Source organism: Phragmites australis, chromosome 11 (genome assembly GCF_958298935.1).
Source record: "Phragmites australis chromosome 11, lpPhrAust1.1, whole genome shotgun sequence".
NCBI classification, from domain to species: domain Eukaryota; kingdom Viridiplantae; phylum Streptophyta; class Magnoliopsida; order Poales; family Poaceae; genus Phragmites; species Phragmites australis.
In genome coordinates this window covers 13,521,994-13,594,082 of record NC_084931.1, presented here as the reverse complement: position 1 = coordinate 13,594,082, position 72,089 = coordinate 13,521,994, and the positions used below count along the sequence as shown (strand labels likewise).

At 48.9% G+C, this 72,089-nt stretch overlaps 1 protein-coding gene and 1 long non-coding RNA gene across 2 annotated transcripts; one reads left to right on the top strand and one right to left on the bottom strand.

Moving 5' to 3' along the window:
• Window positions 1-7: 7 nt before the first annotated feature.
• LOC133884015 (L10-interacting MYB domain-containing protein-like) lies at window positions 8-945 on the bottom strand. The gene is made up of 3 exons (XM_062323421.1): window positions 670-945; window positions 342-533; window positions 8-157 (listed from the first exon to the last, which is right to left on the bottom strand). Exons 1-3 carry the CDS (start codon window positions 943-945, stop codon window positions 8-10), a joined length of 618 nt encoding a protein of 205 aa, XP_062179405.1.
• A 44,089-nt stretch (window positions 946-45,034) lies between these two features.
• Window positions 45,035-46,753, top strand: LOC133885530 (uncharacterized). The gene is made up of 5 exons (XR_009903230.1): window positions 45,035-45,369; window positions 45,447-45,570; window positions 45,643-45,858; window positions 45,939-46,118; window positions 46,217-46,753. It is a non-coding gene; the product is annotated as an uncharacterized LOC133885530 (long non-coding RNA).
• Window positions 46,754-72,089: the final 25,336 nt, after the last annotated feature.

The window sequence follows — 72,089 nt, the reverse complement described above, 5'->3', positions numbered from 1 at the left end:
TTCTAATCTAGGGGTAATACTTTGCTTGCTTCATTTTCAGCCATTCAAATCTTTCTTCTGGTGTGTCCAGAGTCAGAAACATCTCTCTTTTAGGTATCTTGATGAAAATTTCAAAAGCAACAAAAAATCCCTTTGTACCAGGTGTAGCACCACATTCCTTAATCGATGGTATGACAGCTTTGGTTGAAAACTCTGAGTGATCCTCCCTTCTTGCTATTGATTCACAATAATCTGACCCATACGATCTTGCAACCTCTCTCTCCCACTTGTTTTCAACTTTTTCCCCCTTGTCTTTTTCACTAGCACGTGCTCTCTTTCATTTTGCCACTCAAAGGTGTTACTTCCTCATAGTCAGTATCTTCATCTCCTTCACCTTCACCTTCATCCTCGGGGCCATGAGGACTACCAGGGAGGGTACCTGAAGAAGCATCCCAATGGTCAGCACCGGTATTTCTAAGGTCTTCAAACATAATCTTCAACTTATCTTCATTTTGAAGCCCCCGATGTTCAAACCTAAAACTCCTAGGAATGTCCTGCAAGAAGAAAAACCAAACAAATGTTAGACATTAATGAGTGCAAGATGTACATGAATACAAAAGAATGCAACATATTTGGGTCACTTGCTTTTTTTTAATTTCTTCCACCTTTCATCATCACACGTAACAGTGCCCTTTGCTTAATCCAACCTAAACTTGTTTGCTTCAACAATAGCTTCCATGTAGCATATTCCCGCTTTAACTTATCCCATCTATTCTTAAATTGTAGCTTCATGTAACTTAGGTCAGTCCTCTCTTTAAATTTAGCAATCATATTGTCATAGCCTACTTTGTTGAAATGGGTACTTGAACGATTACCTATCCTGACTTGTTTAGCAAAAATCTCACAAACAATCCAAGTTCTCTCATTAGGCCATTTAGCACACGAGCCATCTGCATTATTCCACATCAATTCTACGACAAGCATTATAACCTTGTCTGTATGTGTTGATTTGTACGAGCAATACACTACACTAGAGAAATCGATCTAACCATTCAAGACATGAACTAGTTCTACACGGTAATAAGTACTGTTAAACAAGGATTAACCTATCTTTGAATTAGCAGCTCGATCTCACTCACTGCTGTGCAGACAAGTGGCCAGTGTGCACCTCCTAGTTTATACAGCAGGGAGGTATCTCCAAACAGGAAGCTGTTGGAGAATTAATGGCAAAAGCACACACATACAATAATCCAGTAAGAAAAAAGAGCAATTGCAGGTATACAGGAAAAACATAGGGAAGCAACAACAAGAATTCAGCAAGAGCAATCCTTTTTCACTGCTACTAGCAATCTATTTTCATGGGTTTGTTATTAGGCAAATGCTTTACTTTTAAACATGCCCCACTCAACCAAAATAAATCACAGAACAAGATGTATACAAAAATACCATTTTTTCAGATCTGAGATGGATAACTCATTTCCCAATTCAACAATTCCATTCCATTTTCATGGCTACTAGCTACCATTTGTTTTTTTTGAAATGTACTAGCTACCATTTGTTAGAAGGAATAAAAGAATACAAAAGCTAAGAGAGGAACAGGGGGCTCACCGTGCGCACTGGTCCAATGAACAAGAAAGGGATGGTGGAACTGGCGTCTTCCTTCTGGATCCGAGGGTGGGGTCATCAAGTTGTCGGTGTGGCCATAGCTAGCAAATGTTGGGGTGGTGTCGATTCCCGACGGCATGGATCTGGGCCGACTGTGTTAGGTCTCGGTGGCTTCAAGAGAGGAGTTGGGGGGTGACCAATAGCCATGGGAGGTGCCCAAGGCTCAGCTGAGGGCGAAGACCGATGGCCACACAGGACTAGCGAAACCCTAGGTCTTCACTTTTGGGGAGGAGTCAAGAGGGAGCGAGAGACCGATGGGAGGGTTTGCAGACTAGGGGCTGCGGGATGGGAGGGAGGTTGGGTGTGATTGGTTTTTTATTGATGGCAATTATGGGCAAATAACATCGAACTAGAGGCCCAGGTATAGAAATGGTCAGTTTGATTCACAGGTGGAGCAACGTTTCGCCTGATTCGCCCACCCAACGTAAAGTGCTGAATCGATTCGCCTGGATTGGTAGCGATTCACTAGCTTGAGGAGTGAGACAACCCCTAGAATCGGTACCCGATGGTTCCTAATATGTCTATATCCCTAAGATAAGGATCCATATCACCGGCTGGTGGGAGTACTTGATCCATACTGTCATCCAAGAGGACCTGATCCATACTGTCATCCAAGAGGACCTGATCCATTTCCCCGTTGTTAAGGCCTTCTTCGCCATGTTTGTTCCAAATGTGATACCTCTCTTTGAATCCATGCCTTAACAAGTGATCGTACACATTGTCAGGTTTTCAGAACTTCTTCTCATTTTTGCAATCATAGTATGGACACCATATTTCCGTCTTACCCTGACCTTCCATATACGCCACCGTGGCACTCATGAAAGATTTCACCACGCTCATTGTCGGAGGATTAACTCCTATCACAGGGATCCCGAGAGACCCCTTTTTAGAGATTCGGCCGGGGGGATGATCCTGAATAAGTTCGTCAGAGAATAAATGCAACGGCCGGTGGTGGGGGTCCTGACCTAGTGCAAAAGGAAGTAAATGCACCGGAATTTAGACAGGATCGGGCCGCACGGGGGCGTAATACCCTACTCCTGTATGGATGTGATAACTGTCCTGAGGAAGTCCCTCAAGGATGTTGCTGGTTACAAGAATATTGGCCTAACTAAGAGCTTGAGGCTCCTTGTTCTTCGGCAGGGGCTTTCCCTTGTGCCTTGTGTTCGTCTATGGTTCGGTGCTTGTTGCGTGGGTGCTTGAGGACTCTTGTTGGATGCTGGGATGCTTAGATTCTTGGGTTGGGTTTATGTCTTCGATTCTCGCTATGTTCGTTGATGCTTGGATGTTGGGATGCTTCGATTGTCTTCTCTTCTGTGTTGCCGGCTCTTTTTGTACTCGCCGGCTATGACATATCCCAAACGGGAAGGAGGGGGGCACAAGTTCCAAGACGCCATGACTGGGAAAGGCGTCATCATTTCTTCTGGGTGAAGTGACCGGGGGTGGAAAAAACACCGCACGCCCGGTCACCTGTCACCATAAACGCCCTGGCAACGGGCGCCGTGGAGAGGGCCCACCGGGCAGCCGCAGAGCAACCCGGTGTGCCCGCCCTGTCTTGTTCCTCTGCCACCGCAGGGCAGCAGACGGAACGCCTTGATCCTCGTGATGTTATCCCGAGACAAGCCGGATGATACGGGACGGGACCCGTGCAATTAATGACCCCACGCCTCTCTGCCAAAACATGGCAGGAACTGACGCTGCGGCGGGAGCAGTTGGATGTGTCAGGCTACGCACACTCATTAAATGTGGCCTCGGACCTCTGACTGGTGGACACCTCATCGGCGGGCCCCTTGGGGTCCTTTCTGGGTCATCGGGGCACCGAGTGCTCGGGGATACTGTTTACCTCCCCGAGCACTCTCTCCCGAGAATGCCTATCCTTGTCCTCGGGGTACCGGGTGCTCGGGGGTACTGTTCACCTCCCCGAGCACTCTCTCCCGAGCACTCTTGCTCGATCCTTCGAGGAACCGAGTGCTCAGGGGCTGCCACGTGCAGCCCCGAGCACTCTCTCCCGAGCACTCTTACGCGGATCCTCGGGGAACCGAGCGCTCAGGAGCTGCCACACGTAGTCCCGAGCACTCTCTCCCGGAACTTAGCTCTTCTGATCGTCGGGGGACTAGGGCGTTCGGGGGTGACCGGGCACCTCCCCGAGCACTTTCTTCCCGGTACTTAGACTATATGGATCATCGGGGAACTGGGGTGCTCGGGGACCAGTGACTGTGGCCCCGAGCACCTTCTCCTAGGACTTGAACTTTTCTCATCCTTTAGGAGGGACCTCGTGGGATGGCGCTATGTGGCGGATGGCTGGCCGGGCCACAGGACTCAGGGACCCCCGGTTCCTGATACACCGACAGTAGCCCCTGGGCCCATTGGCAGGCGATGGCACGGAGACTACGGATGGGCCCTTTGTCACGAACGAGGCCGAGGCCGGTGTGGACGCCACGCGGCCAGCTTTCAGAGGGTGGCCCCTTAGATTTGGGCCTTTGGTATGGCCCAACGGGGAGACGAATGGACACGCGTCCACACAACTCCTGAAGGGCATGACAACTGCCGCGTGGATCGAGGGAAATGCGCCTGGCAGCCGCTGACACCGCACGACCAGTGGGAGATTCGCCTGGTAGTTGCGTCGATCGAGGAAACCGTCCCGCCGAGTGCGCCGTGGTAGGAGACGTTTGAATTCTCTGAGGTATAAAAGGGGGGGAGCGATCCGCCCCCCTCTTTACGCCATCTTGCGATCCTGCTCTTGCTTCCTTCGCGCTCCTGAGCCCTTAGAATCCCTTAGGCGATCAGAGCACTTCTCTCCCTCCACCACCCAGACAACCTCCCCCTCCGACGAGATGCTGAGAGCTGGGGGAAGCCGCCGCGACAGGACTCCGGACAGCGTACTGCCGGAGTCTCGCTTGAGGAGCAAGGAAGCAGCGGAGAGGGTTAGGAAACTGCTGGTCCCCGAGGGCTAGCAGGGGGCCCTGAAGGTGACCCCGGAGAGCTTCCCGCCGGCGACGATCGACCCCTGGCGCATCGTCCTGTTTACATCCTTCGTGGCGGCGGGGCTGGTGCCGCCGTTTTCAACATTCTTTCTCCAAGTCCTCGAGACCTACGGCATGCAGTTAGTGCATCTGAGCCCCAACTCAGTCGTCGTGCTGGCGGTGTTTGCGCACTTCTGCGAGATGTTCGTGGGAGTGGCGCCGTCGGTGACGCTTCTTCAACACTTTTTCGCCCTACGATCGGCCGGGAAAAAGAGAGGGTACTCCATGGCGGACGTCGCAGGCTGCTGCAACCTTCGACTGCGGGACGGCATGGGGGAGTGATACATCCCCCAGGTGCTGCGAAGCAAATGGGAGGAGTGGTGGCGGGACTGATTCTATGTCGATGTCGACCCTCACCACTGTCTCACCCTGCCGGAGGTGGCGGCGGAGCCCCCGAAATCGACATGGGAGGCACCGCCACTGTCGGACGCGAGGTTGGAGCCGGTCTTCGAGCACATCGGGTTCCTGCGCGACGCCGGGCTGACCTCGGTGATGGTGGTGGCGGACTTCCTACGCCACCGCCTGGCGCCCCTGCGGGAGCGGGCCCGGCCCTGCTGGCTCTACACCGGGCTCGAAGACACCACCCGGACCCAAATCAGCGCAAGCTGGGACCAAGGCCCGGCGGAGCTAAGGGGCTTGATCCGGGTGGTGACCGGCGTGGAGGAAATGAGCCGGGCGGAGCTCCCATGGAGGGAAATGGCACTCTGCGTCAACCCCGAGCGCGTGGTGATCCAGGCGAAGCTGCCGGAATTCGACACCCAGGGGCTCGTCGACCGGCCAAGGAGCTGGAGCCCCGAGGCCCCCGAGCTCCTAGGGTTGGATGAGGCAGCCAGCGAGGGGGCCGCGAGCAGTCCGGTGCGGACCGATGGCCCGGGCACCGTGAGCGGCGAGCCGTAGGCCAGAGGTGGGGCCACCGCGGGCAGTAGCCGTCGCACTGGAGGAGGAGGCACCACCGACAGCGGAGCGGCGGTGGCACCGGAGGACCGGGGAAAGCACCTCAGCTCTTCATTCCCGTGCCGGAGTCCCCACCGTCGCCATCGGCAGCGGCGACGTTCCCGGTTCTGGAGCTGCGCCTCGTTCGGATGGGGCTCGATCTGGCGCCCGGAGACCGCGCGGTGGCCCCGCCGAGCCCCCGGCGGAAGAGGGCGAGGGAGGACTCTGGGCCGGTGCCATCGGGCCCGGAGTTCAGGATCTCGGTGGCCAAATAGCAGTACCGAGGGACCAAGACCGCGTAAGTTTCGTCCTTAAATCTTTCTTGGGCGTGCTTCGCCCGAACTAAGCTTCGGTTTTGATCTTCGTCTTTCTCCTGCAGGCCGCCTGCGGGCACCGCTGAGGGCCAGGGGCGGCCGGAGGTGCCGAGGCCGGCACCAACCCCTGAGCCGAGCGCGCCGGTGGAGCCAGGGCTGGCAAGCGCGGCGGCCGGGCCGAGGCCAGCGAACGCGGCGTCGGAGGCGGGGCAGACGGACGTGGCGGTGGCGCCGGAACTGGCGACGCGGCGGCAGAGTCGGAACCGGCGGGCACGACGTCCTTGCTGGGACCGGTGGATGCGGCGGCTGAGAGGGTACCGACCGACGCGGCGGCCGAGGCGGAGACGCAGCCATCCCCCGAGTGCCCGGCGCCGGTCTAACCTACTCCGGGCGTGCTGAGCCCAGGGCGGATGATGGCGTTGCAACCTTCGGGGACCCCCGACCCCCCTCCCCCCGGAGGAGGCTCGTGGGGAACCCAACGCCCACCGGCGCCCGACCAGCCTGCCGACCTCCTCCCGGTCGCGATCGAGAGCGTCTGGGTGGTGGTCGAGTGGCTGGGCGTGGCGGTGGACGGGGAGGTGGTGTAGCTTGAGGCGGAGTGCGCCATGCTGGCCACGGAGAGGGCGCGGCTTTCGACTGCTTGGCGCTCCTTCGAATCCCGCCTCGTCGTGGTGCGCGCCGCCAATGAGGAACAAAGTGCCATGGAGGAGGCCCGCGTGGAGGCCGGCGGGAGCGGAAGTTTTTGGACGATACCCGTGCGGAAGTCGTGCGGGAGCGGGAAGTTTTGGATAGCGCCCACGCAGAAGTTGCGCGGGAGCGAGAAGACGCCGCCCGCCTGGCTGAGGCATCGCGGCAGAAGGCTGCCGAGGCCCTTGCCAGGGAGAGGCAGGTGCATGAGCGGGAGGAGGCGGTCGCGGGCCGCGAGAGGGCAGCGGAGGACCTCCAGGCCAAGCTAACCCGTCGGGAAGGCGAGGCCGACTGGACACACGCCAACCTCCAACGTTGGGCAGGGGAGCTCTAGGACATCGAAGGGGACCTCCGACGCTGGGAGGAGGACGTCGCCATCCGGGAGTTTGACACCGAGATCACGGCGGCAGACCTGGGCGCCTGGGAGGACTTGCTGACCTACCTGGAGGGTGAGGTTGCCGAGGCGGCAGTGGCCGCCACTGCCAGGGAGGAGCAGATCGCTAAGCACGAGGCGGAGCTGACCGCCCACGAGCGGGCTCTGTCCGAGCTGGCGGCGCAGGTGAAGCAGGCCGCTGGCCATGCGCCCGACACCGGCTCCTCTGGCGCGGCCAGGAGCCAGGGACTCGAGGAGCAGTTACGGATCACGAAGGAGAAGCTCGAGGCCGCCTTTGTCGCGCGGGCCACCCTGCAGCATATGTTGGAGGACAGACTCCAGCGGATGCGGCGGTCCGTGGCGAGGGCCGGCCTTGGGCGACTCGTCATGGAGTCGAAGGGCGATGGTCCCAGCCGATTCGTCTTGGGATTCCAGCAGGTCTGCGAGCGCCTTGAGGCGCTGCCCTGGGCCGTCCAGGAGCTTGCCGCCCGGGAAGGGCGCGACTTGGCCCAAGCGGTGGCCGAGCACGTCCTGGCCTGCTACCGGAGAAGAGACTCAAACTTCCCGCTGGAAGAAGCTCGGGAAGGAGTGGTCAAAGCCGAGGAAGAGGCCGCCCGGGAGGCGGTTCAGAGCACCGCCGCTGAGGTGGCGGCCAGCTTCAAGCGGGAAGTGCCGCCGTCGCCAGCCCCCGAGGTGGCCGTGACGATTCCGACTCCGACGCCGACTCCGATTAGGCTTTTTGTAGTTTCTTCTTCTTTCATTTTTCTTTGACTTGATGTAAATACGGGAGTTATCCCTTAGAAATGCTTGTATTCCCTTTGTAAATATAATGGAAGCTTTTCTTCGGGCTCGCAACTCCGGTATTCTTGAGTACTTAGCGCTTCTTATGATGTTTTGCCTTGATGCCCTGAGGAGTACTTAGTCGGTTTGATCCTGACCTTTCCATCCCCGAGAACGAAGTTGTCCCGACCATCCCTCTCGGCATGTTCAGCCCCCGAGCCCTCGCGAGTCCGCATCGACTAAGTCAAGAGACAAAGACACGAACTTCCTTGCTCGGGAGATAGATCGATCCAGCACGGAGCACGCCATGACTGGTGAACACTTTTCCATCTTGCGACCACTCAGTCAGCAGACTGGAGACACGTGCGGGTGGGAATGCGACCAAGAGTCCCCATGGTTCAGTGGTGCCTGGGCTTAAGACGGACCGGACCGAGCACCGACAACCCGCCCCTAAGGCCTAGGCTCCAGACTACTCCAGCGGCTTGAGCGATAGGATTACCCAGGGAGCCCAGGGACTCGGTAGTGCTCGGGGCCCTTGAAAGCGGACCGAACACCACGACCACCATGAAAGACTTCGATGAGACATTACCGCACGTACGGTACACCATTCTACGGACCGTTCTGTCGTTCTAGGAAAAAGTGGACACACGGTAGGGTTTTGTGCGCGTGGAGACCATCTCACCGGGCAGATTAGAATACGAGGGCTCCCGAGGATGACTCGAGAACAAAATATTATTGAATGTAAATTTGTCTGAATTTAACCACTCACCGGACAGCTATCGGCCTTTTGGCCAACCGATCTAGGATGGGCGTGCACTCCGAGCTCGGGGTGCCCGGGGGTTTGGTTCCCTCAGCCGGGGCGCCCGAGCATCAAGGGGCGCGCGAGGAGCCCGGGGTCAGGTGATCTAGACCACTCATGCTTAAGCAGTAGGACCACCCGAGGACCCTTGGGGCCGAGCAGCGACCTAGGCATCCAGGCCCTCGCGGTCGAGCTGCTTTTGCTTTAATTGTCGACCTGTGACTTAAGAGAGAATAGAGAAAATCCTTGTTTGGTGCGCTCTGTTAGTGCGGTACTTGTTATAGACTGCTCTCGTTTTTGACCCGAGACCTCTCGAATACCCAGATCAGCGGACAAGAGCGGACAGAGGCATAACCCAGAGGTCCTATGGTTCGGTGGCGCCCGAGTATGACAGACCAGACCGAGCACCGACAGCCCGCCCTTGGGGCCTAGGCTCCGGACTACTTGAGCAGCTCGAGCGATAGGATTACCCAGAGCGCCTAGGGACTCGGTAGTGCCCGGAGACCTGCCACGACACCGAACACCATAGCCTACCACATCGGACGTAAGTCAACAGCAACTGCCTGCGTGCATACCGATCGGGATTCTTTTATCAGCGGGGAAAAAGAGAGAGCAAACTTTTCTCGCACAATCGAGCATCTCACCAGACAGATTAAACATATGGAATCCAGAAAAACAAAATTGACACACGATTGCACATTAATATTCATACTGAATTGACAATTTTTTACAAGGTTGGGTGACTTACCCAGCTAGTGGTAGCCCCCGGTCAACTTGGGTGGGGGGGAAGCCCCCGGCCTGGTTGACCTGAGCCGTGAGCATGGCCATATACTGGTAGAACTTGCGCAGGTGCTCGATGTTCCACAGGTTGGGAAGCGGTTGCCCGTCTTCTGCAGCCAGCCTGAAAGAACCTTCTCGCGGGACCCCGATCACGGTGAAGGGACCTTCCCACATAGGGGACATCTTATTCTTCCCTTCGCGTGACTGAACGCGTCGGAGAACTAGGTCCCCCACCTCAAGAGACCGGGCCCAGACATGGCACTGATGGTAGCACCGTAGACTTTGCTGGTAACGAGCTGCCCGGACGGCGGCACGCCGCCGGCACTCCTCCAAGTAGTTGACGTCGTCGCGCCTCTGCTGCTCTTGTTCTCCTTCAGAATAGGCGTGCACCCGAGGGGAGCCTAGAGTGAGCTCGGAGGGGAGGACCGCCTCAGCGCCGTACACGAGGAAGAATGGAGTCTCCCCGGTGGCGTGGCTTGGCATGGTCCGATTAGCCCATAGCACGGCGGGCAACTCGTCCACCCATCCCTTCCCATGCTTTTCAAGCACGTCATAGGTCCGGGTTTTGAGGCCCCTCAGTATCTCCGCGTTGGCGCGCTCAACTTACCCGTTACTCCGAGGATGAGCGACGGAGGCGAAGCAGAGCTTGATGCCGAGGTCTTCGCAGTAGTCCCCGAACAGGACACTTGTGAACTGGGTGCCGTTGTCGGTGATGATCTGGTTCGGGACACCAAAGCGACTGGTGATGCCGCGGATGAATTGGAGCGCCGTGTTCTTGATCACCTTGATGACTGGGACCGCCTCCGGTCACTTGGTGAATTTGTCGATGGCAACGTAGAGGTACTCATAGCCCCCGATTGCTTGGGGGAATGGACCCAGAATGTCCAGCCCCCAGACCACGAAAGGCCATGACAGGGGGATGGTGTGAAGAGCCTGAGCTGGCTGGTGAATCTGCTTTGCGTTGAACTGGCATGCTCTGCAGCGTCGAACCAGCTCGGAAGCATCCTGGAGGGCTGTAGGCCAGTAGAAACCTTGCCGGAAAGCCTTCCCGACCAGTGTGCGGAACGATGCATGGCCACCGCACTCGCCCTCGTGGATCTCAGCGAGAAGCTCGCTGCCTTCTACCTGGGAGGTGCATTTCAGGAGAATACCACCTGCGCTACGCCGGTAGAGATCCCCATCTACTATGGCATAGCATTTGGACTGTTGAGAAACTCTTTCGGCAAACGCCTCATCCCTGGGAAGGAACTTTTCCTTCCAGTACCCTCGGATCTCGTCCATCCATGAGGCATCATGAGAACATTCAGCAAGTGCAGCGCACTCGTCGGACGGCGGCACCCTGACGGGGCTTCCCACTGTTCGGCAGGCAGGACAGAAGGCCGTGTGAGTCTTTCTTCAAAGACTCCGGCAGGGATGTGCGCAAGGGAGGAGGCCAGGAGGGAGAGCTCGTCGGCCAGAGAGTTGTCGCGGTGAGGGATATACCGCAGCTCGAGGCCATCGAAGTGCTTTTCCAGCTTCCTAACTGCTGCTATGTACACCGCCATTTGAGGGTCCGTGCACTGGTACTCTTTGGATACCTGGTTGACCACCAGCTGGGAGTCTCCCTTGACCAGGAGGCGATGAATCCCGAGGCCCACCGCGGCTCAGAGGCTAGCGACGAGGCATTCATATTCCGCCATGTTGTTGGATGCGCGGAACTGCAGCTGCACGACGTACCAGAGTTCTTCACCCGTTGGGGAGGTGAGAACCACTCTGGCCCCCGCGCCTTTCAGCGAGAGGGAACCGTCGAAGTGCATGATCCAGTACTCGGGTGCATCGTGCCCGGGATATGCAGAAATCTCTTCTGGGACGACCTCGGGGACGGGTGTCCACTCTACCACGAAGTCAGAGAGTGCCTGGCTTTTGATTACCTGGCGACTGACAAAGTGCAGGTCGAACTCCGCCAGCTCCACCGCCCACTTGACAACAAGCCCGGTGCCTTCTCAGTTCCAGAGGATGGGTCCCAGTGGATACGTGGTAACCACCGAGACCTTGTGCGCTTGGAAGTAGTGGCGCAGCTTCCAGGAAATGATGAGCATGGCGTAGAGCAGCTTCTGAGCCTGGGGGTACCTTGTTTTGGCCTCCCAGAGGACTTCACTGATGAAGTACACCGGTCGTTGTACCCGGCGGACCCGGACCGCGGCCTCACCCGAGGGGCTATCGCAGCCCCCAGCCTCGACGACGTGGTCGGAGCTGACCGGGTGCTCGGGCTCTACTCCCTGGTCGGGAGGAGCCGAGTGCTCGGGCTCGACCCCCTGCTCGGGGGGAGCCAAGTGCTTGGGCTCGACCCCCTGCTCAGGGGGAGCCGCGAGGACGGGTGAGTGCCCGGGGGCGGCCGGGAGCTGGGACCCAGCACCTGGCCCCGCGCACTCGTCGCGCTCCACCACCAGCACCATGCTTACAACCTGAGGAGTGGCCGATATGTAGAGTAGTAGTGGCTCGCCTTCGGACGGAGCCACCAGCACGGGCGGTGAGGTGAGGTACTTCTTTAGGTCACAGAAGGCCTGCTCGGCCTCCGGTGTTCAGTCAAAGCGACCGGTCTTCTTCAGAAGCTTGAAGAGGGGGAGCCCCCGCTCCCCAAGTTTGGAGATGAAGCGCCCGAGGGCCGCCATGCAGCCGGCGAGACGCTAGACCTCCTTGAGTCGAGCCGGGGGTCGCATCTGCTCGAAGGCCCGGATCTTCTCTGGATTGGCCTCGATTCCTCTGCTGGAAACCAAGAAACTGCGGAGCTTGCCCACAGGTACCCCGAAGACACACTTCTTGGGGTTGAGCTTTAGGCGGGTAGTGCGGAGACTGTTGAAAGTCTCGGCAAGGTCGTCGAGCAGGGTGGCGCGGTCTCGGGACTTGACCACGAGATCGTCGATGTAGGCCTTGACGTTGCGGCCAACCTGCGAATCAAGGGTGATGCGAATGGGCGCTGGAAAGAAGACCCAGCATTGCGCAAACCAAAAGGCATTGACATATAACAATAAGTCCCCACCGGGGTGGTAAAAGTAGTTTTTTCTTCATCCTCTACGGCCATGCGAATCTGGTGATATCCAGAGTTTGCATCTAAAAAACACAAAAGATCACATCCTGCGGTTGCATCTACAATTTGATCTATGCGGGGCAAGAGAAAAGGATCTTTAGGGCAAGCCTTATTCAGGTCGGTGTAGTCCACGCACATGCGGAGCTTGCCGTTGGCCTTCGGGACGATAACTGGATTCGCCAGCCACTCAGGGTGGAGGACTTCTCGGATAAATCCAGCATCAAGGAGCTTGCTGACCTGCTCCCGGATGAACTCCTGGCGCTCAGGCGCCTGCTGCCGGACCTTCTGCTTCACCGGACGTGCGTCCGGTCGCACAGCCAAGTGGTGCTCAATCACCTCCCTAGGGATCCCGGGCATGTCGGACGGTTGCCATGCAAACACATCGGTGTTAGCCCAGAGGAAGGTGACGAGCGCGCTTTCCTATTTGGCGTCCAGGTCGCCACCGATGCGGATGACCTGGGAGGCACCTTCGCCCACCACGACCTCCTTCGTAGGAACAGAGGCGTCGGCAGCGAGTCGGGGTTTGGATGAAGAGGGTCCCAGGCCCCCTGTGCAGCCTTCGACCTCGGCCTGGGCTGAGACAAAAGCCATGTACGACTGCTCGATGTAGGAAACAGTGCTGCCGGAGTCGGCAGTCACGGAGATGGGGCCTGTTGGGCCCGGCATCTTGACCGTGAGATACGCGTAGTGCGCAGCCACCATGAACTTGGCGAGCGCCGGACACCCGAGGATGGCGTTGTAGGGGAGGGGGAGCTCCGCGACATCGAAGAGGACATTTTTCGTGCAGAAGTTGTCCCGACTCCCGAAGGTTACGGGTAGCACTCCACAGAATGGAAGCGATGGAAGCGATGGCTTTAGGCGCCTGGAGGGCACCTGTAGCTTCTCGAAGGCCTCCTTGGAGAGGAGGTTGAGGCCTACGCCCCCATCGATCAGCACCCTGCCGACCTTGACATTGCAGATGGTGGGGGACACTACCAAAGGTAGTCGCCCCACGCCTGCAGTACTAGAGGGGTGGTCGGCTATACTGAACGTGATCGGAGCGTCTGACCACCTCAGGGGCCTGACGGCCTCTTCGCTCAGGGTTGCCGAGCATACCTCGCGCCGCATGGTCTTGATGCCACGCCACGAGGAAGGCGTGTAGGCGCCTCCGTCAATGAAGGCGACGGTATGCTCGAGTTCCTGGAAGCCGAGCTTGGCGTCGCCGGGGGCGGCCTTAGCGTCGCCTCCCCCACGGGACTCGTCGCGCTCCCGCTGGCGCTGCTCGACGAGGCCTTTGACTGTACGACACTCCGTGAGATTGTGCCATCTGGTCTGGTGGATGGGGCACCATTTGCCTGGCTCGGGCCCCCGCTCCCACCCTCGCTGGAGCAGGAGCCCGGGCGGGTGCCGGGGCTCTTGCGGGTGCTGGTGCCCTTGCAGGCGTCGGGGCCCTCGCGGGAGCCAGAGCCCTAGGAGGGGCCCTGGCCGGGGCCCTCACGGGCGCGGGCCGTCTGTCGGCGGCCGCCCGTCGTTCTTGCCGACGGTCAGGCTCTTGTGCCGGCCTATGGGCGGGGCCCTGGGCCGGTTCGACAGGAGCAGCTTCGCGCTTTCTTCTCTTTTTCTTTTCCCGCCTATCGGAGCGGGAAGAACTTGGTTGGTCGGCAGCGGGGCACGGAGCATGCCAAGCCCGGGCCTCCGCCGCCTTGGCGCACTTGTCGGCCAGTGCGAAGAGTTTCGCAGTGGTTTCAATTTTGTGCGTACCTAGCTTCTCGAGAATCCGCTCGTCGCGGACGCCCTACCGGAAGGCGACGATGACAGCGTGGGGGGCTATCCGCGGGATGGTGTTGCGGACCTGGCTGAAGCGCTAAATGAAACGCCGCAGCGTCTCCCCCTCCTGCTGCTTGACGATATGGAGGTCGCACTCCAAGCCGGGGTGCGTGAACGTGCCCTGAAAATTAGCCACAAACTGGTGGCCGAGGTCATCCCAGGAGCTAATAGATCCTGGGGGTAAGTTCATGAGCCAAGAACGGGCGGAGCCCCTCAAGGCAACATAGAAATAATTTGCCATCACCTTTTCACTGCCACCGGCCGTCTGGACAGTCCTAGTGTATATTTGGAGGAACTCAACAGGGTCGATGGACCCATCGTACTTCTCCGGCAGCTCAGGGCGGAACTTGGAGGGCCATTTGACCCGTCGGAGCTCACTAGAGAAGGCACGGCAGCCTGTGCCGTACCCCGTGGCCCGGGTGGCGCTCCTTGGCGGTGAACGCCGGTGAGCTGGGGAATCCTGGCGATCGTGGGTCGGAAAAGAGGAAGCCTGGTCCTCAGCCTCAGCCTCCTGCCGGGTCTCCCGCTGGCGCTCGAGAGTGACACGCGCATCTTCGTGGCCCCTCCGCTTGTTGAGATGCAAGCGGAGGTCCTGGGCTTCGGATGCGGCCAAGGGGGTGGCGCTCCGCCTGGGGACCCCCCAACCTGTGCGAACGTTGCCCGTCGATGGGCAAGTTCTGGCGGCGCCACGTTGGGTGGTGGCGCGAGAACTCTCGGCCAGCACCTAGCGGCGAGCAGTGCCGACCAGGGCAGCAACTTCTTGGATCCAGCAGCCCTCCGGGGTTTCCGGAGTCGCCTGAACAGGCGGATGCCTGAGGAGAGCATGCGCCACAAGCAGCGCGCTCCCGGGGCTGGCCTCGCTGAAAGCGAGCCTACGCCGGAGAGGCACCCGGCGCTGTCCAAAGACGGACCTGGCGGCCGGAGTTTCGACCATCAGCTGGGGGTCGGATGCTGCACCGGCGGCGGCGGCGGCGGCCCTGCTGGGCCCAGCGCCTTGGTCCCCCTGGGAAGGGAACACCGCGCGTGCAGATCGCGGCTGCTGCTGGGACGCAGCAGCGGCTAGGGCCTCCTATTCAAGGGCTGCATTTCTTCGCTGGAACTGGAGCCGGAACGCTGGAGACGGTGTCCACCGGCCATTTTTTCTGCGGAAGAAAACAAACAAACAGATTCAGGGATGTTCCCCCCTACCTGGTGCGCCAGCTGCTGGAGGATTAACTCCTGTCGCAGGGATCCCGAGAGACCCTTTTTTAGAGATTCGGCCAGGGGGATGATCCTGAATAAGTTCGTCGGAGAAATGAATGAGAGTAAATGCAATGGCCGGTGGTGGGGGTGATGACCTAGTGCAAAAGGAAGTAAATGCACCGGAATTTAGACAGGTTCGGGCCGCACGGGGGCGTAATACCCTACTCCTGTATGGATGTGATAACTGTCCTGAGGAAGTCCCTCAAGGATGTTGCTGGTTACAAGAATATTGGCCTAACTAAGAGCTTGAGGCTCCTTGTTCTTTGGCAGGGGCTGTCCCTTGTGCCTTGTGTTTGTCTATGGTTCGGTGCTTGTTGCGTGGGTGCTTGAGGACTCTTGTTGGATGCTGGGATGCTTAGATTCTTGGGTTGGGTTTATGTCTTCGATTCTCGCTATGTTCATCGATGCATGGATGTTGGGATGCTTCAATTGTCTTCTCTTCTGTGTTGCTGGCTCTTTTTGTACTCGCCGGCTGTGACATACCCCGAATGGGAAGGAGGGGGGCACAAGTTCCAAGACACCATGACTGGGAAAGGCGTCATCATTTCTTCTGGGTGAAGTGACCAGGGGTGGAAAAAAACGGGCGCCGTGGAGAGGGCCCACCGGGCAGCCGCAGAGCAACCCGGCGTGCCCGCCCTGTCTTGTTCCTCTGCCACCGCAGGGCGGCAGATGGAACGCCTTGATCCTCGTGATGTTATCCCGAGACAAGCCGGATGATACGGGACGGGACCAGTGCAATTAATGACCCCACGTCTCTCTGCCAAAACATGGCAGGAACTGACGCTGCGGCGGGAGAAGTTGGATGTGTCAGGCCACACACGCTCATTAAATGTGGCCTCGGACCTCTAACTGGTGGACACCTCATCGGCGGGCCCCTCAGGGGCCTTTCTGGGTCGTCGGGGCACCGAGTGCTCGGGGATACTGTTCACCTCCCCGAGCACTCTCTCCCGAGAATGCCTATCCTTTTCCTCGGGGTACCGGGTGCTCGGGGGTACTGTTCACCTCCCCGAGCACTCTCTCCCGAGCACTCTTGCTCGATCCTTCGGGAAACCGAGTGCTCGGGGGCTGCCACGTGCAGCCCCGAGCACTCTCTCCCGAGCACTCTTACACGGATCCTCGGGGAACCGAGCGCTCGGGAGCTGCCACATGCAGCCCCGAGCACTCTCTCCCGGAACTTAGCTCTTCTGATCGTCTGGGGACTAGGGCGTTCGGGGGTGACCGGGCACCTCCCCGAGCACTTTCTTCCCGGTACTTAGACTATGCGGATCATCGGGGAACTGGGGTGCTCGGGGACCAGTGACTGTGGCCCCGAGCACCTTCTCCCGGGACTTAAACTTTTCTCATCCTTTAGGAGGGACCTCGTGGGATGGCGCCATGTGGTGGATGGCTGGCCGGGCCTCGGGACTCAGGGACCCCTGGTTCCTGATACACCGACACTCATGTACTCATTACAATTACAGCATCCAACTTCAGTATGTCATCTACATATTGAAAAAATATTCATTGTTAATAGAAATAACAGAGTAGATACAATTGAATAAGTATAAAAATTCTAACTAAATTTAACTAAATTAAGAGTAGATTCAAGTCAATTTCTTATCTAAGGTGAATGATCCTAGGTAATTTATACATAGGCAAAGATAAGTCCTAATCCCATTCGAGAATATGTGGCCCAAGTAGGTTTTTATGCTCTTGTACGGTTCTAAAAATTTTTTTGGCAGCATCTCCCCACTGTTCTCCAAATACACGCCTTGACAACGAGCGAAGAGGGTGTGTATCTGGAGAACAACAAGGAGATACAACCGAAATTCTCTCTAGAACCATACATGAGCACATAAACCTACAATGCAGGCCATATATCCTCGAACTATCCAAAGTTCATGGACAATTTGGGAGCATCTTTTTATAAATATGACGAGTTGCCAAGTCATATTTATAATCAAACACTCCCGGACAAGAGATGTAGATTACACAAACTAAATTCACTTTTAGGAATGTAATTAAATAATTGTGCCATATAGATATCAAGATTTGAGAAAAGGAGAAATTATGGACTCCAACTCAAACCCTAGAATCTAGCAAATAGGAGCAATATGAGGAGGAAAAGGGGGATGCAAACCTTCAAAGGCCAAGAGGGACAAGGGAGGAGGAAAACCTTCAAAGGCCAAGGGACAATACCAACTTCAAATCACCAAGATTTGGTTGGTCCTCAACAGAATCGCTAAAATAAATCACCCCTATGCCAAGCAGCCGGTGGACAGACACTTTCTAGTCAAACTGCTCGGCGCAGAAAGTAACAGAAAACATCACTCATTAGTGACAGCTGATAAGGACTCCTGTCACTAATGAGTGAGACATTAGTGACGGGTATCATCACGACCCGTCGTAATGAATGGCCCTAGTAGTGAACCACCTGAGGCTACAGTAAGTGACATGTGCCCTCTTTACGTGTCACTAATGACTCTATCATTAGTGATGGGCTTTGAGGTGACCTGTTATTACTATATTAGTGATAGGTCGTTCCCTCGCCGTCACTAATGACTCCTCATTAGTGATGGGTCTTGGCTGGGCCTACCTCATGCCATACATTAATGATGTGTTGTCACTTGAACCATCACTAATTGTGCACTAATGCAGTGTCTCTAATTGTGGTTTCTTACGTAGTGCGTGTCAAATGACGGGTTTGTGCTAGCTCTTATCTTTATATACAGCCAACATTGTCGATTAAGCTGAATACGATTTGGATGGGTCTAATATGTTTCTATTTGTTTGTCAATGTCCCTAGTTGAGTGTTGTGTCTAGATCTACATGAACACATATTAAGTTGTGTATTACTTTCTATTGGTGGGGGGGAGGGGAATCAACCTGAGGATAATGGTTGAAGATTACCATCCAGGTCCCTTCGGAGCCTTGATCTCCGGTGCCTCAGTTAAAGGCTCGGCCTCCGAAGTGATTAGATCCCTACATGGTACCTGTTCATACCTGGGAAGCCTTCCCTTGGCTTAACTAGCTCAGCCTCCCAAAGGCTCAGCCTCCCCAAAACCTGACCTCCCGAAGCCTCAGTCCCCCGAAGCTTCAGCCTTCTGAAGCCCCGGCCTTTCGGAGTCATGCTTCCTGAAGCTTTCACCTCCTGGTTCCATGCCTCCTAAGGCCCCCATCTCTGGCTGCTCAGGTCGCCTTTCCGAAGGCTACAAGGTGAGTCAGCAGGCCTTAGGAAAGATCTACTGGAAGGGGAGTACCAGTTGTGCTTTGCCTGTAAGGAAGTGATCGGCATTAAAAGCCTAGGCTGATGGGGCCGCTCTGATACCCCGGAGTAATGGAGGCTATCCTAACACCCCTGACAGTGTGGCGCCGGGTCGCAATTGGTGACCGGCTCGCCACACTCCAGGGGGCAGGCACCATGATAGTTACCACGGTGGATGCTCATCTCCCAGATAGGGTAGAAAGTAGCTATCCGGGATAAGGCCCAGTAAATCGGTCAGATCCCAGATATTTGTACATTATGATAACTTGTACGCCAAGCTACGCACAGCCCTATAAATAGGGAGCCATTGTCATCTGGGCAGAGGAGATGGGCATGACAGCGAAAAAGACACAGAGGTGAAAATACACCGAGTCATGTTGTGACACTCCCAGAGCGATCTATTTTTTCTACCATTAATACATTCGTGGTGTTCCTTCCTCTTAAATTTCGTCTCCAAGCTTGAGTCTCCTCCTTAGAAGAAACTCTCGCTGTACTTGCTAGGGCAAGATGAACTCTTGCTCCAACACTTTCCCCTTTATTATTATGGCAAGAGTTGAGGTGGTATAGGGTTGTATGGTGAGATCCATCTTAATGATCAGATCATACATGTAGATGTGCATAGTATGCACTCATATATTTAGTACTGATGCATTTGAACCTTCATTCTTATTAGCTGAATCTAATCCGTATGAGGAATCATACTTTCCCTTGCTTCTAGACATTGGATTATTATATGTCAATTTAATTGTTAAACCTTACATAAAGATTAGGAAATCTCTAAACAATAATCTCAAAGTACTCTAGGTGAAAAGATACAATTGACATGCATGTTTGTTGTATTTATTTATTGTTTGTATCGTGTGTCATCATCGGTACTAAATATTCTTAATCATCAAGATTTCAACAATATAATAACATCACAATTAATAAAATTGTTGAATTATTTACAAACAATTCATATTACCATATAACTTACAAACTTATACTATACTTTACAAGACAATTCATGAACTAAGTACTTTTAACTTTCAAGGAAAATAATTAACTATTAAATTATTATGGCTAGCTATATAGATTTTAAATCTAGCAACTTGGTGTATCAAAAAAATCCTACATAGAACTTGTTGAAGGTTGTTAAATTGGTATAAGCTAATATAAACTGGGAATACCAGGGCTTCCACCTACTCGATTGTAGAGAGATTGATGAACACGAGGTTTAGACAAGTACAGGCTTCCCTTAGGGTAATAGCCCTACGTTCTATTGTTGCTTTCACTCTATATTATCTGAGGAATCACATAGTACAATGGGATATGTCTAGATATATTCCTTGGCAACTCATCGCATTCTTCTGTGTGTTGGATCTTATGTAGGGTTGCATTGTCAGGCTCTCATAGTTTGTGTCTTGTGCCAAAGAATTAGGGTCCCTTAAACATGCTACTTGTCTCTCCTTATATAGTCCTGACAAGGGTAGTTTGACCTCACCTGAAGACTTGCCTTCCAAATATTTAGAAGATATTTTCCTTGTAGTACACGATAGATTCCTAGAAATAGATTTCTGGCTTGTTTTCTGTCATAGCAATTATAGATATGCCGCATGGATGGATAATCCACGATTTAATGGGTTTTCCATTCTTAGATCCTACCATTATATTAGGTAGTACATGTATTTTATTAACTATTTGATCCCCAGCAGCTATCCTTCAAACTCTAAGAGTAGGGTGACCGGAATATAGTGGGTAAGTCTCATCATGTTAGTCGAGGAAAGTCTTCTCAACAAACACGCCTTAGTTGAGAAAAAAAATCAACTAGTAAGTCTGAGGGAGTAACAGAGTAGTCACTTAGAGAATACTGCCAAACAGTGCCATAGTTCATTATTCCCTTTTTCTATCCTTCCACGGTAAGGGAATCTTCATTCAATGCACCCTATGTCCAGGTGGAGTTTTCACCACTACCGCACACAATCAATTCTGGTAACATGAAAAGACATGCGTGGAAACTGAGATGACAGGCGTCAGAAGTAAAAAGGTGCACAATAATTGTTTGTAGGACCAAGAACACAAGACTAGAGGGGGAGTGAATAGGCGCCTTACCAAATTCTTTCAAATCAGATGACCTTCTCCTTCGTTCCACCCAACGCACCTCAAAAACTCAAGCGGAAGAAAAAATCTAGAAAGAAACAAGTTGCAATCAAGAACACAAGGGAAATCATAGCTCTCATGGTTGTATATGAACGCTAGGCTCCAATGAAACTTAATCCACTAATCATCACCATAGAAGATTGCAACTTGTATATGATCACCATAGAAGAGATTCTCCATGTTGATGATCTAGAGGCAAAGGAATTCAAGACCCGATTGTATACATATATGTGTATTTATGCCTCTAGCAACAACAAGAACAACTTCCTAAGGTGGAAAAATTTCAGCTCAACAACCGAAACAAAAACACAACCAAAAAGAGAAAAACTCGCAACAAGGCAAGGGAGCCAACAGAAAGAGACTAGAAGGAGATGAACACTAGCATCGAAAGGAACAATCTCTTCATTTCTTGTGGGTGACAACCCTCTTTTTAGCAGATTACAAGACGTTTTTCTCACAAAAATCTCTCAATATTACAAAGGCTAAGCTCTCCTTTCATGTCCTCTTAAACCTATCTCTCAAGGCTCAAATGGCTGCCTCAAACCTCCCACAAAGCTCTTCCCCTCTATTTATAGGCACGTAGGGAGGTAGCTTAACACTTAAGCTTCCTTGTTCCCAAAATACCCCTCTCTTCCAATGGCCTCCTACCTACCACTAGGGAATTTTGGTTCATTTTTCGCTCCATAAATCAGACGAACATGGTGCCTTCACAACTTAGCTTCACCTCGATGCAAGATTCGTAATGATGCCATGTGTCCTCCAACCTTCTATGGTTTTGAGGCCAAACCGTGAAACCACCTTGCATGCTCCTCAAAGGGTGATTCACTATCGCTTGCTCTAACCCCAAGCAAGTATCCTGATGTCAACACGTGTATTCCATCTTACGATCTTGACCTCTGACAAGTCTCTCCCACTCTTGATCGCTCCAGACTGCCTTGTCACTTGCACCGGTATCCCCTTCGCTTGACTTCATCAACACACTGTTTTCATCCTTCCTTCCATGCTTTTCTTGACCTCCATGTGCATAGCTAGGATCACCATTGACTCCACCCATCTCCTCGATCGTCTGACACCAAGAACCCCGCTTGGCCCCGATCATCCCACAGTCAGTCGTCAAGTTGCATCCATCACATGCACAACACAAGACAAGAAAACACATATCTTCAAACTATCTCCAGTTAGTTCCAAATTGAAATCCTCAACTTAAGACACATCCTAGAAAAAATCGAGAATGCTGGATGATCCGACGTCCACACCTCCTGAGCGCCGAACCATCTGGCAAGTTCAACTCCCCAGACCTGCCGTTTGGAATCCTCTCTACAAGAAATAGTCTGGCAAACACAATTTCTCATCACCGGACCATCCGGCGAGTTCATCACCACCAGACAACCATTTTGTAATCTCTCTACAACAAATGGTCTTGTGTATTCTCTGGTGTTCACATCTTCCATCGTTGGACCATCCGGCGCATGTAAGTCCACCAGAGCTGATTTGCAACCTCTCTGCAAGAAATGCTCCGGTGTTCACCATGCCCATCACCGGACTATCCTGCGTGTAATTTGACTTTTTCTTTTGAGTTAAAATGCTCCCGCGTGTAGTCTTCCCAGGCGTTGGATCATCTGACGTGTATAAAATTTCCAGCCCTGGGTCATCCAACTTGTACAATTTTCCTAGACTCAGAAATAAAAACACCAACTCCATTTCTTTTGTAACTTTGGTTAGTCATGATCATAATTTCTGTACATATACATGCTTATGCAATTCAACAATCATCAAACTAAATCCACAACCTTGTCAATCACTGATCACGTATAAACCAAGGCACAATTCAACTTGGTTTCTCAATCTATCCCTTGATAAGTGCATTGACAACCCTTAAAGCACAAAGATTTTAGTTTGAAGAAGTCCAACAAGAGAATTTCATACAAATGACCAAAACTCATGAGAAAGCAGAAAATATCACTTGACATTAGAAGGAATGCAAAAACCCAAAGAGAGACAAAGACAAGCCAAAAACCTCAAAAGCCCAATAAAAGCACAAATTCTCCTTTTTGATGAATGCACATTTTCCATATTTTCTCCTTTCATCATGCAAGAATCTTCTTTGTGGCTTAGTGCATATTTTCTCCCCCTTTGGCAATGCAAACATCAAGGACAAAACACCATAAAATGCATGAATATATAAACCTAATGAGCTTCCATAAGTATACCACAAAGCATTTGCACAAGCTAGAAAATATCAAAAGGCTATGGAGTGTAGAGTGTGGAGCTCACAATCACATAAAGGCTTAAAAAGAGGCAATGACATAAAAGCACGAAGTTTTACAAGCTAATCCTGAAGAATTGTTGGCATATTTAAGTTCAAGTAGCCGAATCATGTTAAAAGTGACCACCACATAAGCATCCACCCATGCTGAGGCAATACAAGCATTAAGAACTAGCGAACTTCAATCTCAAACTAGGAAAGCAAGTATTCACGACAGTAGGCTTTGCAAACACTCACATATGAAACCAAAACTTAGTTAGATCAAGTGGTTAAAACAAAGGTGATTATTTTGACACATTTCTTTGTGATTCATGTTATCCTCAAGTTGACTTTAGCAACCATGGGCTTGCTTCTTTAGCAAACCACATGAAGCATCAAGACCATCGTATTAGATCATATTTTAGCACAAGAAACTTGATTGCTCAAAAGTATTCAAATTGCACAAGTTATCAAGTTTTCACTTAGATCAAGTTAAGTAGTGTCTTTACAACACAAGGAACACATGTTCCCCCAAGGTTCTATCATGAGCTAAACATTTAATAAAGATAGAAAATATAGTGCAATGTTCCCCAATCCATTATCTTGAACCAAAAAGCCTAGAGTAAGATATTCATTAGTCTAGTCTTAACACAAGCATTGACTAAGCCAAAGCAATTACGGACATGGTGAGCAAGAATATAGCATTTCACAGTCTACATGATTCATAAAATTGCCAAGTTTCATCTTTAGGAAAGCTAGCTTGCTTGTAATGATTCATGTCAAAGAATCAAGAGGAGCCTAAGTTTAAAGGATTACTCTGTACAACTACTCAACTTAGTCCAAATTCAAGTCTAGCAACTGAAAATATTAAAGACATATTAAAGACATACAAGTCAAAGTTCAACTACTATGATTATCTTACAAGATAAGATGCAATGCAAATGCAATAAAAGTAAGATAGAGTATGTACAGCTGGAACTTTCCCTCACACAATGCCATAAGGATGGCACACACCAAGCTCAAGAGGCTTGGTAAAGATGTCAGTAAGCTAGTGTTGGGTATCTATGTTTCTCAAATCAATATCTGTCTTCTCATTTTCGTCTCGCAAGAAGTGGAATCTCACATTTATATGTTTGGTTTTGGAGTGTTAGACTGGATTATTGGCTAAGTTGATGGCACTGGTGTTATCACACAAAAGTGACAAATTCTTGAAGTCTAGCGTAAAATCCCTCAAAGTAGCAATTATCCATAAAATTTAAGAATAATAGCTAACGGTAGCAGCATATTTAGCTTCAGCAGTTGACTGTGCAACACTAGACTATTTGTGAGAAAACCAACACACAAGAGAAGTACCCAAGAAATGACAGGTACCGGAGGTACTCTTCTTGTCAATTATACAACTAGCAAAATCTGTATCTGAAAAACCACGAAGAGAGAGAGAAGAAGATGCAGAAAACCAAAAACCATACTCAAGGGTGTGCTTGAGGTACCTGAGTATGCGCTTCACCGCTTGGCGATGAGACGTCCTTTGTGAAGCTTGGAAGCGAGCACACAAGCAGGCAGCGAAGTGGATGTCGGGCCTTGTCACCGTCAGGTACAGGAGGGAGCCAATCATGCTCCTATAGTCCCACTGGTCTGCCTCCTTGCCATCTTCATCTGGATCAAGCACGGTCGAGATAGCCATCAGTGTTGCTAGGGGCTTTGCATCGCTCATGTTGAACTTCTTTAGCAAATACTTGGTGTACTTCATCTGGTGGACGAATGTACCTTGCTTGTATTACTTGATCTGTAGCCCAAAAAAGAAATTGAGCTCACCCATAATCGACTTTTCAAATTCCCTGCTCATAGTATCTGTAAACTTGGCCACAAATGTATCAGAAGAGCCAAAAACATGATATCATCCACGTATATCTAAACAAGTAGGAAATCATTGATATGCATAAAGGTAAACAAAATTTTATCCACCGACCCCATCACATACCCATACTCTAGCAAGCAACACTTAAGCCTATAATACCAAGCCCTAAGTGCCTGCTTAAGTCCATAAAAAGCTTTCTGAATCTTGTATACTCTATGTGGGTATTTGGGGTGCTCAAAACCAGATGCTTGCTCCTAGAGACACCAATTTGTGGTGCAAAGTCTCTCCAAAGTCTATCCCTTCAATTTAGGTGAAACCTTGAGCCACAAGTCTAGCCTTGTTTCTCACTACACACCTATTCTCCCCCTGTTTGTTTTTGAAAACCCATTTGATGCCTATGGTCTGAACATTTGGGGATGGCTCTACAAGGACGCAAACTTGTTTTCTCTCAAAGTTTTCTAGTTCTTCATGCATGGTATTGACCCAAATTGAATTAGAAGGAGCGTGTCCAATATGATGGGGCTAAAAAAAGCAATGGATCTAGAATCAGTAAAATGAGCATGATGAGCAGATTTGGATCTTGTTACCCTCTCACTAAGGTCGCCGATCATCTATTGAGGGGGATGTATCTGTTGAATGTAACACCCAGTTTTAAAAGAACAAAACTAGGCACAACACATCTATGCCAGGATCAAGTTTCATAGATGTGCTTACTTCATCAGTGTATCATCACAGTGCCAAGATTACAATGATAAATAACTATTACAAAAGGACCCGAGGGTCTAAAAGAAAACACAGCGGAACTAAAAAGAGGTCTTCAGCGCCAACGGGACCTATATCTTCCACAGGCGTCGACCGGGGGCACAATAGCCTAGAAAAGCAGCTCCAGGTCGAAGTCGTCCTCATCGAAAGTAGCAGCTTCATTGCCGGCTTCTGAACAGCGGTAGAATGCAAGGGAGGGGACAACAAGTGTGAGTACAAAGATTGTACTCCACAAGTGGAGGGAAACATGATATGGGGTTTGTGTCAAGGAAAGGTTTAAACACAGGTTAACTACACTAAGCAACCTGAACCTATGATTCCAACAATAGGCATCCTATTTACTAAGTGAAGACACAACTATGACAAAAGGATTGACTCAACGGATTTCATCCGACTACCAAGACTCACCAGGTAATTCCATTAGGCGGCTACCCAACTAACTAGACCAAACCCTGATTCCAACTAATCCTGAAGAAGTCCAAGTTCACTCTTGACCGTGAGCACAGCTGATCAATCAGTTTATACTCTACAGAGTTTGCACAGCTTTCCCTACAAGTCGTGATTCCCGTGTTGCTTCACACTTTCGGGGTGTGGAGTTGGGGTATCACTACAAGGCCTTTACAAAGCTCCCACCAACCTGCAGGCACCCACTGAGGTTTCACCGGTAACAGACGATTCCATCGTTGCAGAGGCCCCCTCTTGTGCCACATAACTATCCAACGGTGCCCACGAAACCAGAGGGGTGGCTAATTAATTGGCCAGGCTGTACCCATTTAGGTCTCGTGGTTGTGAGAATCTAACTGGGTTACATGTTCAAGAACCGGTCCTTAGGACCCCACACAGGAACAACCACAGCCAACTGTGCACTACCGGTACACGTGCATTCCCGCACCATCCTCGACAAACATTCTATTGGGATCCCTATACCATGTTGCTACAAAATTACCCTTTCCCGATTCTTGTTCCATAATTCATTAGTCAAGATTAACATTTTTTCCAACCATGACTGCACTAGCATACACTATCCATTTTATCTCATGGCTAAACAATGGTGACAAGGAATATTCAATCAGAACTAATAAACCCTAACAGGAGATTTCATGTTTAGACAAGCATGCATGTTGAAGGATAAAAACTACACCGGCAAATCCTAAAACAGGGACAAAATGCTCAAGAACACTTGCCTTCAACGGAGTGCTGCTCAAAATCCTCAAAAGCTTGATCTTGGAGATTGCCGAATAGCTTAGCTCCTAATCGACAAATTGGAAAAAAGCACACACAAAGGAAAATACTAAGAACAGTACACCAAACAGTACTAAATCTAGATAAAACCCCTATAAAAAGATTCTACATCGCTACAAACATTTGGGCGCAAAAATCGCCCAAATCAGAGCTACGAGCAAAAAGTATTGAGCTTTTGAAGTTCCAGGAGCTAAACGGCAAATTTTACTTGATTTTCATAGAAAACCCGAATTTTTTTTATTCTGAAAATTCTATTTATGACGTCATAAAACATTTACTAAATTATTTTACTATTGGAAAATCCACGGAAAATATCCATGAGCCCCGTGGACCACGGCCTTATGGCCAGTCCACGGGTCCACGGTGCACCAAAGCCAAGGGGGTTAAGCTCGGTCTAATCCGAGCCGTCGGATAAGATCGGGCGGGTGGGATTTAAAAAGGGGGCAGTGACCAGTGGCGTGGGACGGGGAGGCGACGACGACAAAACTCAACAGGACTTAGCGCAAAAGAGAGAGGAGGGGACGGGGAATCTCATAGCGGGCTCGGCGACAGCAGAGGAGTTCCGGAAATGGCCAGTGACAAAGAAGAAGATGGTGGCAGACGGAGAAATGTTGGGGATGGCGTCCAGCAGGAAAAAGAGCTCCGAGAAGCATCGGGTGAGTTGCACGAGGTCCTCCGACACCGTGTGAGGGAAGAATGAGGTCAAATATGGTTCAGCAAGGGAGAATTTGGGCAGTGGTGAGCTTCTTACCGGCAACAATGGTGGCGACGGCGCTGGGCTCGAATCCGTGCGTGAGAAAGAGGGGAAAAGGGTGTTTCAGATGGGGAACCTTGCAAGGGTGGTGATGAGACGCTTATATACCCAAGAGAGGGAGAGGGGCGGCCGGATTTGAGAGGAAACAGCCGGTGGCATGCAAAGAAATGAATGCGTCGGTTTGTGCGATTTAGAGGGCCAATCAAGGGGGAAAACAGTAGGGTGGCCGATTGGGAAGGAGGTGATCATGGAGGTGCGCATTGATTCGTGAGTGAAAGCGTGGGCATGCGCCGATTTTGAAACGGCCAGCCGGATTGGGGCGTCGGGGCCGAACGGCCGGAAGAAGAAGAAGGTGAGCAGCAAGCGGGCGGCTTAGCTCGACGGCTTGGGCAGGGCCCTCGCGCAGAGAGAGGCGGGGACGGCTCGGCTCGATGGCTTGGGCGGGGGAGCTGTTGGTTGGCAGCCCACACGACAGCGAGAGGGACAGGGAGGGGCCGGCTTGGCGGATTGGGCCGACGTGGGAAGAAGGGGTGACCCACGGGAGAGAAAAGAGAGAGAGAGAGAGAAATTGGGCCGGCAAGAAAGAAACGGCCCGAGAGAGGGTTTTCTAATTAGAAATTCCTTTTCTATTTGATTTTCAACACATTTTCAGAAAGTGTTTAAACGAGCGACTTCTAGATTTCATGTAGTGAGACCACCTCCCCCTCAAATGTAGCTCGTGTAGGCTCGAAAGCGGCTGAAGTAGAAGTAGAGGTTGCAGGACCCTCTGCCGCTGTTGAACAAGCAGGAGCCAGCTTGGGAGCTGGTGTGATGGAAGGAAGTAGTGGATCATCCTTATCATCACCGAGAGCTGGAAGGTCGCCATCTACGAAGATGCTTTCACCAATCTCTTTGTCACCTGCACACTTAAAAGCAAAACTAGAACACGAGGTTAATTCATTAAAAGTCACATCACATAATTCCATGATGGTGTTAGTGTCAAGATTATAAACCATGTAAGAATGACCATGAAGGGAATACCCTAAGAAAATCCCATTGGAAGAGCGCAACTCAAACTTGTCAAGATTGCCACGCTGTAAGATGAAGCACCGACAACCAAAAACTCTCAAGTGAGAAATCTTCGGCTTCCTCCCAAAGCGCAACTCATAAGAAGTCAAATTCAAGATTGAGTGCAAGAAAATCTGATTGGAAATATAGTAAGCAGTGCTAATAGTCTCAGCTGATGACCTAACCCGAAGCTTGAAGGTCCAACGACCAACACAAAGTGGCTGATCAAAACGAAAACTTTCTAGGAGTCCTACACTCATCGAGCATTGTCCTAGCCATCTCCACCAAAGTGCGATTTTTCCTTTTAACCACGCCATTCTACTGAGGGACACGTGGGGCAAAAAATTGATGTTCAATGGCATGTTCAAGGCAAAAAGCATTAAAGAGATAGTTCTTAAACTCGGTGACATTATCACTGCGAATAGCTTTTAATGCACTAGGGAGTTCCTTGAACCATCTCAAAGGTAAGCTCCGAAAGTGTGAGAACACTTCATCCATGCTCACAAGAAAGAACACCAAAGAGTAGCGAGAGTAATCATCAACAATAACAAGTACATACTACTTCCCACCCAACGAAAAAACCTGGGATGGACCAACAGTGTCCATATGGAGAAGTTATCTCGGTCGTTCAATCATCACCAAATTAACTGGTGGGTGAGAAGCGGCAACCATTTTGCCATGCTGACAAGGAGGACAAACCAAGTTCTTCTCAAACTTGAGCTTGGGCAATCCTTGGATCAAGCCTAGGGCACTCAAACGAAAAAGTAAATCAAAACTCATGTGCCCTAGTCTCCTATGCCACATCCAAAGCTCAGAAGAGGATTGAACAATTAAGCATCAAGAAGAACCTAAAGACTCAGAAAAATCAGCTCCAAACTCTCCCTAATTGAGAAATCCTGCTAATTAAAGCACCCGAAGGATCAAGAACTCTAGAAGTATCATGCTTGAACCTCACTTCCAAGTCCTCATCCAGCAACTGAGATAAAAAAGCAAGTTGTATCCTAGATGCTCTACCAAATCCACATCTTTGAGAGTGAAACTCTCACTCACTCTTACCATACATTTGGCCTTCACTCTACCTTTTTGATCATCACCAAAAGTGATGTGCTCGAGTCTCTTCGTCAAGGTGAGGCTAGAGAATCATGATGCATCTCTGGTCATATGGCGTGAACAAACCGGAGTCGCTGAGTCATTTGTTCTTTAGGCCTTCGCCTACCACCTACATATGAGAAGAATAATAGGTAGATGGGTCAGTACTGGGGTTAGACAAAAACCTCTTTGGAATCCAGAACTGGGTTATCCGCCCTAAAGCAGTAAAGGTAGGTGCATGCAAATCAACACTAGTTCATTGAGGGTGAGTGCCATGAAAGGAAAAACATGGTCCGCCAAAGCGCTTCAACCCAAAGCCTCTTACACGTGAACCAAAACCATATGAATCATAGTAAGTTCCATGTCGGGCAATATCTCTAGAGGACAACTGAAGAGCATCAGAAACTCATAGGCGAGAGCAAGAAAAAGGATCATATACACCAAATGAGGGGTAGTATATGTTCCGAGTACTCCATTCTCATTCATGCCACTCATCTATCCTACGGCAAAAGCAAAACCCAACAAGGTGACCCTCTCTCTAGCAGTAGGTGCAACGGTAGCATCTCTCGAGAATATGACTGCTGGTCACTCTAGGCTCTCTCACATGGCCTCTCATCCTGGGCTGTGGAGCTCTCTTGGGTTGTAGTGTGACTTTCTTCTTTGTGGGTTGTGGTGTGTTATTGATTTTGGACTTCTCAGCTTTTAGGGTAGTAGGTGAGGTGAAAACAGTCTTATCAGCTCTATTGTAAGTCACCCTCTTAAAACTCAAACCCAAGGCTAAACCCACCTTATATGTGCACATTTTGGTCTTGGTCAAAATGAAGTTCATTTTGCCCTTGTTTTCTAAGCATTACTCCATAAGAGAAAGGAGATACTCATTCTTAGCCATGAGTTTCTCAACTTGCCCTCTAACCCAGCTGAGCTTGTCTTTTAGGATGATACAGGTGGAACAGTTTGGCTGCACATCCTTGAAACTCTTAGCACTCACCAATCTAGACTCTAGCTTCTTTATGCGCTTAGATTCCACATCAACATCCTTTGAGAGCAAAGGGCAATTCTTGCAAGCGCCTAAGAGAGTAGATCTAGATTCCTCCTCAAGGACCTTCTTCTCGGCAGTCTCAAACCAACTAATGACTTGAGTATGCAAAGTCTGAAGCTTAGCAAGCTCACTCATGACCACAAGGCAACTATCACACTTCTTATCATTGGTCCTATACTTAAGCAACTCAAGTTCAGAAAATGAACACTCTAGCCTGGACTTGAGTTTCTTAACCTCCCTAACAGCCTTCTTGAGCAACTTATCCTGGCTAACAAGTGCATCATTCAAAGTATCAACCTGAATAGAAAGCTGATTGTAGGAGGGTGATACCACAAAAGAATTAAGTCAGGGTCGCTATTGTTGTCATCTGCCATGAAGCAGATGCCGGTGAAGTCATTGTTCTTCTTCTTGTTCTTCATGGGAAGCTCCTCCTCCTCTGAGCCCTCCTCCTCACTTGAGGAAGTGTCGACGTCATTGAGCACCACCACGAAAGCTCGAGATGCCGCCTTGGCCATCTTCTTGGCCAGCTTGTCGTGGTTCTTGAAGAAGGGCTTCTTGTTCTTCTTGTGCTTGTTGTGGTCCTTGCCGTGATCTTCGTTCTTCTTGAGCTTTGGGTAATCAACCTTGAAATGAGTGGTATCACCACACTCATAACAAGCCCAAGAGCCACCTCTCCTCCAATCTCTTATGTTGTTGTAGAAGCAAGTGAATTTCTTCACGATCAAGGCAAGATCCTCATTATAAAGTGTATCCAGCTGCTCCTCTATGAAAGAAACCAAAGAAGGCAAAGCAAAGCCACTGGGTGAAGGGTTAGCACAAGAAAAGCCAACTCCAGCCTAACTACCACCACTAGGTCCTAAAACCAATGCCATGTTCTAAGACAGGGGGTTTCCTAGTCCTATCCTAGGAGCCTTGGCTATCTCGATGGATTTGAGCTTGCTGAAGAGTTCATCACAAGTTAATGTGTCATAACTAGATGACTCCTCAATGCTCAAGATCTTCACTTCCTATATACTACGGTCAAGAGCATAGAGAAGCTTGGTCATCCTCTCATGATCAGAGTATGGCAAAACACCGGTGGATCTGACATTGCTAACAATTCCATCAAACCAAGCAAACATAGCTTCCAAACATTCTCTTGGTCCTTACACAAACATTTCATATTCTGGATTGTATGTGCCCTGACATCGTGCCTTGACTTGGTTAATGCCCTCATGAAAGACACTAAGAGTAGTCCGAATTTCATGGGCAGTACGGAGGTACTGGACTCTGTCAAACCCATTACAACTCAGGCTTGTGAACAATATATTTCTAGCCTTGTTGTTGTCTCCTTATTGTTTGATTTGGACCTGAGTAGTACGATCAACATAGATCTCATGGTTGAAGTCCACAATCTCCCATATTGTACTTCTTTGGCTTAAGAGATAAGCCTCTATGCGCACCTTCCAGTATGGGAAATCACGACCTTCAAAGAGCAGAATCCTCCCATGTTTCTCCATGTCACCTATGGATCACAAAGCTGGTTAAGGTCAACAAGTGATCAAACCGACTCTGATACAAATTGTAGGAGTGAGAATATGGTGACTAGAGGGGGGGTGAATAGGCATCTTACCAAATTCTTGCAAATCGGATGGCCATCTCCTTCGTTCCACCCTATGCACCTCAAAAACTCAAGCGGAAGCAAAATCAACAAAGAAACAAGTTGCAATCTGTAGGGACGAGATTGGCGACTAGAGGGGGTGAATAGGCGCCTCAACAAATTTCTTACGAAATTGATGGCCTTTTCCTATTTGGATCACCCAACGCACCTCAAAACTGAAGTTGAACCAAAAATAGAGAGAAGTTTTAACAATAGAAAATCAAGGCAACACGACTCCATGGATGGTATATGAACCATAGGTTCCATTTAAGATCAATCCATGTGTCTTAGCACTTGAAAGATCACAACTTGCAAAGAAATAAGAAAAGATGAACACCAAGCAACGAAACTCTCCAAGTTGATTATCTAGAGGCAAGGGAATTAAGGACCCCATCACATAAGCGTGTGTATGCGAATTTTATGCCTCTAGCAACAAAAAGAATGACCTCACAAGGTGCTGAAATTTCAGCCCAAAAACCAAAATGAAAATCAAAACCAAAAACCGAAAAACTTGCAAACTTGCAAGGGAACTAGTAGAGGGAAACTAGAAGGAGGGAAATTCAAGCATATGCAAAAACATAAACTTCATACTCAAAGAGATCAGCCCTATTTTAGGCGGATTACAAAGATTTATCTCTCAAAACTCTCACTAATTACATAGGCTAAGCATTCATCTTTCTCTCCTCTAAAACCCTAGCTCTAATCTCTCAAATGGGTGGCACAAGGGGGTCAAGTAGCTGGTTCAAACTCTCTCATAGCCCTACCCCTCTATTTATAGGCCTAGAATACTTTACCCCTAAGTTTCCTAGCTTTTTCCCAAAATACACCTCTCTTATAGTACACTCCTACCTACCATCAAGGACATTTTGTTCCATTTTCTTCTCCATTCATCGAGCGGCTGTGGCGCCTCCACGACTTAGCTTCACCTCAATACAAGCTTCGCAATGGTGCCATGTACTCCTCCAGTCCTCCCACGGTTTTGAGGCCAAACAGCGAAACCGTCTGCACGCTTCTCAAAGCGTGACTCGCCGCCTAGCTTACACCTTAAGCAAGCGCTTCGATGTTGATGCATGTACTCCATCATGCGATCCTGATCGCCGGCAAGTCTCTCCCGCTCCCGATCCCTCGGGCCATCTTATCACTTGCACCGATATCCCCTTCGCTTGACTTTGTCAACACGCTGTCTCCATACATACGCCTTCCATGCTTTTCTTGACCACCACATGTTCAGCTAGAATCACCCTTGACTCCGCCCGGCCTCCTTGATCGTCCGGCACCAAGCACTCCACTTGGCTCCAATCATCATGCCATCGACCGCCAAGTTTCATTCATCACCTGCACACCATGAGACAAGCAAACACATATCTCCAACTCCAATTACAGTTAGTCCATAATCAATATGCTCAAATGAAATACCAAATCTATTCAAATCACATCAAAGCTCATGCAAAACCAAAGGTCATCAAGCCAAATAAATATCAATGTCAATCACTCATCACAAGTAAACCAAGATACATTTTAATTTGGTTCATTATTAGAAAAGACAAGCTTGCTCAATAGATTTTATGCCATGTTTCAGTGAGAGCTTAAGTTTGCACAAATTGTTATACATCCACTACACTTAGCACAAATTCACAACTAGTACAAGAAAGTGCAAAGAACATATAAGTGAAGCTTGCTAACATGATTATCTTACAAAAATGTTATGCAAAGCAAATGTAACAAAAGTAAGATAGAGTATGTACAAAGGCAACTCCCTCTCATACAATACCATAGGGATGACACACACCAAGCTCTCCCCTCAGAAAGACAAACCTTGTTGCATCTAGAGGCTTGGTAAAGATGTCAGCTAGCTGGTGTTGGGTATCTATGTAACTCAACTCAATATCTCCCTTCTCATTATGATCTCTCATGAAGTGGAATCTCACATCTATGTGTTTGGTTCTAGAGTGTTGAACTGTGTTATTGGCTAAGCTTATGGTACTGGTGTTGTCACGCAAAAGTGGCACACTCTTGAAATCTAACCCAAAATCCCTCAAGGTAGCAACCATCCACAAAATTTATGAGCAACAGGTAGCACCAGCTACATATTCAGCTTCAACAGTAGACTACGCAATGCTAGACTACTTGCCAGAAGACCAACACACAAGAGAAGTACCCAAGAAATGACAAGTACCAGAAGTACTCTTCTTGTCAATTCTACACCCAGCAAAATCCGCATCCAAAAAGCCATGAAGAGAAAGCGAAGATGATGCAGAAAACCAAAGGCCATACTCGAGAGTGTACTTGAGATATCTCAGAATGTGTTTCACCGCTTGGCGGTGAGACGTCCTTGGTGAAGCCTGGAAGCAAGCACACAAGAAGACGGCGAAGTGGATGTTGGGTCTTATCGCCGTCTGGTACAGGAGGGAGCCGGTCATGCTCCTGTACTCTCGTCGGTCCACCTCCTCGCCATCTTCATCCATATCAAGCAAGATCAAGGTAGCCATCAGTGTCGCCAATCGCTGTGCATCGCTCATGTCGAACTTTTTTAGCAAATCCTTGGTGTACTTCGTTTGGTGGACAAATGTACCTTGCTTGCATTGCTTGATTTGGAACCCAAGGAAGAAGTTCAGCTTGCCTCATCGACATCTCGAACTCCCTGCTCATAGTTTCTACAAACTTGGCCACAAGTGCATGAGAAGACCCACCAAAAGTGATATCATCCACGTAAATCTGAACAAGTAAGAATTCATTGCTATACTTGAGAGTGAGCAAAGTTTTATCAACTAACCCCATCACATACCCATGCCCTAGCAAGAAAGACCTAAGCCTATCATACCAAGCCCTAGATGTCTGTTTAAGTCCATACAAAGCTTTTTGAAGCTTGTATACTCTATGAGGGTATTTGGGATGCTCAAAGCCTAGGGGTTGCTTGACATAGACCTCTTCCTCTGTGAAACCGTTTAGGAAAGCACTCTTGACATCCATTTGATACAACTTGAAATCTCGGGATGCCGCAAATGCAAGGAGGATACGAATAGCTTCTAGCCTAGTACTGGTGCAAAGGTCTCTCCAAAGTCTACCCCCTCTACTGAGTGAAACTCTGAGCTATTAGTCTAGCCTTATTTCTTACTATAGATCCATCCTCCCCCTGTTTCTTACTATAGATCCATCCTCCCCCTGTTTGTTTTTGAAACCCCATTTGGTGCCTATGGTGTGAACATTTGGGGGTGGCTCTACTAGGACCCAAACTTTGTTTCTCTCAAAGTTTCAAGCTCTTCATGCATGGCATTGACCCAACTCAAATTAGATAAAGCATGTCTAACATCATGGGGCTCAAAAGAAGCAACAAATGCAGAATTAGTAAAATGAGCATGAGAAACATATTTGAACCTTGTTACCCTCTCACCAAGGTCACTGATCATCAGCTGTGGGGGATGTCACCGCTGAATGTGTTGAGGGGCTTTGCACTGTGAGATGACCTCCCCCTCAAACACTACTAGTGTAGGCTCGAAAGCAGCTGAAGTGAAAGTAGAGGCTGCAGGACCCTCTGCCGGTGTCGAGAAGGCAGCAACCAGCTCGGGAGCGAGTATAGTAGTAGGAAGTAGTGGATCATCCTCGTCATCCCTGAAAGTTGGAAGGTCACTGTCTACAAAAATACTTTCGTTCATATCTTGATCACCTGCACACTCAAAGACAGGTTTAGTACAAGGGGTTCATTCATCAAAGGTCACATCACAGGACTCCATGATGGTGTTAATGTCAAGATTAAAGACCCTGTAAAAATGACCATGAAGAGAATACCCCAAGAAAATACCATCGGAAGAACATGACTCAAACTTGTCAAGATTGTCACGCTTTAGGATGAAGCACTGACATCCAAAAACTCTTAAATGCGAAACCTTCGGCTTCCTCCCAAAACGTAAATCATAAGAAGTCAAATTCAAGATCGAGCACAAGAAAATTCGATTGGAGATGTAACACGCCGTGTTAATAGCCTCATCCCAAAACTTCATAGGAGTCCTATGCTCATCGAGCATCATCCTAGCCATCTCCACCAAAGTGAGATTCTTCCTCTCAACCACACCATTCTACTGAGGAACGTGTGGGGCAGAAAATTGATGCTCAATACCATGCTCAAGACAGGAAGTATCAAAGAGATAGTTCTTGAACTTGGTGCCATTATCACTATGAATTGCTTTCAATGCACTAGGGAGTTTTTTGAACAATCTCAAAGCCAAGTTCCGAAAGTGTGAGAACACTTCATCCTTGGTCATAAGAAAGAAAACCCAAGAGTAGCGAGAGAAAATATAAACAATGACAAGTACATACCACTTCCCACCCGCCGAACGAACCCGGGAAGGACCAACAGTGTCCATATAGAGAAGTTCTCCTAGTCGTTCAGTCATCACCAGATTGACTGATGGGTGAGAGACGACAACCATCTTACCATGCCGACAAGGAGCACTAACGAGGTTCTTCTCAAACTTGAGTTTGGGAAATCCTCAGATCAATCCTGGGGCACTCAAATGAGTAAGAGAGTCAAAGCTTATATGCCCTAGTTTCCTATACCACATCTAAAGCTCAGAAGAAGGTTGAGCAATCAAACAACGTGAAGAACCAAGAGACTCAAAAAAATCAGCTCCAAAAACTCTCCCAACTCTAAAAATCCAGCAAATCAAAGCGCCTGAAGAATCAAGAACTCAAGAAGTATGGCGCTTGAAACGCACTTCCAAGCCCTCATCCAGCAACTAAGATACAGAAAGCAAATTGTATCTCAGATGCTCCACCAAAGCCACATCTTTAAGAGTAAAACTCTCATTCACCCTTACCATACCTTTGGTTTTCACCCTTCCTTTTCGATCATCCCTAAAGTGATCTACTCGTGCCGCTTCATTGGGGTGAGGCTGGAGAACCATGATGTATCTCCGGTCATATGGCGCGAACAACCAGAGTTTATGAGCCACTTGTTCTCTAAGCCTCCGCCTACCACCTACATGCGGGAAGAGTAGTAGGTGGATGGCTCAGTACTGGGGTTAATCATAAACTTCTTGGGAATCGAGTAATGGGTCATCTGCCCTGAAGTAGTAAAAGCATGTGCATGCAAATCAACACTAGTACGCTGGGGACGAGAACCATTAAGAGAAAAATATGGTCCGCCAAAGCACTGGAACTCAAAGCCTCTTACACGTGGATCAAAACCATATGAGTCATGGTAAAATCCACGCTGGGCACCACCTCTAGGAAGAAACTGAAAAGCATTAGAGACCCATGGGTAGGAGCAAGGAGAAGGCTCATGTACACCAACAGATAGGTAGTACATGTCCCAGGTACTTCACTCCCACTCACGTCACTCATCCCTCCTACGGTGAAAGCAAAACCCAACCAAGTGACCCTCTCTCTGGCAGTAGGTACAATGGTAGCGCCTCCCGGAAACTCGACTACCAGTCACTCTAGGCTCTTTCATAGGGGCTCACATCTGAGACTATGAAGCTCTCTTGGGTTGTGGTGCGGGCATCTTCTTGGTAGACTGTGGTGTGGGTTTCTTCTTATTGAGTTGTGGTGTGGTATTGGTTTTGAATTCCTCAGCTTCTAGGGTAGTAGATGCAGTGAAAACAGTCTTACTCTCCCCATTGTAAGCCACCCTCTCAAAACAACCAAAGAGCCAAACCCGCCTTATTGGCACACATCTTAGTCTTGGCCAAGATCAAATTCATTTTGCCCTTGCCTTCTGAGCATTTCTCCACTCGAGAAAGGAGATACTCATGCTCAGCTAAAAGCTTCTCAACTTGCTAACCCAGCTAAGTTTGTCCTGAAAGATGACACAGGTGGGACAATTTGGCTGCACATCCTTCGAACTCTCAGCACTCTCCAATCTAGATTCCAACTCCTTGATGCACACTACTTTCAATTTAGAATCCTTTGCAAATAAAGGGCAATTCATGCAGGTGCCTAAGAGAGTGGATCTAAACTCCTTCTCAGAGAGCTTCTTCTCAGCAATCTCAAGTCGACTGACAACTTGAGCATGCAAAGCCTAAAGCTCAATAAGTTCTGTCATAACCACCAAACAACTCTCACACTCCTCATCATTACGCCTAGACCTAAGCGATGCAAGCTCAGAAGAAATAGACTCATACTTAGGCCTAATCTCCTTCAACTCACGCATAGCTTTCTTAAGTAACCTATCTTGGCTAACAAGAGCATTATTCAAGGTATCGAATTGGATGGAAAGCTGGTCGTAGGAAGGTAATACCTCGGAGGGATCAAGCTCGAGGTTGTTGTCGTCCGCCATGAAGCAGAGGCTGGTGAGGTCCTTGGCCTTCTTCGTGCTCTTCACTTGCGGTTCATCCTCCTCTAAGCTCTCCTCCTCGCTTGAAGAGGTGTCGATGTCACTGAGAGCTGCCACGAACACCCTAGAAGCCGCCTTGGCCGCCTTCTTGGCTATCTTGTCACGGTTCTTCTTGAAGAAGGGCTTCTTGTTCTTCTTCTTGTGCTTGTCATAGCCGCGGTCGCGGTCTTCCTTCTTCTTGAGCATGGGGCAGTCCACCTTGAAGTGGGTGGTGTCACCACAATCAAAGCAGGCACGTGTACTTCCCCTCCTCCGGTCTCAATGATTGTTGTAGAAGCAGGTGAATTTCTTCACGATCAGTGCAAGATCCTCATCATCAAGCACATCCACCTGCTCCTCTGTGATAGAGATCAAGAAAGATAAAGCAAATCCACCAGATAAAGTGTTAGCACAAGAAACACCAACTCAGACTGGTTGCCACCGCTAGGTCCGGAAACCAACGCTATGTTCTGAGACAAGGGGTTTTCGAGACCAATACGAGCCACCTTGGTTATCTCGGTGGACTTGAGCTTACTGAAGAATTCATCACAAGTTAATGTGTCGTAACTTGATGACTTTTCAATGCTCGAGATCTTCACTTCCTATATGCTACGATCCAGAGCATAGAGAAGCTTGATCGCTCTCATGGTCAGAATAGGGCAAAACACCAATTGATCGAAGATTGCTAACAAATCCATAAAAGCGAGCAAATATGACATCCAAAGACTCTCTGGGGCCTTGCACAAATAATTGATATTCTTGGTTGTATGTGCTTTGGTGTCTAGCCTTAATCTAGTTAGCGCCTTCATGAAAGACACTCAAAGTAGTCCAGATCTCCTGGGCAGTATGGAAGTGTTGAACCCTGTCAAACTCATTCTGACTCAGGCTTGTGAATAAAATATTTCTAGCCTTGTTGTTGGTCTCATATTATTCGATTTGAACATGAGTCGTGCAAGCAGCAGTGATCTCGTAGTTGGAATCAACTACCTCCCAAATTGCACTTCCTTGGCTTAAGAGATAAGTCTCCATGCGCACCTTCCAGTACGAAAAATCAATACTATCAAACGGTGGAATCTTCCCACTTCTCTCCATGCTGCCTACAAATCACAAAGTCGGTTAAGGTCAACAAGTGATCAAAGCAGCTTCGAGATAGGAATGAGATTGGCGACTAGAGGGGGGTGAATAGGTGTCTCAACAAATTTCTTGCGAAATCAATGGCCTTCTCCTATTTGGATCACCCAACACACTTCAAAACTGAAGCGGAAGCAAAAATAGAGACAAGTTTTAACAAGAAAAAATTGATGCAACACGACTCCATAGATGGTATATAAACCATAGGTTCCATTTAAGATTAATCCATGTGTCTTAGCACTCGAAAGATCACAACTTGATAAGAAACAAGAAAAGATGAACAACGAGCAACAAAACTCTCCAAGTTGATTGTCTAGAGGCAAGAGAATTCAAGACCCCATCATATAAGTGTGTGTATATGAATTTTATGCCTCTAGCAACAAGAAGAATGACCTCACAAGGTGCTGAAATTTCAGCCCAAAAACTAAAACGAAAATCAAAACTGGAAACCCAAAAACTTGCAAGGGAACCAATAGAGGAAAACTAGAAGGGGGAAATTTAAGAATACGCAAAAACTTAAACTTCATTACTCAAAGAGGTCAACCCTGTTTTAGGCGGATTACAAAGATTTATATCTCAAAACTCTCACATATTACATAGGCTAAGTACTTATCCTTCTCTCCTCTAAAATCCTAACTCTAAGCTCTCAAATGGGTGGTTTAAGGGGGGTCAAGTGGCTAGTTCAAACTCTCTCATAGCCCTACCCCTCTATTTATAGGCCTAAGAAATTTGATCCCTAAGTTTTCTAGCTTTCTCCCAAAATACCCCTCTCTTTTAGTACACTCCTACCTACCACCGAAAGCATTTTGGTCCATTTTCTTCTTCATTCATTGGACGGCTATGATGCTTTCACGACTTAGTTTCGCCTCGACACAAGCTTCACGATGGTACAACATACTCCTCTAATCCTCCCACGGTTTTGAGGCCAAACCGCAAAACCGCCTGCACACTTCTCAAAGCATGACTCGCCACCTTGCTTACACCTTAAGCAAGCATTTCGATCTTGACACGTGTACTCTGTCATGCGATCCTTACTGCCGACAAGTCTCTCCCGCTCCCGATCCCTCATGCCACCTTGTCACTTGCACCGGCATCACCTTCGCTTAACTTTGTTAACACGCTGTCTCCATCATCCTTCCATGCTTTGCTTGACCACCACGTGTTCAGCTAGAATCACCCTTGACTCTGCACGGCCTCCTTGATCGTTCGGCACCAAGCACTCCGCTTGGCCCTGATCATCCTACCGTCGACCGCCAAGTTGCATCTATCACCTGCACACCATGAGACAAGCAAACACTGATCTCCAACTTCAATTATAGTTAGTCCATAATCAATATGCTCAAATGAAATCCCAAATCAATTCAAATCACATTAAAGCTGTTGCAAAATCGAAGATCTTCAACTCAAAAAAATACCAATGTCAATCACTCATCACAAATAAACCAAGATAAATTTTAACTTGGATTCTCACAATCAAGAACTCAAGGAAAATCATAGCTCTCATGATTTATATGAACCCTAAATAAAACTCGATCCACAAATCATCACCATAGAAAGATTACAACTTGAGGAAAGAAACCTTCAAATCAAAGACGACATCATTGTAGAAGAGATTCTCTAGGTTGATGATCTAGAGGCAAGGGAATTTAAGACCCAATTGTATACATATGTATGTGAATTTTATACCTCTAGCAACAAGAAAAATAACTTCCCAAGGTGAAAAAATTTCAGCTCAACAACCGAAACAAAAATACAACCAAAAAGAGAAAAACTCACAACAAGACAAGAGAGCCAATAGAAAGGGACTAGAAGAAGATGAACACAAGTATCAAAAGAAACAATCTCTTAATTTCTTGCAAAGGATGACCATCTTTTCAGCAGATTACAAGATGTTTTCCTCAGAAAAAGCTCTCACCTATTATAAAGGCTAAGGTCTTCTTTCCTCTCCTTTAAAACCTATCTCTTAAGGATCAAATGGCTGGCTCAAACCTCTCACACAATCCTACCCCTCTATTTGTAGGCCAAGTGAGGTAGCTTAACCCTTAAGCTTTCTTGTTGCTAAAATACCCCTCTCTTCCAATGGCATCTTACCTAACACAAGGGTATTTTGGTCAATTTTTTACTCTATTCATCGGACGGACATGGTACCTTCATAACTTAGCTTCGCAATGATGTCACATGCCCTCCATCCTTGCACGGTTTTGAGGCCAAACCATGAAATCGTCTGGCACGCTCCTCAAAGCGTGACTCACTACCGCTTGCTCTGACCGTAAGCAAGCATCCTGATGTTGACACGTATACTCTGTCTTGCGATCTTAACTGCCAACAAGTCTCTCCTACTCCCGATACCTCTGGACCACCATGTCACTTGCAAAGGCATCCTCTTCACTTGACTTCGTCAACATGCCATCTCCATCCTTCCTTTCATGCTTTTCTTGACCTCCATATGTATAGCTAGGATCACCCTTGACTCCACCTGGTCTCCTCGATCGTCCAACACCAAGCACCCCGCTTGATCTGTTCATCCCGTCATCGGCCGCCAAGTTGCATCCACCACCTGCACAACACAAGCCAAGCAAAATACATATCTCCAAACCATCTCCAATTAGTTTCAAATTGAAATCCTCAACTTAAGACACATCCTAGAAAAAATCGTGAACACGGATGATCCAGCGTCCACACCTCCTGAGCACCGAACCATCCAACATGTTTAACTCCCCACACATGCCTTCTGGAGTCCTCTCTGTAAGAAATAGTCCGGTGTACACAATTTCTCATCATCGAACTATACGACGAGTTCATCTCCACCAGACAACTATTTTACAATCTCTCTGCTACAAATGGTCTGTTGTATTCTCTGGTGTTCACATCTTTCATCGTCGAACCATCTGGAGCATGTAAGGCCCTGTTTGTTTCAGATTCTGGATTCTGGATTGTGCTCCACAATCGGATTATGCAAACAAATGGATGGATTCCGGAAGCAGATTGCAGCAATCCAAACCTGGATTATAGCACAATCCACATCAGACTAGCTTCTACAATCCAAATTAGAATCCAATCTGTAGAGGAAACAAACAGATCCTAAGTCCACCAGAGCTGATTTGCAACCTCTCTGCAAGAAATACTTCCTATGCCTATCGTCAGACTATTTGGTGTGTACTTCAACTTTTTCTTCTAAGTTGAAATGCTCTGGCATGTAGTCTTCCAAGGCACCAGATCATATGATATGTATAAAATTCCTAGCGTCGGATCATCTGGCGTATACAATTTTTCTAGACTCAGAGACAAAAATGCCAACTCTATTTTCTCTTCAACTTTAGTTAGTCATGATCATAATTGCAGTACATATACATACTTATGTAATATAATAATCATCAAACCAAATTCATAATCTTTTCAATCACTCATTATGTATAAATAAAGATATATCTTAACTTAGTTTCTTATTGATCTTGACGATTCACATTTCACTGTTCATCTGTAATTTCATCATGCTAAAACTAGATGATTTCTATCCTTCCACCATCCCTCGTACCATCGAGATCTCTTTCGACGAGGAGGAGCCAAAAAGCACCACACAAGGTGACAAAGCCTCTGCTCCTACGATGCAAACAGAGCATGACGACAAAGAAGAGGGAGACAATGACTTAAGGGCAGTGTCGATTGGAGGACCTTGGAGAAGGAGACTGAGCTGGAGGAGTCCTAGAAGCAGGGAGAAGAAGATGAAGCTCAAGAAGCTAGTACGAAGAAGGATGCAAGAAAGAACTCCGGCACCACTCCTCCAAGGTCATCATCACAAAGTAGGGCGCGACGAGCGCCACATGTACTGGTCTTGTACCGGTGGTGACAACAATCCTAGCAGAGGACAGACCCTATACGGTTTCCATGTCATCAGCTCCACCACCGTTGGTAGGGAGAAGAACAAGCGCCGCATGCTGGTATAGATCTACCAGACCTATAGAGCCTTAAAATTCTCTATAAGAGTAGCAGTAGGACTGGCTCCCTGTGCTCCAACTATAGTCTTCTAGAGGTAGAGCTAAGTAGTGACAACAGACCTTTGTAATCCTTCTTGTCTTTGCGTATTGTATGGATGGATCACCTAAGTTATAAAAATCTTCATTTAAGCATTCTTGATTAACATCTTAGTTGATAGGGTCTTACGAGTAAGACTCTTCCCTATAGTTGAGAATCAACTTCGACCAAACAGGTTCCTCGATAACTAGGACCCACATGAATCATACTCGAGACATTTTCTTTTGACTAGGGAAAACTCTAGCCAAGAAACTATATACTTGTCTGCTGATGTGAGTAGATTTATTCTTTCCGGGTAGTGGTGACTGGTGAGTAATTGAGATATCGAGTCAAGCTGTACGTGCATTAACTCCTCTGAAAAAGTAGGCTCTATGGCCGCACATGCGCGTGCTGCCTGACACGGTGTGAACCAGCGTTTTGAAAACCGAACCGCCGGATGCCTTGATGACGGTGTTATTCTTGGTGACATCCCCAATATAAATAAAAGGTAAAGGCCGATCGTTATCTCTTCCTCCTGCTTTCTGTCTTCCACCGCACACACCTCTTTTGTCTTCATCAACTCTTCTGGTTTCAATATCGATTGAAACCCATGATAGTAAGATGGAATAAATCATAATAAATATAGTTTTGAAGAAGTAAATTTTATAAATTTTGTTTTACGAAAGACTCTCGAACGGGTTTTATAGAATTTACTTGCCAAGCTACATGCCATAGAGCAGGAGGAGTTGATCAATTTACGGGTGAAGATACCTTGGGGGCTAGTGATGACAAACAAGTTCCCCTCCTCCAAGACGAAGGAACTGGTGGTTTTTATGGAGTTTGCTTAATGCGAGCTATGGTTCTCGGTGTCAAGTTTCTTACACCAGATCTTAAGTCTCTACCAGATCGAGGTAATAAATTTGAACCCAGACTCTATTACTATGATTAGCATTCTTGCCCACATCGGCGAAATTGATGGCTTCCACTGAGTATCTGGAGAAAAAGACCAGATCTTTCAGGGTCCATGGCACGAGCAATGGTTCTATATCGAGGGGTTGGGGGGGGGGGGGTCATCCTAGGCGATCAGGATGCTCCAACGTTACGTGTCATCGCTAACGCGTAGAGGTAGACCCACACACAGTAAGTTCGATGTTAGGGGATCTCGATCCCATCCTAGGACAGCTAAATTATAATGGGCCAAGGCTGCTCCATGGGATTGCTGGAAGACTTCCCCTCCGAAGGACAAAGCCATCGACTACTGTCTCAGGAAGATCACTGATCTGAAGGACAGTCTGATAGCCTAGGATGTCTACATCGACTTCCTTAGTCGGCGCATCAGCCCCCCTGAAGGAAAGGGTCAATTTGACCACCTGGGACGTGGGCACCAAAGATCCCGCTAGAGACAGCCCGAAAGGTAACCCATACATCCTCCAGGGTTTGTCGATACACCATGATTTGTTGAAGAGAAGCATAATGGTTTCACTTGTTTAGCTTTAAGTGTAGGGAAGGAAGAGAAGAAAATTTCCCGCCTCTTGGTCAAGCCTGATGGGAACCGGAAGATCCCACCGACCCCCATTTTTATCTTTGCTCGACTGCTCAGTCCGCATACATGAAGGTAAGTCTCGAGTTCCTACAATCGCTATACTCTTTATAACTCTTCCCTTGTCTTGAAACGAGTTGATCGCAGGAGGTTTCCAACATCGAGAACGATGTGGAGTTGCCTGAACCAGAGCCATTCGTTCAGGCGGAGTCCAGCGCGCCAGCCCCCAACGCTTCCAATGACCTCGAGCAGAGTAATTCGAGCAGGCGGAAGTCGTCGAGTTCTCAAGCTTCGGAGGAAGATGACTCTTTGATCTTGGAACACTACCGCCAGAGGCAAGCCCTCCTTCCCCCCACTCACCAGGTATGGCAACTAATGAATTAGAGTATATGGATTTTTATTTACTGGTCATGTCTCACTTACCTCACGTTGTCGTGGTACAGGAGCAGACTCCTCTGTTGTAGAGCAAGACGGAGGTCGAGCCTGAGCCGGAAGTATCCAAGGGAAAAACTCCAATAATGGAGACCTACAAGCAGATGCTGCCAGTGCAGTCTCCTCCTCGTCAGACGGACATCAAGCCCATCATTCCTAGGACCAAGATCAAACCCAAGTCTTTCGGGCTGGTGAGTATCTTTTGTCCAACTCTTGATTTCCTAATCATCTGTATTTCAATAGGTTGGTTCTCAAAAAGGCTTCTACTGATGATGGAGCATCGTTCCAGCCGCCGCCGCAATCTGAAGTGCCAAAGACGCAGACTGAGGCTCCAAGACCACAAAAAGAGGCTCCTCATGCATAGGTGAATGAAGGAGCTTCATCAACTGCCGGGGGTGAGGGGCGTACATTGACAAAAGACCATTGTTTGCCAGCCAGGAGGACGGGCCGATAAGCCAGGAAGATGCAGTGGGCAAAGTGGACTCGCTAGACCTTCGCCTGGACAACATATTGTTATCATTTAAATAAATTTAATGTTGAAATTTACTTTCTTGGGCCAACCGATGGGCACTTCTCTTTCAGCCCTTGCTAAATCGATGCATGCCCACGAGCTGCTCTATCCACGAGTGGCACTGGTCCTAGGGTTGCTAGAGGGCATTGGGGACTACCTCAACCTAGCTTCAGGCGACTCCAGGGCGGCAGCGGCGGTGGAACGGCTGCACCTTGATCTCCAGTGCTCGTGCACGCATCCGTGGCATGGCTGGGCTCATTGCTGTCCTTTGGATTCAGCTTGGACCGTGGGGATTGACTCGAGCGGCACAGAGGATTAGGGAGGTCTAACTGATTTCAGTTAAGGCAGCCATCCTTGGTGTGCATGTTCAAGGTGAGGGCCCCCTATATCTGTTGGGTTCTCCTCTCAGTTGGCAGGAGGAAAAAAAAGAATGACTCTTTCTCATGTTTCACTCTGTTGCCTTCTGTATATCCGGCGTGCGCTTGAGTATTGGGGTTTTCTCCTTGCTCGGTTGTGTGAGACGCTAGAGAGAGCTGTTGGTGGTGAAAGCCTGTGCTGTGACGCTAAGGCTCGCTTGCACGTGCCGTCGCAGTGCGGTTGAGGCTCTGTATCTTCGTTCTCCTTCTCGCTAGCGGTAGTAGGATTTATGGGTCTGCAACTTTTGAGTCGTGTCTAACCTCGATCGTCAGCTCGTTTCAATGAGCTTCACTGTGAGTATAAAACTCTTCTCTGATCTAAATAGTGGCCTAGTTTCTTTGCTATGTGATGATTAAATACATTAAAATTGGAGCTGTTATCTGAGTACATTAGTTTCAGACTTGTGCAGTTCTCTAGTTGTTTGATTATACTTGGTTGATTAACTAGACTAGTTTTTGTTGGTTCAGATTGCTTAGTTGTGATCGATGGAAATTAGGATTTCATTGTTTAGTTTTGGTTAATGAATGTATTGAAGAGTTGCTTCTCTGTTGTTGTTGTGATCATAACTATAATATGAATTTATCCTCTTAATTTCTGTACTCTAGAAAAAGAACAACAACACTATCTACATGGACCTTTCTTCTAGAGTTTTATACAGGTTCTGAAACTAGGTGAAGGCTTAGATCTAGCTCAATTTATATGATGTGTATCTGGCAATAGTTAGGGGGCAGGGCTTTTCTGCCCTGGGGTCAATTGTTGCAAACATTCTAAGAGCTCTGTTATTCGAATTATTTTCTTATTGTTCAGATTTATTTGTACACATGATTACTGTAATTATCATATATGAACTGATGTTAATTACTTGTAAAATCATGTGTAATGGAGATATTTTAATATGCTCTTGTACTTTTATTTATGGAATACATATCCTTACTTATAACAATCCAGAAATCCTAGTGCTTCTACGATGGCTAGTTCTTACTCCTTTGTCCTACCACCGTCGTCCTTAAACACAATTAAGCCTGAGAACTTCAATGGGACTGGCTTTAAGCGCTAGCAAGCTCGAACGAGGCTATGGTTGATGGAGCTTGGATTATTCTTGGTCATCACGGAAGAGTCGCTCGCTCCTTCGAGGGAAGACGTGCAAGACGAGGTCAAAAGAACGTGTCTCAATGCGTTAATGGGCCGTTGGGAGAAGGCTAATGCTTCAACTATAGCACGCCTCTTGGCTGTAATATCGAACAGGCTCTTTGACGTCTACGTAGGTGGGGAAGCATGGAATGTATGGTCAGAGCTGAATGACAAGTATGTTGAAAGCGATAATGGTAATGAGTCCTTCATGGTGGCTAGCTACCTGAATATTCGTATGGGGTATGGCAGATCAGTCATGTAATAGATCCAAAAGTTGCAGCTGATTGTGCGAGACTTAAGGCCAGTATGGTTGTATCCTCCTTGACAGTTTTCAGGTTAATTCCATCCTAGCCAAGATGTCCACTTCTTGATGTGACTTAGTCATTGCATGTCGACACTTAAAATAGTGGTTGACTCTTAATGAGCTCATTGCTGCTATAAATGTCAAGGATAAGTCTAAGGCGGGATTTGGTGGGGTGAAGGCATTTGTTCAAGGTAACCTTATCGAGCACAAGAACCATCGTGGGAGGAATGTTAAGAAAGAGAAGAACAAGCCTAGATCTTTAGGACCGAAGGCTAATGCTATGAATAAGAAGAAGCCCGATATTGTCTGCTATGTCTGCGGTTGGTTGGACCGCAAGACAAATAGATATCATGATCGTAAAGGCAAGGGGTTGACGCCTGAGCAACAAAAGGCAGGCAAAACCTAAGTGCATGTGGCGGTTGTGACAGTCGATGATACCAGCAAAGACGACTCCACTAGTGGGTGTGTATCCGAGGCCTTTATGGCAAATTCACCGGTAAGTTGGTTGGTTGATACAGGTACTACAAGGCATATTTGTTCTGATCATACATGTTTTACTTCTCTATAGGGCGTAGATGGTGGATCTGTACTAATGTGGAATGGGGTCTCGATAGCAGTACGTGGAGTAGGACAAGTGAGTCTAAAGTTGACTTCCAACGAGACTCTTGTCCTAAAGGACGTGCTATTTGTACCTGCCATGATTCGTAATTTATTTAGCGGGTCAATGCTGTGACGAAAAGGAATAAAGTCAGTCTTCGAGTCAAATAAAGTAATATTGACCAAGTATGGGTCGTTTGTGGGAAAAATGCTATGATTGCGGAGGTATGTTCCGCATTTCTATTATTGATAGTTCCACAAACATTTTCTACTCTTCATATTCTAATAAGAACATTGATATATGACATTCTCATCTTTGTCATGTTAGTAATGAAGCAATTGCGTGTTTGAGCAAGATGGATCTTATTCCCTCGTATAATATGATAAGAGTTATAAGTGTGAGATGTGTGTACAAGCAAAGCAGCCCCGCAAACTTTTTCACTCAGTTGAGGGGAGAAGCACCACACCACTTGAGCTGATCTATTCTGATCTTTATGAGATGAATGGTATATTAACTAAGGGTGGAAAAAGATACTTCTTTACTATTATAGATGATTCTACTAGGTTCTGCTATGTCTATTTGCTTAGAACAAAACATGAAGTATTAGAATTTTTTAAGATCTATAAGGCTCAGGTAGAAAACCAGCTGGGGAAGACAATAAAGAGATTGAGGTCTGACAGAGGTGGGGAATATATTCCCAGGAATTTCTCTGAGTTCTGTGAAGAAAGTAGCATAATCCATACGTTTACACCACCATACTCACCACAAACCAATGGAGTAGCCCAGAGAAAGGACCGAACGATTTATGATTTAGTTAACGCCTTGTTATAAGGTTCTGATATGGCTAACTTATGGTGGGGTGAGGCTGTTCTTATAGTTAACTTTGTCCTGAACAGGGTCGCTCCTCGAAATCGCGAGGCAACCTCTTATGAAGGATGGAAGGGGAGGAAATTAAATTTGTCCTTTCTTCGCACATGGGGCTATTTAGCCAAAGTACATGTTCCCTAGCCAAAAAAAGGAAATTAAGATCAAAGACTGTTGATTGTGTCTTTTTAGGGTACGCACACTAGAGTACCGCCTATAGATTCCTAGTGGTCTATTATGAGGTTTCAAACATTACTATCAACTCGATAATGGAGACTCGGGATGTGACATTCTCTGAGCACATCTTTCCTACGTGAGTGAAGGAGGCTTACCTGCTTTGGTTGTTCGGCTGGGTTATGCTCACCAGCGGCCAAGGCCACCTGGTGTCGAGGACCCTTGTTCTGTACGCTAGGTGGATTGCAGATGCGGAACTCGATGATGCCCCCCAGTTGAGCTTGCCTCCACTGTCCTTGCTGCGACATATCGAACCTTGTGCGATGCATGCGCAAAAAAGGAGTCGTTAGCCACATTTGCTGGGTGCCCACTACTACTGCAGTTGTGGTCTTAAGAGTGGTTCGTGATTGGCCAGCCCATTATGGACCAATCCTCGTACCCTTAGGAATGGTATGGCGAACCCGAGGAGGACGGGCCCACCATAGGCTCGCTGCGGTGTCGACACCGGGTACGTATGACATAGAGCTATGCTTAACTTGCCGCATGTTTTGGTTCCGGTTTCTTACTATTTTCTCCACAGTCGCACTGGGCGCTCGAGCAGGCTCACAGCCGTATGAATTTTTTAGGTCGCAGTTTGATCGTTTGCATCCAGACGACGTGGTCTGGACCCCCTACAACCACTCGGTTTGTCTTCGTTGTGTAACTACGATGAGGAGTACTGGCTTACGAAGAAGCCGCTCATCTTCGACATCTACGTCGAGGAGTACTCACCTCCACCTCGTGATAAGGCAGTTCAGACTCTTCTAGGCTTTTCTCCTCATCAACGCTCGCACGGTTCCGGGCCACATCCACAGGATACTAAAATCAAGTAAATAATCCATAGCATTCGTCTCAATTACAGTCTAGCTAACGTGGTTGACTTATAGGTATACACAAAAGGGCCAGTCGGGTGGCAACCTCTGGGCAGATCGATTGGCGCCATACGTCTCGGCATGGGCCCATGCCAATGAGGATGTCATCGAGGAGCCTCGTCCTTTCTCTAAGCCGAGCTTCGAGGAGTACCTGCGGTGGTACGTTCCGTGTACACGTACACGGGTCACCTACACCCCAGATATTGTCTGGCAGCACATCGCGTTGACTACAAAGGCCTACCCGGGCCATTGGGACGAGGACGCTGCATTAGCGGTATGTGTAATTAACGTCTCATTTATTTATCATATAATCCCATAAGAACCACTATAAACTGAAATTCTTGTTTTATGTTTGTTTCAATAGGCCGATATCATTTACGATATCCATAGGGACATGGTTGGAACCATGGACCGCCTCAGGCAAGGGGTGCAGCTTAGTGCGTCGGATGTAGCGGGCTTTGTCAAGCAGGTTTTTGACAAGACCGCGCGGGCTCTGAAGCTTACCTCTTGCCGATCCACCGCAGATGTCGCGGGTGCTCCTGCCAGGTTGAGTGGGGTCCACGCAGAGTCGTCCAAAAGGTCTGATGTGCAACAACATCCACCGGGACCGACATCCACACCGCCACCTGGACCACGCCCTTTATGCTTGGACACAACAGGTACGCATTTTTCATATGCACGACGATTAGTGATATTCTTTTGGTACTGATGCATTAATTTCAAACAAATATTAGGTGCACCTACATACGTCTCGACGTGCTCGCAGGCCTCTTAGGTAATGGGTGCCAATACATTGTCACATTCAATATATTCAATAGTATATCTAATATATTCCACAGGTTACTACAGTGATGAAGCTGGAATGTCTTCATCTGCACCTCGACCATTCGCACAGCCACCGTTCAGACCTCCACCATTCGCACCCTACTACGACACTCATGCTTGGCTGTCTACTACTGCACCTGCATACCATACAGGTACAACATTGCATTTTATCCTAGTACCTTCATTTGCACATTAATAAATTCATCTGTCCATAGGCCCCTCAAGTGATTACACATGGATGACGGTGGAACCATTGTAGTCGTCATACCCGAGTTAGGAGGATGAGCCTGGGCCAGACCCCTCGTTCGTCCTCGTGAGGGACTTCTTCGAGGCCACACCGGACTACGACGTTGTCAGGCGATCCCAGTTGCCCAGTGCTCCACTTCGGACGCAGCACATCCAGGAGGAGGCCTTGACACCTTTGATCCCTACTAGGCCTACCAGGTAGGTTGGTCCACCGGACACCCTGACCTGCTCTAGGGGGCACGTGAGAGCGAACCAACGGCAGCGGCTTCGGGACCATGATGGTGGGAATGGCTGATGGCAGCGGGGGAGACAGCAGTAGGATTTTACTATTGCTATTGTAACTTACATGTCTATTTCATGATGCATCTTTGATTCGCGAACTAGTCTTACATATTCGGACGTGTCTACTTTCTATGGTCTACTTACCATGTCATAACTGCATTTCTTAATCCCACGTGACCACATGCTAGTTGCATTTCTTCAACAGGTTGTCTCATTCCTCGTCCTCGGCTTTGTATGAACCATTCACGACAGAGCTAGAAAAGAATTTCTTACAAAGCTACTTATACACGAAGTGACCACACGACACCTCTGTCGGGAGTCTGGCTTTAGACACGAAGTGACCACACGACTCAGCTTTAACCACTAAATGACAACATCTATGTACTGACATAAGCTATAGACACGCAGTGACCACACGACTCAGCTTTAACCATAAATTGATAACACCTCTGTCCTGACGTAGGCTGTAGACATGAAGTGACCACACGGAAGAGCTTTAATCATAAATTAAATGACAACATGTCTATCTTGACACATAGAATCTCTGCCTAGCATCAATACCACAACTTTTCCATCTTTAACAGGGAATCCAATGCTCTAGCCCCCAGCCAAGCTCGTGCACTCAGTCCATGCACCAGCCCCCAGTCACCATAAATAACCCCACCTTCATCCATGGATATACCACGCCTTCTCAGCTCTCTCGACTGTAATGTCTTCATCAGCTCCACCAAGCCCACCCAAGGAACATTGGGGGATTTTCATCCTCCAGGGGGTCGAACCACCGATGTGCTTCTGTGGTGACCTTTGTAGGATTTGCAAGTTCTAGGACATCTCCTACACATATAGCCTACGATTCTTCATGTGTGCCAACTACCAATATGAGAAGCCTCAACATGGACCATATGAGTACCCACCGGTATAGCAACATAGATCAATCATGTGGCACTTTCCACATCTTGTTCCCGATTTCATGCACTGCTTTACTAATCTCACATCTTATTTTTTTTGTCCAATCTCCTCCACCTATCTATTACTTCATTGAATGACTCGACATGGAGCAAAATGAAGATCAGAAACGGTGGGTCAACATGAGCATGCAGTGGAGGAGGGAAGCATACGCACGCTGGGAGTACGAGCAACAGCAGGAGAAACTACAGCTGAAGCAGCAGGAAAAGAAGCGCATGAGGAAGGCAGCGCGAGACCATACCGCGGCTCAAGCATGCAAAACAGAGAGGGCAAGGAAGCGGGACAGGGCCCGTTGCGCTAAGGCGGCTGGCCCCGATGCCCTGAGGAAGGGCAAATATCCTAGATGCACTCACTAGAGAGCATCTAATGCAACCCAGCATATTTTTACTCCCTAAGGTATGTTAGTATTAGCAGCAGCATGCTATTAGGTTGGTCTTTAGGTGTACCGTACATGCTACCATTTGTTGTCGTTGTGTCTTTATGGTTAGGGTCCCATGTAATGTTTCTCACCGTATGTCCCATGTAATATTTGTCACTGTATGTAACCTCCGTGTCGGGTAATATGCTAATAGTGCTTCGTTCAAAAAATTAGATTTTGTATCCTCCCAACAATAACGTCACTAAAAAATTACTCATACAATTTTACATCAAATAAATAAATAAATATCGACAAATTTACATCGATCCAAAATTTTCAAAAAGTAACTACTCTGTGATGCTGTTTTGACCACTTTTTGACCGTTTCAATCCAAAATTTCTAAAATATCGACAACTAACATTTTTCACCAAATGAATGTGCACTATTTTTCAAATTGACGTATACAAAAGTTAAATTAAAAAACAAATTTTCCCACCGCCCCTTGGGAGGACAGCAAGGGACTACCTTCCCTCTCATATGGTGGCAAGGGGCTACCCGCCCTCCCATAGGGCAATAAGGGGGCGGCCGAAGGGGCGAGCCATACCCACCCTCTTAGAGGGTTGTAAGGCCCTACCCGCCCTCTGAGAGGGCAGTAAAGGGTGGCGGTGCCACTGTGGCATCCTCATCGTCCTCTGCAGTCCTTTCAGGGGTGGTAGACGTCTATTTCTACAAATCTTGCCATCAGGAATCTATTTATTTAAATATTTAATATAAAAAATAAAAAAACTCTCCTCTCCTCTTCTCCTTCCCCTCTTTTCTCTCTGGCCCACGTACCCTCTCCTCCTCTTGGGTTGCAGCCACCCAACTGGGCCCAGGCGCCTTCCCTCTCTCTTTTGGCCTGGATGGCCAGAGGTCATGGCCGCCTCTCCTCCCTTGAATTTTTTTATTTTTCTATGTTTTTGATTAAAAATTTAAATATATAGATTCATCATCGCAATAATTGCAAAAGTAAGCGCCTACAGCCCCATGAGAGGGTTGCAGCCCTCTCAGAGGGCGGTTAGAAAGCCTTACCGCCCCCTAAGAGGGCGGGTGGCCTAACCGCCCCCTAAGACGGCGGCAAGGGGCCTAACCGTCCTCCCAGAGGGTGCCCCCTGAGAGGGCAGTTAGGCCCCTTACCACCCTCTCAGGGGGGCGATAAGGAGGAAGCCCCCCCTTCCCTTCTCTATAAAAGGGTGAAAAATGAGGATAAATCCTCATTTTAATCTGAAAAAAGAGAAAACTCTGAAGAAGAGAGGAGAGGAGAGGAGAGGAAGAGAGCATGGTGAAGCCCTGTTGCATTTGATCTGCGGATTTGAAGAGCACTTTTCGGTAATTTCTTTTATACTTTTATTGTTGTTAATAAGTAAAGTAGCACTGTATGACATAGGGTTTAGACATGTATGACCTAGGGTTTAGAAAATGTTGTATTTAGTAGAATATTGTCAATATTAATTACGATATGGTAGGATAGCAATTAAATACATAGTAGTATTTGTAGTATGGTAGTTTCGAATATGTAGATTAATAATTGCAGGTTTTTTTGGTTAGGGTAGCATTGTGTGACATAGGGTTTAGCACTGTATGACCTAGGGTTTAGCGGTATGACCTAGGGTTTAGAGTTTAGAAAATGTTGTATGTAGTAGAATATTGTCAATATTAATTACGACATGGTTGGAGAGTTATTAAATACATAGTAGTATTTTTTTTCTATGGTAGTTTCGAATATGTAAACTGTACAGAGTAATAATTGTAGGTTAGTTTGGTTTTGGTAGCACTGTATGACATAGGGTTTAGCATTGTATGACCTGGGTTTAGCGGTATGACCTAGGGTTTAAGGTTTAGAAAATGCTAGTATATTGTCAATATTAATTCCGACATGGGAGGATAGCTATTAAATACATAGTAGTATTTTTAGTTAGTAGTTTCGAATATGTAGATTGTACAGAGTAATAATTGTTGGTTAGTTTGGTTAGGGGTATTATTGAAGAACCTATTGTTAGGCATGAATCGGTGTCGGTAATTTTTTAGATATATTATGGTGAGGTGAAATTAGGTATGGTCCTAATGGTGTAGATTTGTCTGGGTTTCGCCATGTCATGAAGGGTCTTAGTAAAGCCAATGAGAGGACCATTGCGGGTGTGTGCAAGTGGCTAATGCGGTTTTTTCAACTGCATCCGCAGCAACATGATCTTAAGCTGAAAGCTATCCTCAGCCGTGCTAGTCTGGGATACTTTGGCGAGCTTGTCCAGATCAAAGCCACATCTACTTGGAGGCAGTATATAGATATATCATGTGAACGTGGGCTGCCTCTGATTTTGTTAGCTGAGGCGTACCAGAAAGGTCAAATAGAGCTAAACTCTGCAGAAGTAGTAGCGGGACCAAGTGAGGCAGTGGAAGATGAATCAGACCCGGTAAATGTCAGGACCAGGGCAGATGTTAGGGATATTCCTGAGATGCAACCAATGGGTGTAGCCGATGAGGGGGAGCACATCCCTAGCATAATTGAAGAGATGGAGTTGGAGGATCAAGAGCTGGAGGAAGCCGTTGTCGATGAGGATGTATCTAACAAGGAGGGTAATGCTCTAGTGTCTGCAGAGTGGAGGGATCATGAATTTTCAAAGCTGGTGGTTAGTGAGGCTGATCGAACACCATGAGAGTATCATGAGAACGAGGTGTCTCAGGGTGCTATGTACCCTACAAAGGAGGTTGTTACTGATGCAGTTAAATTCTGATCGCTGTCTCTTCGGAGGCAATTCAAGGTTATTAAATCTAGTAAAAGGGAGTATGATGTGAAGTGTTTGGTGCCTCAAATGTCCTTGGCGGGTGCACGTATTCAGGGGGAAATGGGTATACTACTGGCAGTGCTCAATAGTCGGGGAACATAATTGTCACATTGAGGAAATAGAGTTCATCCACCGGAACATGTCATCTACTTTTATTGCTATTGCTATGTATGGGGAGATTGTGGACAACCTAAAGTATGAGCCACGATCAATAATCTGTGCTATTGAGCAAAGGTTCCAGTATACAATAAACTATGCGAAGGCATAGAGGGCGAAACAGAAGGCTATTGAGATGAGGTTCGGAACATATGAAGATTCATATCATAATCTACCTCATCAATTAGCCACAATATGTGGAAGGAACCCAGGCAGTTACTATGCTTGTATGTCTTGTTCGGAAAGAGGACTTGATATCAAGCATTATCCCTTGACTGATGTGAAGTACAGCGGGAAACGAGTATTGCAGCGTGCTTTCTTTGCATTCGCTGCAACCATCAAAGCATTTTGGTACTGTCAACCCATCATTTGCCTGGACGGGATATTCCTGACTGGGAAGTACAAATGATAGATATTGTGTGCAATTAGGGTCGACGATGACAACCAAGTCCTTCCACTAGGGTTTGCCTTCGTGGAGAGTGAGAACGGGGACAACTGGTATTGGTTCCTTAAACGGGTGAAGCATGCTATTGTTCTTGACCGGTCAGATGTGTGTCTAATTAATGATAGACATGCAGAGTTGTTGCAGGCTTCGTTGGATATGCAATATGGGAGTGTTCGACGGGGTGTTGCAGCAAAGTGGCCCGACTTGAAGAGCAGGTGGTGCATGCGCCATATGGGTGCGAACTTCTATAGACAGTTTAAAAACAAAGAGTCGATGAATCTTTTCAAAAAGGGAAAACTGCAAACCCCCCCCCCCCCAAAAGTCACTTGGATTTTGACTTCCCCCAAAAGTTGTTTTGTTGCAAAAAACCCCCTAAAAGTTTGACTTTGTTGCAAAAAACCCCCTAAAAATTCAAAAAAATAAAAAATCATTAAAAAAATTCTAAAAAAACTAGAGACAATTCTAAGATCTTATGTGAATTTTGTTTTCAAAAATAATATCCTTTGCATCATATTTCATGGAGAGGAAGTTTGGAAGAAAAAAAAGAAAAATGTGCAGCTCATTTATTAACTCATGTTATTTTAACTTTGTCATGTCTACCATTATTTTTCCTACACAAATAATTGTTTAAGTAAACTAATAAAAGTGGTTTCACTAATTTTGGGGGTGTTATGGATTAGTTATGAATTAATCTATCTACAACACATTTACTCAATTCTGCACGTTACAATAATTATTTCAAGATTTCATGTATTTTTACAAGATAGAGGATCATGTAAGAAGACTAAAAAATTTTGTTTCATGATTTTTGGATTAGTAAATAATTAACTATGCATTTAACTCTAATTAATAAATGAGTTGCACGTTTTTCTTTTTTTTTTCAAACTTACTCTCCATGAAATATGATGCAAAGGATATTATTTTTGAAAAAAAATTTCACAAAAGGTCTTATAATTGTCTCTAGTTTTTTTTAGAATTTTTTGTGATTTGTTTTAATTTTTTTGAATTTTTGGGGTGTTTTTGCAACAAAATCAAACCTTTGGGGGTTTTTTTTGCAACAAAACAACTTTTGGGGGGGAAAGTAAAAATCCAAGTGACTTTTGGGGGGTTTTTTGCATTTATCCCTTTCAAAAAATTGTGTACTCAAAACCAGCAACGGAAGTTCAATGCCCTATGGGCAAGACTGGATGAACTATCTCTGAAACAGACAGTAGAGGTTGCAGCCACTGGTGATGAACCGATAGCTCTTAGACCTCTCCCAACAGATACTCTTCAGATAATAAGGAGGTCAGGGTCAGCTATTAGGAGCTTTTCACAGTGGATACATAATGAGCCAAATGAAAAATGGACTTTGCTGTACGACAGTGGTGGGGCAAGGTATGGAATAATGACAACAAATCTTGCTGAGGTTTATAACTAGGTCATGCGAGGAATGAGGCCCCTCCCACTCGTTGAAATTCTAGAAGGTATTTTGCATAGGACTTGTAAATACTTTATTGATCGGTACGCAGCTGCTTCCAAGGTAACGGAAGATAATCATATGCTTTATGGATGGATGCTATGAGTATGTGGAGAAGGCTACAAAGAAGGCACACATGCATCGCGCTAATCAAGAGGGGACTACGGAGCACAGGTTCAGTGTCTTGTGCCGGGATAAGGGTCGTAGGGGTGGAAGATGTGAGCAGCATGTGTAAGAGTGCGTGCTTAGGAGTGGGACATGCATTTGTACTTGCCAGAAGCCACAATTACTTCACAAACCTTGTACACACGTCATAGTTGTGTGTGCGGAGCACAATATGCTTCCCAGGCAATATGTTTCAAAGTATTTCATGAAGGATCAGATACTAAACACCTGGAATAATTGAGCTGTATGGTTACGACATTGTTGATACTTTTATAAGTAATCCATGCCCTTCACGAATCTATGTGCCTGATTTGGAAAAGATGAAGAACGCACCGGGTCGTCGACAAACTCACCGGATTTGCAACAATATGGATGAATCCGAGGCGGGTCCAAGGGTCAAGCGATGCAGCCAGTGCAATGAAACAAGTCACACGTATAAGTATTGTCCTAAAAATGCACCTATTGTGTAGGTGAGTATTGGAGCGCATTCTAGTGTGATTGTATTTAGCGTACCTTGCTATTATATTTGTACTTCACTCTCTAGCATTTTAACCTTACATTTGTAAGTACATGTCGCAATATATTCATGTTACATATAGTTGCAATGTAAATTTCCATTCAATATATATTGTTCTTATCTACATGTTGCAATATATTAATGTACATGTGGTTTTAATGCAGATATGGTTCACCCTACGACCCCTGAGCTTCTCGACCTTGCTGTGGACAAGAGGCACCGCAGCTTCTTGTCCGCCATGCACCAGACAGAGTTAGGAGTATTCCGACCACGTGGACTTGGAGAGCTACTTACAGTCGATGATCGGTGGAAGCACAAGTAAGTCGATACTTTTATACGCATGTGCCGATTCATTTATGTATTGCATCCCCCAGTTTATTTATATTCGCAATGGTGCAGGTTGGCAGCACCGGGACTCCTACCGCTTTGTTATTTGGTGGAGGCCCAATCGACGGAGAACCCCAAGGTAGCGGCGTGTCGATTCTATTTTGATCGCTCATTGATAACCGCCCTGGTAGACCGATGGAGGCCTGAGACACATACTTTCCACCTCCCCTGCACCGAGATGACCCTAACCTTGCAGGACGTAGCCTACCTCTTAGGCTTACCTTGCGTGGGAGATGCGGTTAGAGTCATCGACATGAATGTTGACTGGATGAACGTCATGCATCAGCGCTTTGGCCCGGTTGAGCGGACAAACGATGCATCCCCTACGTGCCTGAGTTCTTTTCCGATCCACGAGGACCCATGAAAAAGTGGATCCTACAGTTCCAGGTACCGTACAATTCAACTTCTCATTTACTTTTCTAGTATCTAGTTCTGTTCCTTATTATCACTTGTCATACTTGCAGCATGCGTACATGCACCCGCACACCAACGTGTATTCGGTGTCCAGGCATTTGGAGGTCTATCTGCTTTGGCTGTTTGGCTGGGTTATGTTCATCAGCGGCCAAGGCCACCTAGTGGCGAGGACCCTTGTTCCGTACGAGAGGTTGATAGCGGATGCTGTTGGCGAGGAGGTACCACAATTCAGTTGGGCATCTGTTGTTCTTGCTGCGACATATCGAGCGCTGTGCAACACGTACACGAAGAAGGAGCCACTTGCCACTTTTGCTGGGTGCCCATTACTACTGCAGCTGTGGTCCTACTAGCGGTTCGCCATAGGCTGGCCAGTGGTGGACCGCTCCCTGTACCCTGAGGAATGGTACGGTGAGCCCGAGGAGGACATGCCTACCATGACCTCGCTTTGGTGTTGACACCAGGTACATACGTTTTTTAATACTTTAATTGTCACATGTTATTGGTATGGATGTACATCATGTTTCTCACATGTATTTGTAATTCTGATTATGTTTGTCACATAGCCACACTGAGGGCATGAGCAGGCTCACAGCGCTTATGAGCTTCTTCGATCGCAGTTTGACCGACTGCGTCCGGATGACATGGTATGGACGTCATTCAGCTTCTTAGCCATCCAAGATCGTGCGGGTTTGGGTATGTCTCCGTTGTGTCCCGCGACAAGGAGTACTCGCTTACGAAGACACCGCTTGTCTTCGACATCTACGTCTAGAGTACTCACCGCACCGCATCATGCGGCAGTTTGGCCGCCACCAGGCTTTCCCCCTTGTCCACATTCGCACTATTCTAGTGCACGTCCACAGGTAAATATAATGAAGTGAATAATTCGTAACATTTGTCTTACTGTCAATTATATTTAATGTGGTTCACTTGCAGGTATACACGCAAGAGACAGCCGGCTGGCAACCTCTGGGCAGATCGCTCAGCCACGTACGTCTCAGCATGGGCCCAAACCCTTCAGGATGTCGTGGAGGAGATGCGTCCGTTCAACGAGTGGAGCTTCGAGGACTACCTATGGTGGTACGTGCCACGTACACGTACACGGGTCACCTACACTCCAGAGGGTGTCCGGCCCCACATCACGTTGACTACAGAGGTCTACCCGAGCCATTGGGATGAGGACGCTGCATTGGCGGTATGTGTAATTTACATCTCATTTCAGTACCACATACTTGCGTAACAACAACTATAAAATGAAATTGTTATTTCTTGTTTGTTTCCAAAGGCCGATATCATTTATGATATCCATAGGGACACAGCTGGTACCATGGACTGCCTCAGGCAAGGGGTGCACCTCAGTGAGTTAGATGTAGCGGGGTTCGTCAAGCGGGTTTTCGATAAGACCGTGCGGGCCTTGAAGCTAACCTCTTGCCGGTCCACCGCAGACGTCGCAAGAGCGTCTCCCAAGTCGAGTGAGGTCCATGCTGAGTCGTAGAGGAGGTCTGATGTGCACCGCCGTTCATCAGTGTTGGCACCCACACAGCCTCTGTACCACAACCAGCAGGTCCGGACCCAATAGGTACGGATTTTTCATTCGCACGGTGTTTAAATATATTCGTTCCTTACTGGTGCATTGATTTCAAATAAATATTAGGTGCACCTACACACGTCTCGACGCTACCACCTAGACCGAGCCTTGTCCCGACACCCTCACCACTCGCAGGCCACTCAGGTACTGGGCGACACCACATTCTCGTATTCAATATATTCAATAGTACATCTAATATTGTCCACATGTTATTTTGGTGATGAGGTCAGGCTGTCTTCAGCTGCCCCGCGACTGATCCCACCACCACCATTCGACCCCTACTACGTCACGCACGCCTGGCCATCTGCTGCTGCACCGGCATACCACATAGGTACAATAGTGCATTTGTACAACCACTTTCATTTCCACATTTTCCATATCTAATACATTTATCTGTTCGTAGGCCCCTTCAGCCAGTACATATGGACGCCCGCGGATCCTTCTCAGTCTTCATACCCGAGTCAGGAGGATGAGCCTGGGCCGGACCCCCCGTACGACCTTGTGCGGGACTTCTTCGGGGGCACACCAGACTACGACGTCCTCCAGCAGTCCCAGGTACCCAGTGCTCCACTTCGGACACAGCACACCTAGGAGGAGGCCTCGACACTGGTGTTCCCTACTAGGCCTACCAGACAGGTCGGTCCACCCGACCCCCTGACCTACTCTAGGGGCCACGTGAGGGCCAACAAGCGGCAGCGGCAGCGGGACCATGATTGGGGGAACGACTGATGGCAGCAGGGAGACAACAGTAGGATTGTACATTTGTTTTTGTAACTTACATATGCATATTCGATTCGCTATTCTTACGTATTAAGACGCGTGTAATCTTTATGGTCCACTAACCATGTTGTAACTGCATTTCTTATTCCAATGATTACACGCTAGTTGCATTTCTTAATCCAACGTGACCACACATTCTATCGTCCTCGGCCATGTATGAACCATTCACGACAGACCTAGAAAAGTATTTCTTACAAAGCTACTTATACACGAAGTGACCGCTCAAAAACTCTGTCGGGAGTCTAATGCCCTCTCCTACTTCCTTGCCCTCTCAGCTTCCTGAGCCTGAGCCCATAGGTGTATGAGATGTCCTGGGACTCATGAAGCCTACAACAGTCACCACAGAAGCACATCGGTGGTTCGATCCCCTGAGGGATGAAAATCCCCCAATGTTTCTTGGGTGGGCTTGGTGGAGTTGAGGAAGACATTGCAGTTGAGAGAACAGAGAAATGAGTGGTGTATCCATGAGGAATAATTTACCTCAAAAATAATTATAATGCTAATGATGCATGATTAAGCTTAATCACACGATTATGGAATTTGGGACGTGACAAGGCCAGCCCAGAGCCGTGTCCCTCATCACTAGAAACGAACCTCTTTCTCTAGCATGTGGGACCCACCAGCTCACCGGCCCCACACCTCAATCTCTCTCCCTCACTCGGCTGCCAACCCCACAGCAATCCATCACCATTCGAGTTGCTGCTGTTGTGGGCGTGTGTCCGCGCTCCAGCGTGTGTACCCTCTGCCACCTTGGAAGTGTGTCGACGCTCCGGTGACCTTCGTCGTTGAGATTGTTTTGATTTGGCTCCAGCCGTGTGCGCCTTCATCGCCGCGCGCATGCCGTTGAGATGTTTCTTTGTGCTCTGGCATGCGCATGCTACTTGCCACCGTTGGAGCCTAGGTGCTCCGGCCAGCCGCATGCTGATTGCCGTCGAGATGTGTTGCTCCGGCCCGCCTTGTTGCAGTGGCTATTGAGTCCAACTTCGGGCAGGCCTGTGTTATCGCCGTTGAGGTTTTTGGCAGACACATGCGTGGATAGTCACTTGTTGGGAGGGATGTGCTGCCACCAGAGTAACTGTGCCACCAGCGGGTGAGCCATGCCACCATTGGCTCATCCGGCATTCTATCGCCACCTTGGTATCGATCGATGTGATCTGTGGTTGCGTGGGTGCTATCCCCAACCGATGTGTTATCACCATTGATTGAAGCTCCGGCCGGTGCTCGAGCTGTGGCCATTGAAGCGTACATGCTCTGTTGTTCTTGCCGTGGAAAGGAATGGGTCGATGCGCATGTCTATCTTTCTGTCGTCCGGTGTGTCAGGTGTCGTCACCATAGGCCAGCGCCTTGACACTGCATTGAAATCTATCTCTCTCAGCCGTGGTTTGGCTCTGCCTCATCGCTGATGTGCTGGCTGATGTATTCTGCTTTGTCGATGTATTGCCATTGATCTGGTGTTACTTGCCGCTGTCTATTGTGGCCTGGTGATGCTTGCTGCCGTGCTACTGCGCTGGGATGACTCCTGCTATCGCTGGTTGCCTGTTCCCATGAGCCATGTGTTGTTGGCTTGGTCTTGGTGATCTGTTCTCTCTGCGGCAAGATGAGGGTGTTGGAAACAACTCTATTGCCTCTCCTCTATTGTCGGTTGGGTAACAGCAGCAACGGGGTTTGGTAATGTGATGCTTTAGATGGCTGGTTGATGATGAGTTAGGGTCCGATGATGCTGACTCTAATATGCCCTAATGAGTCGATGGAGTCATGGCTCCGATGATTGATTATGCCCTGTTCAAGTTCTGATGCTTGTGAGGGATATGATGCTATGTTCAGTTTGCCGAGGATATGTTTCCTAAGAAGTATGTTGCCTTGAGTTCAATCGATGATGAATTAAGGCCAGAACTTGTAAGAGATGTGTTGCTTGTTGCCTCAGATATAAGTTGCCCCGAGAGCAACAGATCGCGCAGCGAGAGGCGGATGCCAACTTGGCATCATCAGCACTCACCACCTGGGAGGAGCTGGTCGCCAAATGGGAGGCCGACCTGGCTGCCCAAGAGCAGGCCGTCAAGGCCCGGGTTGAGCAGCTGGAGCAAGCCCAGACCGAGGCGGCCGTCCAATGCCAGGAGGTCCCAACTGCGAGGGGCATCCCTATCAGCGCCGCCGATGGCACCAATCTCAAGGCCCAGCTGAAGAACGTAGAGGACGAGCTTGAGATCATCCTCTCAGAGTGGACGAATGTGAAGCTGATGGTGCGGGACATCCTTCAGCAGGCACGGGACTCCGTGAAGGCAGCCGGGCTTGGGCGCGTGTTCGTGGGTGACCAGTCACTGGATAAGGAGTAGATAGGCCACATCGCCCTCGAGTTCGTAAAGATCTCCCGGTGCCTCGAGGCCCTTCCTGCCGTTGTCCAGGAGCTGGCAACCCAGGAGGGGCGTGCACTAGCCAAAGGAGTGACCGAGCACATTCTCGCCTGCTACCGCAGTCGAGATCCCGCCTTTCCACTAGAGCCAGCCCGGCAAGGCGTGGTTGTGGCAGAGGAAGCCGCCGCCCGGGAAGCCATCCGTGACGTCGCCACCGAGGTGGCAGAGTGTTTTGTGCGGGAGCCGGGCCCAAGCAGCGACAGCAGCAGCGACGCGTGCTCTCCTCCTAAGCCTGTAGATAGTTAGTGTTTTTTGTTTTTTTTGGAATGTTGTAAATATGGGAGTGATCCCCTCCTGGACGGTTCCTTTTAATATAATAGAAGCCACTCTTGGGATCGAAACTCCGCTCTGTACTTGTTCTTTATGTTGCTTGGTTTTTGCTTGATGTTCCGAGAGGCACTGGCCGGGTCGAGCCCGGCAATCTTCCCCCGGGAAGTTAGGTTGCCCCGACCACTCATCGTTCGAGTAATGGGACCACCCGAGCATCTAGCCCCCGAGCCCTCGCGAGTGCGCAGCTGCTGAGTCAAGAGACACAGACATGAGCTTCTTTGCTCGGGAGACAAATCCACCTGGCACGGTACACGCCACAACCAGTGAACACTTTTCACCCTGTGACCTCTCAAACAAATAGACCGAAGACGCGTGCGGGCGGAAATGTGACCAAGAGTCCCCACGGTTTGGTGGCGTCCGGGGTAGGACTGACCAGGCCGAGTACCGACAGCCCACCCCTGAGGTCTAGACGGTCCCAACCACTCATGTTCGCACGGTAGGATTACCCTAGAACCCCAGAGGCTCGGTAGTGCTCGGGGTACTGCCAAGCCGGCCGGGCACCACGGCCACCATAAAGGACCTAGGTCAGCCATCGCTGCCTGTACGGTACACCGACTACTTTCTATTTTTGTTGTTCCAGAAAAGCGAGCACGCGGGCGGGGTTTTGCGCGTGAGGAGACCATCTCGTTGAACAGATTAGCATACGAGGGTCCGGAGAATAACTCGGGAGCAAATAGCTTATTGCGTATATATGGAAGGAAATTCATATAACTTTAGTAACTCACCGGGTAGGTATCTTCCTTCCGGCCGACTAGGCTAGGGAAGGGTAGATGTCCTGACCTCGGGGCGCCCGGAAACATGGGTTCCCCTATGCAGAGCGCCTAAGCCCCCATGACATCCTCTTAGCACCTGAGCACTGCAAACCCGGTAATAGAACCTGGGGCCTAGGCGGTCCCGACCACTCATGTCCGAGCGGTAGGATTGCCCGAGGACCCCAGAGGCTCGAGCAGCGCCCCAAACACTGAGGCCCTTGTAGTCGGGCTGCTTGGTTCTCGAGCATTGATCTGTAAGCTTGAAAAATAGGCAAAGATTCTTTGCTTGGTGTGCTCTGTTAGTGCGGTACTCATTATACACTGCTCTCGTTTTTGACCCGAGACCTCTCGAATACCCGGACCAGCAAAGTGTACGGACAGAGGCATAACCAAGAGGTCGAATGGTTTGGTGCTGCCCAGGGTAGGACTGACCAGGCCGAGCACCGACAGCCTACCCCTGGGGTCTAGGCGGTCCCGACCACTCATGTTCGAGCGGTAGGATTACCCGAGAACCCCAGAGGCTCGGTAGTGCTCGGGGTACTGCCATGCAGCCGGGCACCACAGCCTACCACAACAGACTTAAATCAGCAGTCACTGCCTGCGCGCATACCGACCGGGATCCGTTTTTATCAGCGGGAAAAATGAGAGAGCGTGTTTTTCTCACACAAATCGAGCATCTCACCAAACAGATTAAACATATGGATTCCAGAGGAAAAACTTGGAATAAGAGTAATATGAGCGTATATTGACAATTTGTACAGAAGTGACAAAAAAATAAATAGCAAGTGCTAACTTACATGGTTGGTAGTAGACCCCGGCCAATTTCGGCAGGGGGAAAGCCCCTGTCCTGGTTGGCCCGAGCACAAACATTCCCACCTAGGGATAAAACTTGCATAGATGCTCGATATTCCACGCGTTTGGGAGAGGCTACCCATCCTCTGTGGCCAGCCGAAACGAGCCTTGTCGTGGGGCACCGGTCACGATAAAGGGGCCTTCACACATAGGAGAGAGTTTATTCTTTCCTTTGTGAGTCTAGAAGTGTTGGAGAACTCGATCCCCAACCTCGAGTGACCGGGCTCGGATGTGGCACTGATGGTAGCGCCGCAGGCTCTACTGGAATCTGGCGGCTCATCGTCGACGCTCCTCCAAGTGATCGACGTCGTCGCGTCTTCGTTGTTTCTGTTCGCCTTCTGAGTAAGCACTCACCCGAGGGGAGCTGAGTGTGAGCTCGGAGGGGAGGACCACCTCGGTGCCGTAGACGAGGAAGAAAGGTGTCTCCCCAGTGGCTCGGCTTGGTGTGGTCTGATTGGCCCATAACACAGCTGGCAGCTCGTCGATCCACCCCGTCCCATGCTTTGCCAGCACGTCGTAGGTCCGGGTTTTGAGCCCCTTCAGTATCTCGGCATTTGCACGCTCGGCTTGCCCATTGCTCCGAGGATGAGTGACAGAGGCGAAGGAAAGCTTGATTTCGAGGTCCTTGCAGTATTCCCCGAACAGGGCACTTGTGAACTGGGTGCCATTGTCGGTGATGATCCTGTTCGGGACGCTGAAGCGACTTGTGACACCGCGGATGAATTGAATTACCATGTTCTTGGTAACCTTGACAACTGGGACCGCCTCCAGCCACTTGGTGAACTTGTCGATGGCGACGTAGAGGTACTCATAGCCCCCAATTGCTCGGGGGAATGGACCCAAGATGTCCAGCCCCCAGACCGTGAAGGGCCAAGACAGGGAGATGGTATGAAGAGCCTGAGCTGGCTGGTGAATCTGCTTTGCATAGAACTGGCATGCCCTGTAGCGCTGAACCAACTCGAAAGCGTCCTGGAGAGCTGTCGACCAGTAGAAGCCTTACCGAAAGGCCTTCCCGACCAGCGTGTGGAATGATGCATGGCCACCACACTCGCCCTCGTGGATCTCAGTAGGGGTGGAAACGAGCCAAGTAGAGCTCGGCTCGGCTCGGCTCGTGCCAACTCGCTCGTGGGCGAGCCGAACCAAGCTCCGCTGGATAGAAACAGTGAGCTGGAATACGGGCTCGGCTCGGGCTCGGTTCAGGCTCGAGCTGGCTCTGTTGTGATGAGGATATCACTCTTTCGGATACACACACACCGAGTATTCCTCCAACAATAGGTCCATTGACACGAGCTCGTGCACGTCAACTAAATTATGAGGTGAGCTCGTTCCTTAGTGTTCCTTTATATTTTGATAAGGATGGGATGCTACTGAATAATTATGATGTATTGTTACTTAGGAACACGGGAGAAGACCAGCAAGGGCGCCCAAGCCAAGGTGGAGGTCCAATCAAGTTTGAATCCGTTTCGGAGTCTAGGACCAAACTGCACTAAAATCGTCGCCCAGGACGCATACGGACTCCATTTTTGACGTTCTACACATGGTTGGAAAGCTAAGGAGATAGGCTTTCCAACGGGACTGGTCTCATATCCAAATTCTTTCTGAGTAAACAGGAATTTTCGAAATAAGTGAACGTCCAGAATCTATCAGGGTGCTGCGCAACCATCTTTTGGCCCGTTGGGCCGTGTAACGTGTTGGAGTCCATTAGGGACGCATCCAGGGGTCCTTGGCTGACCCTAGTCTCTTATATACAGTAGCCGCCGCCCCAATTAGGGTTGGGTTTTGCTTAGATAATGATCTACACACAGATTGTGAGATTTTCGCTCTTGTTCCGGACCGACTAGGCCGCCGCAAGTGTTTGTGGAACCCCAACTTCAAGTGCTTGAATTCTATTCGCAATATTTCATATTGCATCTTCTATGTTCTTGCTTGTGTTCTCGGTACGCTTGCAGGGATTAAGCCTTATTGGCGAGGTCAACCGCGCGACACGGTTGATTACCAACGGAGCTGTGGTGTAGTGATTGCAAGGGAGATGATTTGTTCGGGTCGAAGCCTTTGGATCATCAACGTCGAGTTCTTCACCTACCAACTTATCACTACCTATTGGAAGATCAGGCCAACAATCCCATAGGTTGGCTCGCGAGCTACTAACAGAGAGATCCCCTCCCTTCTCCGCCATTTCCTTCCTCATATCACCCATGACCTCTCCCTCTCGATTCTTCTTTAGTTCCTTGCTTTCCTCGCCTACCTCCCTCCTCCTCGCCAGAGTGTGGCAAACTCCATCGAAGAGCTCGCCAGTATCATCACCAGTAGTGATTCCAGCGAGCAATCGACCGACCGGCAACACCTACATCACCAGCGTGAGAAGGAAAGCTCCTTTGGGTCAGCCTCGGTTGGCAAGCACAGCCAGAGCATGGCCTGCGGTGTGCGGCCTGTGCGGGGGTGCTCAGAGCCTTAGGGTGGACCACGCCGTCGTCGGGCCAAAGCCCATCTGGTGCACGCCATAGCATGTACGCGGGTTGGGGAGGCTAACCATGCGGTCAATCTCGACAAAGGAGCTATGGTGCAGCTGCTTGATGGCGAGGTAGTGGAAAGGGGCGCCGAAGTTAGAGACAAAGGCAGCGTGTGCGTCGATTCAGTAGAGAAACAATAGGATCCGTGCTGAAACTTCTTGGAGGAGCATCGCTTGATCTCGCTCCCTTCTTTCCTCAACCCGGGCTCGCCGGATCTGGTCTGGGTTCATCGGATTCGACAAGATGGGCACTTCACGGTGAAGTTTGGCGGTGCTCAGCGGCTATAGAGTGTCAGTGTACTACTTTGTGGCTTGGCGTGAGAGAGTGAGAGTGTCGACGAGAGGGCGGCAACCATGGGCGAGTGGGCGCCGGGCGGAGTGGCGGCAGCCACAGGCGGAGAGGAGGCGAGAGGGTGGCGGTGTCGGGCGGGCGGGCGGCGACACCAGGCGGAGAGATGGCGGCCACAAACGGAGACTCGTGGCGCATCTGCAGCCTGTTGGAGTGCGGTGTGCGGGTGCGGGAGTGCATGTGTTTGCCTGCTGGCATGCTAGGATTTGAGTGGGAACTGGGCAGCGACGGAGCCATGAGCCAGCTCGGGCTCGACTCGTTTGGCCACCGAGCTGAAGAGGTGGCTCGGGCTCGGCTCGCTTGACCACCAAGCCGAGCCGAGCTTCAGCGAGCCCGAGCTGGCTCACGAGCCTCGAGCTTTATTTCCAGCCCCAGATCTCAGTGAGGAGCTCACTGCCTTCTGCGCGGGTGATGCATTTCAGGAGGACACCGTCCGTGCCGCGCCAGTAGAGATCCCCATCTACTATGGCATAACATTTGGACTGCCGTGCAATCCTCTCCGCAGAAGCATCATCCCCGAGAAGGATGTTTTCTTTCAAGTACCCTCGGATCTCGTTGATCCACGAGGCATCTTGAGAACCACCAGCAAGCGCAGCGCACTCACCGGGCGGCGGCACCCTGACGGGACCTCCCACTGAGGGTGCTGCTTGGGTTCCCCCAACTAGGCTCAAGGGTTCCCCTTCATCCTGGTTGGCAGGCAGGACAGATGGCCATGTGAGCCTTTCTTCAAAGGTTCCGGCCGGGACGAGCGCCCGGGCAAAGGCCAGGCGGGAGAGGTCATCGACCAGAGCATTGTCGCAGCTCCAGGCCGTCAAAGTGCTGCTCCAGCCTCCTGACTTCCGCCATGTACGCCGCCATCTGTGGGTCTGCGCACTGGTATTCTTTGGATACTTGGTTGACCACCAGTTGGGAGTCTCCCTTCATAAGCAGCCACCGAATCCCGAGGCCCACCGCTACACGGAGGCCAGCGATGAGGCCCTCGTATTCCGCTATATTGTTGATCGCTCGGAAATGCAGCTGTATGACGTACTGGAGTACTTCACCTGTTGGGGAGGTGAGCACCACTCCAGCCCCCGCGCCTTTCAGCGTGAGGGAGCCGTCAAAGTGCATGACCCAGTACCCAGGCCCATCTTGCCCGGGGTACGCGGACAACCCTTCATTGTCTCTCGGGGACCGGTGTCCACTCTGCCATGAAGTCGGACAGAGCCTGGCTTTTGATCGCTTGGCAGCTAATGAAGTGCAGATCGAATTCTGCGAGCTTGGCCGCCCACTTAACAATGCGCCCACCTTCTCGGTTCCGCAGGATCGGCCCCAGTGGGTATGTGGTTACCATCAAGATCTTGTGCACCTGGAAGTAGTGGCGCAGCTTCCTGGAAGCGATGAGCACTGCATAAAGCATCTTCTGGGCTTGGGAGTATCTTGTCTTGGAGCCTCGGAGGACTTCACTGACGAAGTACACCAGTCGCTGTATACGGTGGGCCCGGACTATGCCCTCACCCAAGGACTTGTCACAGCCCCCGAGCTTGGCGCAATGGTCGGGGCCGGCCGAGGTCTCGGGCTCGACTCCCTGGTTGGGAGGAGCCATGGTCTCGGGCTCAACTTCCTGGTCAGGAGGAGCCCCGAGACCTGTATGTTGCTCAGGGGTGGCCAGGAGCTCGGACCCAGCACCCTGCCCCGAGCACTCGTCACGCTCCACCACTAGTACCATGCTCACGACCTGAGGAGTGGCTAAGACGTAGAGCAATAAAGGCTCGACCTCGGAGGGGGCCACCAGTATGGGCGGTGAGGTGAGATACTTCTTCAAGTTCTGAAAGGCCTACTCGGCCTCCAGTGTCTAGTCAAAATGACCAGTCTTCTTTAGCAGTTTGAAGTGTGGGAGCCCTCGCTCCCCGAGCTTGGAGATGAAGCGCCCCAGGGCCGCCATGTAGTCAGCGAGACGCTGGACCTCTTTGAGCTGGGCCGGGGGACGCATCTGCTTGATGCCCCGGATCTTCTCCAGATTGGCCTCGATTCCTTGGCTGGAAACCAAGAAACCGAGGAGCTTACCTGCAGGTACCCTGAAGACGCACTTCTCAGGGTTGAGCTTCAGGCAAGTGGTGTGGAGACTATTGAAAGTCTCGGCTAAGTCTTCCAGCATGGTAGCCCGGTCTCAGGACTTGACCACGAGGTCGTCGACATAAGCTTCAACATTGCGACCAACCTGCGTATTAAGGGTAATGCGCACGGCCTGCTAGAATGAAGATCCAGCGTTGCGCAAACCAAAAGGCATTGACACATAGCAATATGTCCCCACCGGGGAAATAAAAGATGTTTTTTCTTCGTCCTGTTTGGCCATGAGGATTTGGTGATAACCCGAATTTGCATCTAAAAAACACAAAAGATCGCATCCCGCAGTGGAATCGACTATTTGATCTATGCGGGGTAAAGGAAAATGATCTTTTGGATGGTGTAGTCGACACACATCCGCAGCTTGTCGTTGGCCTTGGGGACGACGACTAGTTTGGCCAGCCACTCTGGGTGGAGGACATCTCAGATGAAGCCGACGTCGAGGAGCTTGCTGACTTGCTCTCAGATGAACTCCTGGAGCTCGGGGGCCTACCGCCAGATCTTCTGCCTCACCGGCCGTACGTCAGGGCGCACGG

What these genes read in the sequence shown, in the direction of transcription:
- LOC133884015 (XM_062323421.1), bottom strand. Translation starts at nt 945, where the DNA reads ATGTGGAATAATGCAGATGGCTCGTGTGCTAAATGGCCTAATGAGAGA. An exon ending in TAGGTTGGATTAAGCAAAGG is followed by an intron (nt 534 to 669) that starts GCACTGTTACGT and finishes TTCTTCTTGCAG; the next exon opens with GACATTCCTAGGAGTTTTAG. An exon ending in AAGATACTGACTATGAGGAA is followed by an intron (nt 158 to 341) that starts GTAACACCTTTG and finishes CCATCGATTAAG; the next exon opens with GAATGTGGTGCTACACCTGG.